Source organism: Lolium perenne, chromosome 6 (genome assembly GCF_019359855.2).
Source record: "Lolium perenne isolate Kyuss_39 chromosome 6, Kyuss_2.0, whole genome shotgun sequence".
Lineage (NCBI taxonomy): Eukaryota > Viridiplantae > Streptophyta > Magnoliopsida > Poales > Poaceae > Lolium > Lolium perenne.
The window spans coordinates 30,557,992-30,630,080 of record NC_067249.2 but is presented as its reverse complement, the minus strand read 5'-3'; the positions used below and the strand labels follow the sequence as shown (position 1 = coordinate 30,630,080).

At 45.8% G+C, this 72,089-nt stretch overlaps 2 protein-coding genes and 1 pseudogene across 2 annotated transcripts; 2 read left to right on the top strand and 1 right to left on the bottom strand.

Moving 5' to 3' along the window:
• The first annotated feature begins 5,126 nt into the window (after positions 1-5,126).
• On the top strand, positions 5,127-8,825 carry LOC127310625 (uncharacterized). The gene is made up of 3 exons (XM_071822068.1): positions 5,127-5,206; positions 5,381-8,052; positions 8,709-8,825. The coding sequence occupies exons 2-3, from the start codon at positions 5,398-5,400 to the stop codon at positions 8,823-8,825; spliced, it is 2,772 nt and encodes a 923-aa protein (XP_071678169.1). The 5' UTR covers positions 5,127-5,206; positions 5,381-5,397.
• A 55,177-nt stretch (positions 8,826-64,002) lies between these two features.
• LOC127308429 (uncharacterized) lies at positions 64,003-66,582 on the top strand. Its single transcript, XM_051339252.2, has one exon. The coding sequence runs from the start codon at positions 64,257-64,259 to the stop codon at positions 66,339-66,341; it is 2,085 nt and encodes a 694-aa protein (XP_051195212.1). The 5' UTR covers positions 64,003-64,256; the 3' UTR covers positions 66,342-66,582.
• Positions 66,583-68,242: 1,660 nt separating this feature from the next.
• Positions 68,243-69,630, bottom strand: LOC139831892 (protein ALP1-like; annotated as a pseudogene).
• Between the last annotated feature and the right edge of the window lie 2,459 nt (positions 69,631-72,089).

The following is a 72,089-nucleotide window of genomic DNA, read 5'->3' as shown; positions in this document are numbered from 1 at the left end:
ATTACCATTGTTTTGATCGCCGCATTCATTACATGTGCTTACAATAGTATGATCAAGATTATGTTGGTAGCATTGTCACATAAGAAATTATCTTTGTTATCGTTTACCTACTCGGGACGAGTAGGAACTAAGCTTGGGGATGCTTGATACGTCTCAAACGTATCTATAATTTCTTATGTTCCATGCTACTTTTATGATGATACTCACATGTTTTATACACATTATATGTCATATTTATGCATTTTCCGGCACTAACCTATTAACGAGATGCCGAAGAGCCAGTTGTTGTTTTCTGCTGTTTTTGGTTTCAGAAATCCTAGTAAGGAAATATTCTCGGAATTGGACGAAATCAACGCCCAGGGTCCTATTTTTGCACGAAGCTTCCAGAAGACCGAGGGGGGAAAGGAAGTGGGGCCACGAGGCGCCGACACAACAGGGCGGCGCGGCCTGGGCCTTGGCCGCGCGGCCCTGGCGTGTGGGGCCCTCGTGTGGCCCCCCGCGTTGCCCTTCCGCCTACTTAAAGCCTTCGTCGAGAAACCCCCAGTACCGAGAGCCACGATACGGAAAACCTTACTGAGACGCCGCCGCCGCCAATCCCATCTCGGGGGATTCAGGAGATCGCCTCCAGCACCCTGCCGGAGAGGGGATTCATCTCCCGGAGGACTCTACACCGCCATGGTCGCCTCCGGATTGATGAGTGAGTAGTTCACCCCTGGACTATGGGTCCATAGCAGTAGCTAGATGGTTGTCTTCTCCTCATTGTGCTATCATTGTCTGATCTTGTGAGCTGCCTATCATGATCAAGATCATCTATCTGTAAAGCTACATGTGCGTTTGTTGGGATCCGATGAATAGAGAATACTATGTTATGTTGATTATCAATCTATTACCTATGTGTTGTTTATGATCTTGCATGCTCTCCGTTGTTAGTAGAGGCTCTGGCCAAGTTTTTGCTAGTAACTCCAAGAGGGAGTATTTATGCTCGATAGTGGGTTCATGCCTCCTTTAAATGCAGGACGGTGTGAGAAAGTTCTAAGGTTGTGGATGTGCTGTTGCCACTAGGGATAAAACATTGATGCTATGTCCGAGGATGTAGTTATTGATTACATTACGCACCATACTTAATGCAATTGTCTGTTGCTTGCAACTTAATACCGGAAGGGGTTCGGATGATAACCTGAAAGTGGACTTTTTAGGCATAGATGCATGCTGGATAGCGGTATATGTACTTTGTCGTAATGCCCAATTGAATCTCACAATACTCATCATGTCATGTATGTGCATTGTCATGCCCTCTCTATTTGTCAATTTCCCAACTGTAATTTGTTTACCCAATATGCTATATTTCTTATGGGAGAGACACCTCTAGTGAACTGTGGACCCCGGTCCATTCTTTTACATCGAATACAATCTACTGCAATACTGTTTCTACTGTTTTCTGCAAACAATCATCATCCACACTATACATCTAATCCTTTGTTACAGCAAGCCGGTGAGATTGACAACCTCACTGTTTCGTTGGGGCAAGTACTTTGGTTGTGTTGTGCAGGTTCCACGTTGGCGCCGGAATCCCTGGTGTTGCGCCGCACTACATCTCGCCGCCATCAACCTTCAACGTGCTTCTTGGCTCCTACTGGTTCGATAAACCTTGGTTTCTTTCTGAGGGAAAACTTGCTACTGTGTGCAACATACCTTCCTCTTGGGGTTCCCAACGAACGTGTTTGTTACACGCCATCACTCCACCATGCAACTATGAGATCAATAGCCACCAATATACTAAAGGCTATTACCTAGCCGATGGTATATATCCAAAATGGGTCACTTTTGTCAAAACAATCTCCATCAGGTCAGAAGAATTCCCACTTTGCTTTGCGACATGAGGCTTGCAGTAAGGATGTCGAGCGGGCATTTGGTGTGCTTGAAGCTCAATTTGCAATTGTCCGGTACCCTGCTCTAAGCTGGTCTCACAACCAAATGTGAGGGGTGATGCAGGCTTGTGTGATCATGCACAACATGATAATCGAGGATGACCGCTTGGACACATGTTGGTCCCTATGAATGTCAGGGCCCTCTTGCGGAGGTTGATCTTGAGTTGCCTGCAGATTTTGCTGATTTTCTTGCCATGCACGCAGAGATCGTGACAGCAATGTTCACGAGCAACTTCAAGATGATCTCGTCGAGCATATGTGGATGATCAAAGGATTATCAGCAAATTCCGCGGCACCTTGATCTAGCCCCATTTATTACATTTGTTTAGTTGTTTTATTGTTTGTTGTATTTTAATTTGAAAACAATCTCGGTAAACATATTTATTTGTATGCTATATTTAATAAATGGTTGTGTTTTCGAAAACCCTAAAAAAAAAATTTGGAGGCGGCGTTTGGGGAACGTGGCTGGGGAGTGACGTCCCTAAAACGCGGCACGAACAAAACACGTCTCCCAATCGCTCGATCTGGCGCCGTTTAGGGGACGCGGCTGGAGATGCTCGATCTGGCGCCGTTTAGGGGAGACTTTGGGGACGCGGCTGGAGATGGTCTTAGGGCATCTCCAACCGGCCGACCCAAACGGACGCGCTGGGCCGTCCATTTTGGGCCGTTTGCGTGGCCGCCCGGACACGCGGACAGCGCCCCGCGTCCGCGTGTCCGTTTGGGTCGCACGTGGCGCCCAACGCGGCGACCCAAAGAGACGCCACGTGGTTCATCTTCGTTGCGCGGCGCTGCGCCATGGCAGGCCTCGACGGGACAGCCATGGTGGGCGGTGGAACGCGCGGGAAAGATCCCGCGCGCACCAAGGTTCCCGCGCGCGCGAAAACGCCATTGGCGCGCGCTCGCGCCCAAGTTTCCCGCCATACCGCCGGCTATAAAAGACGGCGGCGGTCTCACACAGACCACATCACCGTTCTCTCCCCCTCCACCTTCTCCGGCGCCATGCCGCGCACCCTGCAGGCCACGTGGGCCAAGCTCTCCCTCGCCGCCCGGGCCAGGTTCCCGCGGACGGAGGAGGAGGAGCGCGCGGACTCGCGGTAGGTCGCCGACGACGAGGCGCTCTGCATCGCGGCGGAGGCGGCGGCGGCGAAGGAAGGGGATGCAGAGATGGTGGAGGCGGCCACGGACGGATGGCACGAGACCGTGGACGGCTGGTACGAGGCCGCGGAGGAGGGGGCGGCCGCTGCGGAGGAGTCTGTCGACGAGGAGGACCTCGCGCTGGCGAACATCAAAGCCGCCATCGAGGAACGTCTCGCCGACCTCACGCGCGTGACGAAGGAGCACGAGGCCACCTGCCGGGCCGGCCGCCGCCGATTAGGCGACCTCCTCGGGCAGAAGAACCAGCTGCTCGCTATGCGAGCAGTCCGTCACCTCGTCCAGATGCCCTCGCCCGAGCGGCGCGCCCGGGAGGCGGCTGCGTCGGCGGAGCGCGGCCGGCAAGAGCGCATGCGCCGGTGCCTGGGGAACCACGAAGCCCAGGCCGCCGGCCGCGTCCGCCTGGAGGCGCGCACCGCTGTGGAACGCGCGGCCCTGCAGGAGCTGGATCTATGCGGGAAGCGGATGGTGCCGCAGCAGGAGGCGGAGCGCGAGCGCGCCCGAGGCGCGCAGACGGAAAGGAGGAGGATGAAAGCCTCCGCCGCCGCCGCAGCCGCCGCCGACGCACCACCCAGCTCGTGAGCTGGAGTGGAATCCTCACGCGTACAGGCCGGCCGCGTCGAGTGAAATCCACGGCCCCGACGGCGAGCCGGCGAGGAGCCGCCGGCGAGGCCGCCGGCCCCGTACGTAGTAGGATAGAAGTAGTAGTTAAAAAAATGTAATAGGTTCTTCTAAATGAAAACAAATGTTTATGTCTATGACACGCGGGCCAGGGGCGGACAAGGGGCGGACGCGAGCGACCAGCCTTCCGCGTCCGCGGCAACGCAAACCCGGCCCAGATTTGGGCCAGGTTTGCGTCGTTCCGGACGCCGCGGCCATCCGTTTTAGGGATGGGTCCGCGCGCTGGGCCGGGTTTTTGTCCGTCTGGACCCATCCGAACGCGCGGGCGCGGGATGGGTCGGCCCGGTTGGAGATGCCTTAGATCCCAAATAATTCTCTCTGTTTCTAACATGACCAAGTCTTTTTCTTGCTTGTACGGTATCCATCCCATGTGTTGCTTAGTTGGCCACCAATCAAGTTTGGTCGATCTGGCCAGGACTGGTGTGGAGGAAGGACTATGAAATCGTAGTAGTGTACTTGGCCGCGTGCAGGAGCTCTTCGATGCCACCACCATTCTACCGTTAGCTGTCGGCCTGGTGGTGGAGAGGTGTCAACTGTCGAGCACCGTCAGACACACACAGCGGCGTGGTTGGTTAGTACGTACTAGGATACAGTGCGCTCACATGCAGCACCAGTGATCTGCGTGCTTGCTTGCTTGGTCCGGTAGCTGCTGCTGCTTGCATTGCAGCTCACTCTTCCGCACGGGCAGGGGCACGCAGTGGTATGATGAACACGGTGGCGTCAGTGGCGATCGCACAGCATCACAGCGAAAAGATTCACGAAGACGGCATCAGAACGGCACAGGCATTTCCATAAATCGGAGGGAGCAGCACTTTTACGATAAGTACCTTATTTTGGATGAATTTATATTTAAGATCGTAGTTGGATACTACTGCTCTCTCCGCTTCGAGTTAATGGGCACGCTACTGATCTCATATGAACTAGCTTCTGTTAGTCCGGCCCTCTCTGCTCTCGCGTATCATCGTCGAGAGAAGGCAATCACCGATCGGTGTATCTTTGCCCAAGTCGCTGTTTTCTCGTGATGATCGGATCAGATAGAATCGAATATACATGTACCGCATCGACTGTTCTTTGCAATAAAAAGAGTTAAGTCCATTTTAAACCTTGTACTTGTCGGCCATAGCTAAACCAAACCCCAAACTTACAATCCCTGAAGTTAGCACACTCAAGTTAGCAATCCCAGTCTAGTTCCAACCTTTGGTCCATTCCAAACGCGGATTGACTATATGAAAAAAATTGTTGCTGGGATCGGTTAGTTTGAGGCTTTGGTTAAGTGCCTTTCGTTCTTTTGTTGGGCCGGCCCAGTCCTAGCAGACCAGTACGTAAGGAGGTTGTGCCTTGGTTTTCCTCTGCTCACGCGACTCAGCCGTGACGGCCATGGCGATGACCAGATGAACGCTGCCGCCGGCGATGATCGTGACGACAAGAAGAAAAACGAAGGAAAGGTAATGCCTCCGGCCTGATCCTCCTCCGTCGCCCGTTGTTTGTCTATTTTGACGCCATTAGGTTTAGCTTTTTGAGCTGCGATACTTTTCAGGAAGAGAAAGTTAGGTTTTTGATCGAGTTTGGGGTGATTGGTTCGGATTTGCATTCTTATGTGTTATTCCATTGCATTGTAGGAATTTTGTTCTGAACCATGGACCCGACAAAGATACTCAACGTGCGATTTCACTTTGGCGGCGAGTTCGTCCGCATTGGCCGTAGTATGGACTACGTGGGTGGAGATCAAGCGATTTCAGAGATAGAGAGGGACAAGTTGTCACTGCAGGAGGTTAAAGGATTTCTTAAAGATCATTTAGAAGTGAAGGATTCAATGAAAATGTATTTCCATGTTCCAGGGACTGAACTTGCTGAAGGTTTGGTTTTTCTACATGATGACATTGGTTGTGTGCATATGGCAGAGTATGTATGTGTTGATGGAGTTGCAGATGTGTTTGTGGAATATCATGGGGAGGAGGAGAATGTTTACAATAGCAGTGGAAGTGATTTTGAGGATGATTATGTGAATCTGTTTGGAGAAAAACCTGATGAAATAATTAGTGCTGAAGTTGTTAAATCTGATGAAGAGATTGAAGCGGTGGTATCACAAGTGTGCAATCCTAGTCAGGTTCCTTCGCAAAGGCCATCTTTTGAAATGCAAGAACCCCATGTGTTACCTGAAACTGAAGACAGTGGTGATAGTTCAGATTCTAGTGATGACAATGAGTACATGCCACACAGTGAAGATAGTGGTGAAGATTCAGAAGTAGTTGAATTGAGGAAACATGCTAGGAAATTTAAGAAGAGAATGAAGGATTCAAAAAGCTGGATTAATTCAGATAGTCCAGTTCCAGTAAATCTGATTGCTAATATGGAAGAACAAATAGGAGATGAGGAGAAGGACTGGAATTTTGAGTCATCTGATGAAGACTACAGCTATGATGAGGATTCAGATGGAGAGATTAAGAGGAGGAAAAGCAAATATCTCAGATTTAACCCTAAAGCAGATATTCCTCACTTTGCATTAGAAATGGTATTTAGAAGCAAAAACCAGGTGTGCAAAGCTTTGAGGAGGTATGGAATAGTTACCAAAAGGAGCATAGTGTTCATCAAATCAGAAGTGGATAGGGTTAGGGCCAAGTGTGGGTGGCCAGGCTGTCCTTGGCTCATTTATGTTGCAAAATCAACAAGATGTTCCAGATTTCAGGTGATAACATATGAAGATGAACACAGGTGTGCAAATAACAGAGACAACAAGCTTGTCACTGCCAAGGTTATTGCACAAAGATATGAACACTTTATCTTAGCAAATCCTATGTGGAAAATTGAAAGCATGCAATCAACTGTGTTGCAAGATATGTGTGCTGATGTGTCAACTTCTAAGTGCAAACATGCCAAGAAACTAGTGATGGACAGACTCATGTGTGGACTGAAAAACGAGTACACTAGAGTGTTTGATTATCAGTTGGAATTACTTAGGAGCAACCCTGGTAGTACTGTGGCAGTTTGCTTGGATCCAACCAACATGCACCAAAATATTTTCCAGAGTTTCTATGTTTGCTTTGATGCACTGAAGAAAGGTTTCAAGGCTGGTTGCAGGAGAGTGATTGGACTGGATGGATGCTTCTTCAAAGGTGCAGTAAAGGGTGAACTTTTGTGTGCGATTGGCAGGGATGCCAACAACCAGATGTACCCAGTGGCATGGGCAGTAGTTGAGCAGGAAACAAATGAAACTTGGGCATGGTTTATTGGCCTTCTCATCAAGGATCTGGATATTCATAGTAATGGAGCAGGGTGGGTGTTCATTTCTGATCAACAGAAGGGTTTGATCAAAGCTATGAAAGATTATCTTCCAGGTGCAGAACATAGGATGTGCGCTAGACACATTTATGCAAACTGGAGAAAGAAGTACAGAGCACATGAGTGGCAGAAAAAGTTCTGGGCAGTTGCCAAAGCAGCAAACAAACAAGATTTTAATTATTACAAGGCCAAACTTGCACAAGAAACACCAGATGGGGTAAAGGATATGATGAGAACACAACCAAAGCATTGGGCGAGATCATTTTTCTCACTGGGAAGCCACTGTGAGTCAATTGACAACAATATGTGTGAATCATTTAATCATGCAATTGTTGAAGCAAGATTTTATCCAATAATTTCCATGCAAGAGAAAATCAGGAAAAAAATCTTTGTTAGAATTCAGGAACAAAGGAAGAAAGCTGAAAAGTTCCATGGGAAAATTTGTCCAAGCATATTTAATAAGTTGAAGGCCAGCATTGCAAGGACACAATTCATGGAGGTTCTATGGAATGGTAAAGATGGATTTGAAGTAAAGTTGTTAACTGGGAGAAGAAGACAGTATACTGTCAGTCTTGACAAAAGGAGTTGCTCTTGTGGATACTTCCAGTTGTCAGGCATTCCTTGTTCCCACGCAATAACAGCCATCTATAAGTGCGGGAAATTAGTGGAAGATTACATTGCTCCTTGCTACTCCATTGATGTGTTCAAGAAGATTTATGAGCACTGCTTGCAGCCTGTAGAAGGTGAGGAGATGTGGCCTATTTCAGAAAAGCCTAGACCCCAAGCTCCAGGATATGTGAGAATGCCAGGGAGGCCTAAGAAAAATAACAGGAGGAGGGAAGAGCAAGAGAAACCAAAAACAAAGAAAATGAGCAAACATGGCATTGTGATTGTTTGTTCTTTATGTGGCAATCCTGGACACAACAAATCTGGATGCAAGAATAATCCAGAGAGGGGCAAAAAGAAGTATGCACACCTTGTGAAGACTAGCAGAAAAACAAAGACAACAGAGGTATTATTTCTGTGAATTTTGGTGATTTGCTCTAGCATTTAGGATTTGGTCAAATTAAGGTGGGTAATAACAGTATCCATAGACATTAAAAATGCATTTTGCATAGGCATATCTCATAAAATATGAATCCATTATCCAACGATAAAAAATAAACTTCAAAGAATAATTTTGGAAATATATAGAGTAGATCCCTATATTAATTTTACTAAAATGCATCTGTACAAATGAACGATGTTGATAAGAAAAAACAGCAAATGAGACATGACTGACTACGCCTTCCATTTTACGATATACAGAAAAAACATTAGATGATAAATAGTTGCAAAATAATAGAACATCAGAAGCCCATCGAGGACCCATAGTACCTAGGGAAATGCTTATTTCCAGTGAATTCAGATTTGGTCTCTAGCAGGGTATGCACGGTTCTATTTTACATGTGTCGGGCGAATCTAGGACGCACTTGTCTTTACGGCCAATGTTTTTATTTTTCCTGCTCATCTGCAAGTTCTAAAGATAAAATCAATTCCTGAGCAAACATAAGACCAACACAGCCTTTTGCAAACTGACACCGAAAGAACATTATTCCATTGCATTTACTTTACTTATCGATTGTAGTTGAATAATTGTCAGTTTACTTGATTTTATTGCATTTGTAGGCCCCGCAAGCTTCTTCACCTTCGCAGCCTGCTGCACAAACTCAACCAGCTGCACCTGCAGCAAGATCTGAAGCAACTGCACCTACTTCAAGATTTAAACCTCCCAGGAAGAGTTAGGAACTGTAGAAACCGGTGCATCTGCAAGTGCACAAGCTGGACCTTCTGGAAATGCACAAAGCTGGAGCAAGAAGAGGGAGGAAGAGAGCTGCATCTTCAGTTCCTAGCTATTGCTACTTCACATGTAGTGGCAACTAGTAAATTTGCTTGCCATTTGTGTGCTTTTGATGATCATGCACTACACTCTGTGCTTGTCATGATCGTGGATCAAGTAGTACTAATTCCGAGTTTGTATGTCGTGTTGCACTGGTTGTCATGGATCAAAGTAGTAGTTATTCCCAACAATTCCTAGCTATTGACGATTAAGGTTGTTCTTATCTTATTCATTTCAAAAAAATTAATACAAAATAGGAAGATCAGTAGCACTTAAAAGCTGTTGAAATTGCATACCAAATGATATCATATATCAATACCACAATCTCTCCATTACATAGATCAGCATACATTATTCAAGTTGCATACATCACTTCACTAGTAGCACTAACCACATTTTTAGACACCATCATATCACTTCTCTCAGTTCTTATCTTAAGAGCTGCAATTTTTGCAATCTGTGCAAGCTGAGCTTGCATTGCATTGATCCTCTATTCCTCTGTGCTGATGAACTCAAACCTGGGAAAAAATTGTAGCGAACAAGCTCTGTAGATCATGCCTCACGTGCAGCCTGTGGAAGCCCGTCCTTGGCAAGCAGCTTCTCCATCGCATCAGGGGAGCACAACTAGTACTGCACCTCCCCAGTGCCCGGCTGCAGGAACACCTCGCCAGCTCCAGCTTCTCGGCCGTCCTGTGGAGTCCATGGTCTTGCTGAGGACCTTGAGAGTGAGGGCAACAACATCCTCGCGGGTGATGTTGTCGTGGTAGTCAAGCCCGTAACGCTGGGCGCGAAGGCGGGCGCTATTGACGACAACCACGCCGTCCGCCACGAGGATGCCGATCGAGGATCGAGCCGACGATACCGATCGCCTCCATCACGTACTCCACCTGGCGTAGACGGCCCTCCGGCCGCCGTCGTCGGCCGCCGCCGCCGGCCGCTCTCCTCTGCTCTGATGAATCCTCTTTCCCCAAATTAGTCAATCCAACTCGAACCCTATTTCCTCAGCGAGATGGTGGAGTCCAACCTAGCAGTGGGCCAGCTCAAGTCAACAATCCCAGGGTTTGACTTGCCACGTCTACAGATTTCTACTAAAACGAACCAAAGGTTAGAAATAGACTGGGATTACAAAGTTGAGTGTGCTAACTTCCGGGATTGTAAGTTTGGGGTTTGATTTAGCTATGGCTTATAAGTACAAGGTTTAAAACGGACTTAACTCCAATAAAAAAGGACACACATTTTTGTTACACTCCACGATCTTACATTGTCGCCGGCCGGCCCGTGAGGCATGGATATATACCGACCCATTCATCAATTATCATAGCTAGCTAGATATTCATCAATTATCATAGCTAGCTAGATAGGTAAGGAGTAGATAGTTAGCGTGGTCACGAAAAGTGTGATCGATCTGGTAAGGGCATCTCCAACCGGGACGACGCATTTCGGACGACTAAAAGTGGTCGCGAGCGTCTGTTTGCGTTGTCCTGCGGATATATTTTATCCGTGCGTCCGTTTGCGTCTGGGTGTGGTCCCATCGGGGCGATCTATTTTTAGATTTGCAACGTATTTAAAAATATAAAAAGTAGTACATTTAAATGCATAAAAATTATACAATGTAGATCTAGAAGCCTAGACTACTTGCCTCCGGAACGGCCGGTCCCGTCGTTGCGTCGCTCCATCGCCTGCTTCTCCGTCGTCTCCCGTGCGGCTGCTATGGCTCGGTGCGCTGTCGCGTCCTCTTGCAAGCACTGCTTCGGCCTCGCATTCGCGGCGTCGTCCTTGAGCGTCTCGAAGGACTCGACTATTGCTCTCGGCTCCGCCGCCCTCTCCTCCGGGGTAGACGCATCAGGGTCATCGGAAGACCATGATATGTCGGAGTCGGACTCCTCTGCGGCTGCGGCGGCCGCCAGCCTGCGCTGTTCCATCTCGGCGTCGAACGCCGCGTGGGCCGCCCGCTCCTCCTGTGCTTCCTTCTCCGCGTCAGCTAGTTACTTGGCGTCCCTGACCGGGTCAAGGAGGTCGCCCGTGATGTCGTCGGAGTCGAACTCCTCGTCGGAGCTCGAGGTCGGGGGAGGTGGAGTGGGAGGTGTAGGTGGAGGTGGAGGCGCGGCAGCCTGGCCACGGCCAGCGTTGCTCATGGTGGCTGCGAAGGAGTCTGAGCGGCAGCGGCGCTACAGTGGAGGTTGTGCGGTGGCTAGGGTTTTGTGGGGAGGAGATGAGATGCTGGCGCCCCTGTTTATATAGATCAGAGGCATGGCGACGGCCGCGGCACGCGTGGCAACGACATTACTTCGTGCGCAGAGGTAGGCGACAGCCGCGCGTCACGCAAGGCATCGCCATTTACGCGGCCGCAGACTGCCGAAGCGACGCCTCAGCGCTAGTACTGGCGGAGAAGACGCATCGACGCTGGGTCACTGCTAGGCGGGCCAGACAAAACGTCCGCCAGACGCGAGCGGACACTTTCCGCGTCCGCGCAGCGTCCGCAGAGACGCATCCCAGGTGCATATTTGGGCCAGGTTTGCGTCTCCGCGGACGGTCCGGTCAATTTGCATCGCCCCGCTGGAGGTGGTGTCAAACGCATTTCCGGTCACGGTGGACAAAAACGGTCGCTCAGCGTCTGTTTGCGTCGCGCTACTGGAGATGCCCTAAGAGGCAAGCAAGCATGAAGAAGGCCTTGCTTTTAGTCTAGGCCTTTTTTTTCTTTTTCGCTTCGTATCTAGCTAGCAAGTAATCTAAGGCTCAGTTCTTTTGGCGGTCTATTGCCTGATTGAGCCATACCCAGGTAGGCAGGGCGGAGGAAAGCAACGCATACATCGAGCTAGATCTTTGCAGCCCAGTGCTCATATTGTTTATTTATCCAATCCAATCCCTGCTTTAGCCTTGCTGCTTATTCAGCCCAGGCATCACCATTCAACAAGTGTCATCCCTACATAGTATTGTTGGTCATGAGCATCAGGCAGTCTCAATATCTTTTGAAGGATTTTGGTGGGGCAGCTTGATGAAGGTTCCTGCGTGCCATTGATGGGAGATCTGATATCTGACGGCTGAACCTCCCCTACCTCGTGCTTTTGTTCTTTTTAAACAACAGACAGGAGCTATTCAACCATCGTGCGGCTTCTCCAGGAAGCTGGAGGGAGGGCAGCTTCTCGGAGAAGCCGCCAAAAGAACTGAGCCTAAGCCTTGTTCCTTTTTTCATTTTGTATATACATTTAGAATTGCATTTCAGTTGAATGGAAAATATGTTGAAAAAATAATATGCTTCGACCTGCTGAGAGCACCCCAGACGAAAAACGGACGCACGGTTAAACATGATCAATTTCGTATCTACAACATAAACGGATAAGCACGACCATTTTTGCGGATCCGAAATGTATCGTCCAGCTGAAGATGTTGTTAGGGCAAGTACGCTAGCTCTTTTCGATCGATATTCTTGAAGCTCGCGATAGTATACCATCATGACATGCAAGTGTTGCCGTGTTGGTTTGGTTGAAACATTCGCGTATGGACGCACATGTGTGTATTGCGCTGGAACATGCACCGCCTCTGTGCTACGCTAGCAAGCCAGCAGCCTTGATGGAGTGCCGGAGACCCGGAGTATGCGTCTATATTACAGATGTATACTGTATACACACATGTACGGCTGTACAGAGTTTACAGAGGCTCCTTTCCATCTTTTTTCTTTTTCCCTCCTCTTATTGCATGCATTTTCCTCTCTTTTCGTGCTCGTTTTTCACTTGTGTAAAGGAGCCTACAAGTGAACGACGACAGCAGAAAGGCGGAAAATAAATAAAACTGAACTAGTAGTCCTTAAAAGAAAAAAAGATAGAGGCTGCGGGAGAAGAATACGCCGAGGTGGCGGCTGTGAAAAGGCTTCTCCCTAAATCTATCAATCGATGCACACGCTAAAAAGACCATTTCCGATATAAGGGTCATTTTGCTGGTGGGGATGTACGGCGGTACCGATCAAGGTTTTCTTTTCTCCTTCTCGAAAAAGTATAGCAGGACTCTTCAAGCATAATTAATAAAATATCCAGGACTTACCAAAATTCTTTAAATATGAGTAATTTACATAAATTTAAGAAAATACCGGCAAGTATTTCCTTATACATGTGGTATCGAGAAAATCGGCGAGATTTCAAAAATATCGGTCAAGACAAATGCCATGGTAATGTGGTATCAATCGAGTATGTATACTTGTATGGTAGAGATTCAGGACCTAGCCGCTAGACCTAGCAGCCGCCGCCCCTCCCTGACCTAGCCGTCGCCCCTCTATCCTCCACCCTTCCAGCGTCGCCGCCGCCCCTCCCATCCCATCTCTTCCCTTCCCATCTTCGCCCCAAGTCGTCTCGCGCGAGGCGGCTCCGTGCGACGACCCGAACCCAAGAAGAGGTGTCACATCTTCCTCCTCCTGGCCATTGCCGCCGTCGGGGCCGGCCGTGGCGGCCGCGTCCAGCTGCCAAAGGCAGGGGCGGTGGTGGCGCGTCCATGGACTCCCCTTCGCGCGGAGGCGGGGTCCTCCAGGGGCGGCGACAGTGGACGGCGGGTCTGGTGGCAGTGGCCTTCGGCTACTTCACCTAGATCATGGCGGGAGACGTGGTGGTGTGGTGGTACTCGGCGGGGAAAGGGTGGCAGCGGGATCGTTGCTGACCTCCACCGACCGGGTTGGAGGAGGAAGATGGACCGCGGATCCCAACCATGGCGGCATAGTAGGGGCCGGCTGTTCCGTCTTTCATGGTGGGGGTCCTAGGGTTCTTCTTTCCCGAAGATGAAGACGTTTCGGTTGCCGATCTTTCTTCATCTAGCCGGAGTGATGAGTTCCGGAAGGCTCCAACAATGAATGGAACAGTGCATCTTTTGCCTGGAGTTCACGGGATCGGGTGGTATTTGGCCGCGTGCACCCATGCTTTGTTCCGACCGTTTGGTTCCGAAGGGAGCGGCGTGAAGCTCTATTCTGTGTTGATATCAAGAGACTTTTGGTCCATGTTGAAGTCAGAAGCGGAGAATTTCATGAAGGCGGGATTGGGGGATTAGCTAAAGAAGGTTCAAGTCTACGCGATGTTGAGGAACTTTCATTGGTGTTCCGGGATTCGCAACAGTGATATGAAAGTGGGGTGGTAGCACATGTGAAGTTCGGAGTCCTACCTTTCAGGGTGAAAACTCAAGGTCTGTTCTTAACTGGTTGTGCCTAGCAATGACCTTGTTGGAGACATTGTTTTGAGAGCGAGCACTATCTTCAGGGTGAAAACCTAAGATCTTTGATCGGACGACGACGGTGCTGGTGCACTGTTCACTTCTTGGAGGCGTCGCTTTTGTAGAATCTATATTTTAGGTTTTGTCTAGGGGGTGGATGTATTACTATTGCTAGGCCTAGGATATTATAGCGAGACTTTTCTTTCTTAGTTTTCTTCAATCTTTTTTGGTTGTGTACATTCGTACTGCCATTAGGGTGTTGCGTTATTACAGTCATAGACTCATAGCCACAGCATAGCTCTACAGTGGTGAAATTGTACGACGTGTGCATAGCCCAGTGGTTGGGGTCGCAGTAACGCACCCCAACGACTAGAGTTTGATTCCTGTCAGGGACGAATTTTGGAATTGTCACGACATGTCCCTCTTCTACTATATCATTTCTGTCTAGTTTCTCCTAGATATTGTTTCATTTTTTTTGAAAATGCGCGGGATCCAGCCACGAAGTTAAAAGGGTGAAAAATGTAGAGCCCAACGCGTTTTCTTTCTCTTGTACATAGAGGTACGTTTCTGCGGTGGAAATGTTTGGGCTTTCGCTGTAGCTGCATTCTGCAAAGGAATTCATTCATACGGCGTACGTGTACGAGCTCAAATGCCAACGAAGCTATACCGGTAGTACTAGCTGTATATATATTTTCATTAAATAATGATGAGGAAATCATGCATGAGCTATTGAATGTGCCGAAAATGTAGAGGCCGAAGACCAAACAAACTATTCTCCTCCTTGATCCTCTCCCACTGTGCAGCTGTATGCATGGATCTCTAATTCAATACCGCCTCCCAAACAGCTGAAACTGTTTATAAACAGGGAACCTTATCAAAAAGAAGAAGAGAGAAGTATGCTTGCACATAAAAGATGAAGCTGCCCTTCAATTCTTTAGTACAATTGTATGCACCAACAAATGCATGGTTCAATAAACATAATTCAACTACCGAAGAAATGTGGAAAATATATTTTAGCCCACTCTCACACACATACTATTTCTCTTTCAGTAAACAAGGGCTGTAAATTTATTTTAAAAATATCAAAGCTTACATAGTTTGGCACAGAATATACTACAAGCAAATAAGAACATCTCCACCGGCGCCCCCGATAGCATTTTGGGGGCCGGGGTCGAAAATAGGCTCGCACCCCATTCGGCGTCGGCCAATTTTGGAGCCCAATAGAATCGCTGGCAACCCCGTGCCGGCCCCTTCGCCAAGGGCGCGAATCGGACGCGCCGGCGCCTCGCGAGGCTGAATTTTTTGGGCGTCGGAGCCGCCTGTCAATGACGCCAGGGCGCCGCGCGGGATATTTTATCGCCACGACGCCTGGCGGGAAACTCTCCCGCGCGGGAAACTCTCCCGCCACGACACCGCGCGGGATGTTTCCCGCCTCGCCGGCGGTCTATATTATCCCTCCTCCCCCGCCATTGCTGCAAAACCCTAGAAAAAAGCACGATGTGGGATTCGTGGGATGAGGCAGCGCTAGAGGCGGCCGTAGAAGTCGTGGAAGCGGACCCGCAACTCGTAGAGTACGAGGCGTGGGAGGAGGCGGCGCTAGCGGCAGCCGTGGATGCCCACGTCGCGGACGAGCGGCGGGGCCAGGAGGCAGAGCGGCGGGGCCAGGAGGCGGAGCGGCGGTTGCGGGTGACCGAGGAGGCGCGACGGCGGCGGGTGGCGCGGCGGGAGGACCTGGAGCGGCAGCGGGAGGAGTCGGAGCGGCGCCAGCGGGAGGAGACGGAGTTCTTGGAGGCGTGGCGGTGGGAGGCGGCGAGCGAGCGCCGGTGGGAGCGGCGACGGGAGCAGGGGTGGGAGGACCTTTTGCTGCGGCGGTCGCAGCGGGAGGAGACGCAGATTCAGGAGGAAGTGTGCGAGCGGCGGCGTTTGGCGGAGTTGCAGCTCCGCCTACAGAGGCTGGAGGTGGATCACCGTCGGTGGCGGGAGGACCTGGAGCGGCAGCTGCGTCAGGAGGCGGTGGCTGCGGATAGAGCCGCCTACTTGACATTCGTGGCGGAGAGAGCAGGGGATTATCGTCGGAGGAGCGGCAGAGAGAGTAGAGGAGAGACCACCGGAGAGAGCAGCTCCATCTCCATAGAGCCAAGTGGCCATTAGGTAGTAATCTAGAGATGAAGCAGGTTTCATATGTCATCCGGGACTGAGGAGTGAATAATGTTTTACTCGGATTTACCCGAAAATATTATTCATTCCTCGATCCTGAATGACATTAAAATGAAATTTCAAGTATAATATGTAGTTTATGTAAAAAAAAATCTATCGGGGCCGCCTGTTTGGGGCGCTGGTGTGGGAACAGCTCCCCCAAATAGAGGATGCAGTGACGGTGCCCCCCAAACGGAGGTGTTGGAGCCCCTGCCGGCGCCTATTTGGGAGCTACCGGTGGAGATGCTCTAACAACATTTACAATATCGTGTAATGTACTACCAATACATACTTTACGGTGGGCCTGTTGATATTGATTGTATTGTGTCTGCACATATTCTTGTCCATAAAACTTGGCTAAACGTAGAAAATCGTTGAGTTTTGTTAAATATGTCATGTTGGTTGAAATGCAGGTAGTAATGAGTACACTCCCCATACCACACCAAGTCACGCGATCGATGTAATATACAATAATTTATCTTACTCCTATGTTGGCACTTTAGTATAGTATAAAATGTACTACATCCTTTCTAATGAATGGGGTTTATTTTATTTTTGAAAAGTCAAGCCATGTAAAATTTGATCAAATTTTTACAAAAAAATACTTGCAAAATATAAAATCAATATTAGCAGATACATATTGAAATATATTATCATATGATATTTATACGATATCATATTTTTTGATAGATTTTTCGTAAAGTTTGGTCAAACATTACTTGGACTGGCTTTTAAAAAGATGCATTATTCATTGGAACGGAGTTAATATGCAACAACTAATTTACTTGAAAGCTAAATATGTTGAAAATAAGCTGACAACACATATGTCAAGAAGATATACTTTGACTAAGAGACTTCATGAAAAAAGGCATACAATTTTGGTTAATGTAGGAATATGCTTGATTGCACTAAGATAAAAATAACATGATGATTTAATGTTGACGGAAAGATCAAATGAACATTAGAAGAAAACAACTTAAATCATTGAGTGCAAACACTAGGAAACAGATTCTATGCCTAGGGCCCCAAGCCGTCGGCAAAGGGCACAAAGCCCTCGGCATACCACTATGACGGCGGTGGCCGTAAGCATATGTTTTCGACAACTGCTCCACCGGCACACAACACGTGGTCGACAGCATAGATCTGGTCGTCGGCATATCCACATATGACGAGAGTTTATTAGTGCGGTCATCGGCAACGAATAACCATCGTGACGTGATATCCGTTTGACGGTGTCGGAGACTATGCCCCCTCGACTTACCCTGTGCCTCAGAGCTACTGGACAATTTGTCGTTGTTTGTCGACGGCCTTTGTTTGTCAACGGTTTTCCTAGGGCCATAAGCAACTCGAGGTACCATCAGCATATAGAATGGCGGTCTGCAACATGAGGTTTTCCTGTAGAGAGAATGATACTAGTTGAACCTAGAGAGCTTTTACTTCTGTAATTCTGGCATTTTCCCATAAGTTTTGAATGTGATTTTTCTGAGGCCGAGTGCACCAGTCACCAGTGTACATCAATGGAAATATTGCATTTTTATGCATCCGGTACATTACCAATTCAGGGTTCAAATGGTGGAACGACAAACACAATAGTACTATAAAATATATATCGTTAGATTCGTATGTAAAGGAGCTTTTCAATGATATAATTTTTGTGTCATATATTTCATATTTTATTGACTAAAATAATGTCAAAACAATTTTTTAAATTACGTGCGCGCCTATTAATTTGAGATGGTGGGAGTAGTACGAATCATCTTCGAAGCACTCAGTTTATGTTTCACTAGTAAATTACTGACAGCTCTGGCAGCAACGATCTGCTTGGAGATGTGTGCCATCCGAGAATGTGACCGGGCCGGCTGCTTGAAGCTCTACATACAAAGTACAATGTGATTGGGTGAATTCAAAAGTTTGATGCTCCTAGACTATTTTAAGCTCTCTGCTTGGAACCCACGAGCTGATCAGTACGGAGCACATCACGAGGCCCTGTGAATTGTAGTGGGCAGACGTATATATTATACTACTCTCGCCATCACGTTAGTCTGGATCTGGCTCTCATTAATTTAATTGTACTACCTACTGCATTGCAAAAATGAATCGGAGTATCACTCCACTTGTGCTACACCAGCGTAGTAGCACAACGGTAGGTAAGAAACAGGAACAGTCCATGGTCAGAGAGGATGGTCGGTGGCTAACAACTTTACTACTCCGTTGGTCTAGATCAGGCTTCCAAATGATTTGGGTTTTAATTCCTTTTGCTTGATTGTTTTCGGTTGAGTTTTGTGGCAAGTCTTTTTCTTGATGTTGGATCGGAGAAGTTCCATTAGAAAATCTGCCGGCTCATGAGTTCCATGCTTCCAAGCATGCGTTGCTTAGGTGGCCACCAATCAATCAAATTTCGGTCTAGGACCGGTGTCGCCAGAGTATCATGACAGCGTACGTCCTTAATTTGGTTGTGATTGATTGTGAATCGCCTGGTATACGCTCCTTGGTACCACCACTCCATGTTCTTGGTTGGATAGGAACAGTATAGTGTGAGTTAATTAACAATGTATGTCATTGCTGCATACTTAACTGCTTTCTCCGTTCCAAAGTACTACCATCGTCCAAAATTAAGGGTGCTACGAAAAAAACTCTGGAAATGGAAGATTTATGCTTTCCTGAATTAGAATCCAGTTAAGTTTTATGATATTAGCTTGAATAAATACGGACAAGCACAAAACATATATATTACTACGGTTCACCTATTTGTATTTGTAGAAATGTATTGGAGATTGCACAGCACCAATAGGGCCGGCTGCTCATGTATATATAGGAGAACACATGTACAATTACAGGTACAACCCTGACAAAACACGGAGACCTATACCTAGTATAATATGTTACTCAACACCCCCCGCAGTCGAAGGGTCGGCACCGACACATAGACTAGATCGAAACTCAGGAAAAGTCGTGGATGGCAATCCCTTCGTCATGATATCGGCAAACTGCTGAGACGTCGGTACGTGAAGAACTCGAACGCGACCGAGGGCAGCGGTGGTGGAGAGCTTCACCAGCACGCGCTCGGCGATGGGGATGCCGCGGATGACGGCGACAGAGGGGCCGGCGAAGGGGTCGCTGCTACCAGAGCGGGAGGAGTTGAAGGGGTCGGAGCCGGAGGAGGAGAAACCGGCCATGGCGGAAGCGGTGGTGGTGGTAGGCGGAAGCAGCTAGGGCTAGGTTGGGGTGAAGGCCGGCGGCGCCCGGGGTGGGGAGGGGCGGCGGCTAGGGTTGGGAGGGGGAGGGCCAGCGGCGCCCAGGAGGAGAGGGCGGCGGCTAGGGCTAGGGAGGGGAGGAGGCCGGCGGCGCCCTAGGGGGGGCGGCGGCTAGGTCAAAGCCGAAGGGCCTCTGATACCATGTAGAAAGGTATTGGAGATTGCACAGCACCAATAGGGCCGGCTGCTCATGTATATATAGGAGAACACATGTATAATTACAGGTACAACCCTGACAAAACACGGGGACCTATACCTAGTACAATATGTTACTCAGCAGCATTAACAACGTATGCTAAGAAAGACAAACAACTTTGTGACAGAAGATATATATAACTTAAAGCAGGAAGACTATCACAAAATAAAGTGCATAAGTAAAGAGATTGGGAATAAAAATAAACGAGGCACACGGAGATGATGATGTATCCCAAGTTCACACTCTTGCGAGTGCAACTCTCCGTTGGAGCGGTGTGGAGGCACAAAGCTCTCCAAACGCGACGAAGGCATCACCATATTCTCCCCGAGCCTTCCCACTAAAAGGGAAGTCCTCGATCCACTACGGAACCTTGAGGATGGTCACCGAACTGCACAAATATTTGGGTAATCTCCACAACTGAATTGGGGGTTCCCAAGAAATCGCCAGAAAGGCCTCATAATTAAGGAATATCCATAATTTAATTAGAGACCCCAAGAACACCACAAAGATCACCAAGCCATCTAGGGCCCAAATACCCAAGAGGAACAAGCTCCAAGTACAACCAGCCGAGAGAAATATCTCACAAACTTTCACCTCCACGTTTCACCGGGGAGAACTCAAACCGATGCACCATATGCAATGCCAAGTCCCACACTCTCAAACTTCAACAAAGCTACAAAATATATAGGGAGAATAATAGAGGAAGGTAAGGACACCAAATTTCTCCAAGATTTAGATTTAGTGGATTCCCCTCACAGAGAGAAGGATTTGATTGGTGAAAATGTAGATCTAGATCTTCTCTATCTTTCTCTCAAATAGATTCAAGAATCATGGGAGGGCGAGGGAGATAGAAAGCTCAAATGAAGGTCAACGGTGGAGGAGAAACGAGCTAGAAGGGTTAGGGAACCTTTGGGGAAAAAGGCTCCTTTAAATAGCCCCCCTCCCCAATCCAACCTTTGGGGTAAAAACGCACTATAGGAAAAGTCTGACTTGGCATTCGACTTGAGCTAGATGATAATGATCTTCACCTCAACAAGGTGGAACGTCTTTCTTAATTGTGCTTGCTTGATGAAATTTTGCATATTTCTCCCCTATAATCCACTATGGAAGAGCTTCTTCTTCGACACATCTTCACCTATCCAGGAACACCATATGTATGGCATGCTTCAACCATATGACCTCTTCGAGATAGCACATCTTGAACTTGCACTACATTTCTTCTTTGTTCATCTTGTTGATGTCTTGAAGATACAAATGAGAGCTCTAAAACTTCTTCTTCAAGCCATACTTGTGAGTTGATTTTCTTCATTTTCTTCTTCTTGCAACCTTGAACCAACATATGGTTCAAGCATTGCCTATGATAAATCCCATAAATACATAACTAAATGCAAACATTATTTTATTGGGATTGTCATAAACTATCAAAACATACATGGAGGCTCCATACACTTTAACCTCCCCCTGCTGGCCTTGCTAGCATTTGGAGGGGTGGCAAACCCGATCTGTGAACCAAGTTGTTCGGTTACTTTATTCTGAAATACAGGTGTTGGTACACTTGCTGATGGTTTTTTAGTGGCTCTGTCGTGTGGGTACCTTGGCATTGTGGATCAAAATTACGGGACAACCATCGTTGATATTTACAGGTGCACGGTTTTACATGATCTATTTCACTTTTCCTATGACTACCTTCAGAAAAGTAATACTCCCTTTGTTCCATTCTATAGTGTCTATAGTTTTTTGGCACGGAAATTAGCGCAAGAGTATTTTTTACACAAGACCCCTAGTTGAACGATTTGAGATCAACGTAAAATTTGGAAAATCCATATCTTACTAACTTAGCATAACAAATTTGGGACCTGAATGATTTGGGAGCTGAATGGGGAGGGGGTAATTGAAAAAAGGGTTTTTTGTTCTCGTGCCCCTGGTTCGTTAGTTGTACTCAGTTTTCCCCAGCCTCTTAACTTTTCCTCAGTTTTCCCCTCCCTCTAGTTTGAAACCCCTCGCAGACGCTCGGACGGGAGGGTTGCCGTCTGGTCACAGGCCTTCCGTTACCGGTGACGGCTAGGGAGCCGCGGTGGTTTTGACTTGACTGTTGCTTTCGAAATGTGTTGACTGTTGACTGGAAGAGCTGACCCAAAGCTTCCCCCCCCCCCCCGCCCGAGACTGGAAGAGCTCACACACCGCCCGTCCACCGCCACACCGTCCTGCCCACCTACCTTATGGCGTCGTCCGCCGGCGAGCTGGCCCCGCCCCCACCACCACCCCCGGGAGGCGGAGAGGGCTCCGCCTCCACCAGATCTGGATCTACCCCTGTCCTCTTTGTATTTCCGTCTGGTGTGCCGCCTAATCCCGTCAGCCGTGGAGAAGATTGGGAATCGGAGGGATCTAACGCATGAATTCCATCTGGGTAAGCATCGTCTGCCTATGTGAATTAACACTAGGCAGTTTTTGAGCGCCAATCGTTGTTGCTCAACTAACTGCGTTGCTTTTCGAATAGGATGGATCCAGCGCTGGCTTTTCGGCTGGTGGTTAGGCTGGATTCTAGCTTTACGCGTGATTCTAAACGCTATAAGAATGGGTTTAACTTCCCTGCGGTGGTTGCAACCACCATCTCGTTGAGGGATTTCAAAGCTAACATCTACGATAAGTACACCTGGATCTCTTTCGATGCAGTTCATTTCAAATATTTCAACAGCCCGGAGCGAAGATTTGTTCCACTAATTTCCAAAGACGATCTGGGAATTCTTTTTGCTTTGAATGATTCTTGCCGGTTCGGTAAAATTCGCATCCATGTGGACAGGGGCCAGGCATCATCTGGTGCTAGGGCATCATCAGGTGGTCGGGCATCATGTCTCTCTACTGCTGCTGCCTCTGCTAATAGTGTGCGCCGCGGCGCTCCTTGTAGGTCCATAGCAGCACCATCTGTCCCCAGTGCTAGTGGTAGCCTGATCGTTCGTATGGTCGATGTGGAGGACGATGCAGACATGGAGGATCAGTCTCCTCAAGATGATGATGATGAGTTGATGTTTCCTGAATTGGTAGATCGATGCAGTAAGCAGTCAATGGAGGATCAATACATGGAAGATATTGCTTTTGGTGCCAGATTTGATGACACTGATGATGAAGAGAACAATGAGAACAACGACAGCCTCATTTTAGCCGATTACGAAGGTGATGACTTGCCAACAATTGAGTGGAACAGGGAGGATCCTGAGCCTGCAGAAGGCACCGTGTTTCAAACGACGATGGACTGCCGTAATGCAATTACTACATATTGCATTCTCTCTAAGAATAATTATGAGGTTATTAAAAGTGAGCCAGGTAGGTTCACAGTTAAATGCCCATACAAGAGGTGTAGGTGGAGGCTGCATGCATCCACAATGCGCAGTAGCAGCTTGGTTCAGGTACTACGCCAACCAGTTGTGTATTTTAGATCACGGTGTAAAATTTGTTATCTATTACTGACATCCCTTATCATTATGTTTCAAATAAAGAATAATGAGCACGTCCATTCTTGTCCACCTCTAGGGGGAGAGCCAGAGCTGAAAACAAAGCTAGCGAAGACTAGGTGGTTGGCAGATATAATCCTAGATTGGCTAAGAGAAACTCCTTCACTTGGTCCAACAGCACTCCAGAAAAAGATGGTTGAGAAGTTTAAAATGAAAGTACCTTACATGAGGATGTTCTATGCAAAGGAAATGGCTCTTGACAAGATCAATGGTCCATGGAATGAAAGCTTTCAGTTGCTTTACACTTTCAAAGCTGAAGTGGAGATGGCTAGTCCAGGCAGTGTTGTAGCGATAGACAAGCATACAGTTCCCTACAAATTGAAAAGCGGGAAGGTAATGCACAAGGAATGTTTTAGAAGGGCTTTTGTTTGTTTCAAAGCTTGCTGGAAAGGCTTTTTGGACGGTTGCAGGCCTTATTTGGCCGTGGATGCAACAACTCTTCATGGCAGGTTTAAAGGACAGCTAGTTGCTGCTACTGCAGTTGATGGACATAATTGGATGTTCCCTGTTGCTTATGGAGTTTTGGAGGTTGAGTCAGAGGAAAGTTGGACTTCGTTTCTGCAGAATTTGCGCGACCTTATAGGTCATCCACCAGGACTTGTTATCCACACAGACGCTTGCAAAGGTTTGGAGAGTGCAGTAGAAGCAGTATTCCCTGGAGTGGAGCATAGGGAATGTATGCGACACTTGGTACAGAATTTTACAAAGAAATTCAAGGGTAAAGTTTTTACTGACAACCTATGGCCAGCTTCATACACATGCAGCTCTAGGAAGCATCTGTTTCATTTGGATGTGTTGTATAAACAAAAACCTGGGGTGAAGGAGTACTTGGATGAACATCATGGTAGGGTGTGGTCAAGAAGCCAATTCAATGAAATTTGCAAGGTAGACTATGTAACAAGTAACCTTGCGGAGAGTTTCAATTCAAAGGTCAAGTCATTGAAAGGGCTTATGCTGTGGCAAATATTTGATAAGATTAGGCAGATGATCATGATAAAGATCGATCTGTGTCAAAGAATTGCATCCACAAAATATGCTGGCCATCTCATGCTCCCATCTTTGATTAAGTCTTTGCATGACAGGGCAAAACAATTGAGGATGCAATGCGTCAGAAAAGGAATGGGGGCTGAGGTAACCTACACTGACAGTAAAAATAGGCAGTGGGGGTATCCAGTGAGTTTGGTGAAGGAGATATGCCCTAGAGGCAATAATAAAGTGGTTATTATTTATATCTTTATGTTTATGATAAATGTTTATATATCATGCTAGAATTGTATTAACCGAAACATTAGTACATGTGTGATATGTAGACAAACAAGAAATCCCTAGTATGCCTCTTAAACTAGCTTGTTGATTAATGGATGATTAGTTTCATAATCATGAACATTGGATGTTATTAATAACAAGGTTATGTCATTGTGTGAATGATGTAATGGACACACCCAATTAAGCGTAGCATAAGATCTCGTCATTAAGTTATTTGCTATAAGCTTTCGATACATAGTTACCTAGTCCTTATGACCATGAGATCATGTAAATCACTTATACCGGAAAGGTACTTTGATTACACCAAACACCACTGCGTAAATGGGTGGCTATAAAGGTGGGATTAAGTATCCGGAAAGTATGAGTTGAGGCATATGGATCAACAGTGGGATTTGTCCATCCCGATGACGGATAGATATACTCTGGGCCCTCTCGGTGGAATGTCGTCTAATGTCTTGCAAGCATATGAATGAGTTCATAAGAGACCACATACCACGGTACGAGTAAAGAGTACTTGTCAGGAGACGAGGTTGAACAAGGTATAGAGTGATACCGAAGATCAAACCTCGGACAAGTAAAATATCGCGAGACAAAGGGAATTGGTAATATATGTGAATGGTTCATTCGATCACTAAAGTCATCGTTGAATATGTGGGAGCCATTATGGATCTCCAGATCCCGCTATTGGTTATTGGTCGGAGTGAGTACTCAACCATGTCCGCATAGTTCTCGAACCGTAGGGTGACACACTTAAAGTTGGATGTTGAAATGGTAGTACTTGAATATGGAATGGAGTTCGAATATTTGTTCGGAGTCCCGGATGAGATCCCGGACATCACGAGGAGTTCCGGAATGGTCCGGAGAATAAGATTCATATATAGGATGTCATTTTATGTGAAATAAAATGTCGCGGAAGGTTCTATGGAAGGTTCTAGAAGGTTCTAGAAAAGTCCGGAAGAAACCACCAAGGAAGGTGGAGTCCACATGGGACTCCACCTCCATGGCCGGCCAGCCCTAGATGGGGAGGAGTCCCAAGTGGACTCCTCCATAGGGGGCCGGCCACCCCCCACATGGGAGGTGGAAATCCCACCTTTTGGTGGGAGTCCTAGTTGGGCTAGGTTTCCCCTCTTATGGAAGGTTCTTGGTTCGGGTCTTATTCGAAGACTTGGACACCAACACTTGGGGATCCACCTATATAATGAGGGGCCAAGGGAGGGGGCCGGCCACCCCAAGACCACAAGCTGGCCGCCCCCCTTGAGTGGCCGGCCACCCCCTCCCAAACCCTAGCCGCCCCCTTATCCTCCATATTGCCCGCGTAGCTTAGCGAAGCTCCGCCGAACTTCTTCACCGCCACCGACACCACGCCGTCGTGCTGTCGGATTCAAGAGGAGCTACTACTTCCGCTGCCCGCTGGAACGGGGAGGTGGACGTCGTCTTCATCAACAACCGAACGTGTGACCGAGTACGGAGGTGCTGCCCGTTCGTGGCGCCGGAACCGATCGTGATCAAGATCTTCTACGCGCTTTTGCAAGCGGCAAGTGATCATCTACCGCAGCAACAAGAGCCTCATCTTGTAGGCTTTGGAATCTCTTCAAGGGTGAGACTCGATACCCCCTCGTTGCTACCGTCTTCTAGATTGCATCTTGGCTTGGATTGCGTGTTCGCCGTAGGAAATTTTTTGTTTTCTATGCAACGTTTTCCTACAGTGGTATCAGAGCCGTGTCTATGCATAGATGGTTGCACGAGTAGAACACAATGGTTTTGTGGGCGTTGATGCTCTTGTTATCTTTAGTTTGAGTACTTTGCATCTTTGTGGCATAGTGGGATGAAGCGGCCCGGACTAACTTTACATGACCGCGTTCATGAGACTTGTTCCTCGTTCAACATGCAACTTGTATTGCATAAGAGGCTTTGCGGGTGTCTGTCTCTCCTACTATAGTGAAGATTCAACTTACTCTTCTATTGACAACACTAGTATCACCGTTGTGGTTCATGTTCGTAGGTAGATTAGATCTTACTCGAAAACCCTAAACCACGTAAAATATGCAAACCAAATTAGAGACGTCTAACTTGTTTTTGCAGGGTTTGGTGATGTGATATGGCCATAATGTGATGATGAATATGTATGAGATGATCATTATTGTATTGTGGCAACCGGCAGGAGCCTTATGGTTGTCTTTAAATTTCATGTTGAGTAGTATTTCAAAGTAGTTGTAATAGTTGCTACATGAGGTGAACAACCATGAAGACGGCGCCATGAACCTTGACGCTACGTCGACGATGATGGAGATCATGCCCGTTGATGATGAAGATCATGTCCGTGCTTTGGAGATGAAGATCAAAGGCGCAAAGACAAAAGGGCCATATCATATCACATATGAATTGCATGTGATGTTAATCCTTTATGCATCTTATTTTGCTTAGATCGCGACGGTAGCATTATAAGATGATCCCTCACATTAATATCAAGATAATAAAGTGTTCTCCCCTCGTATGCACCGTTGTACAGTTCGTCGTTTCGAAGCATCTCATGATGATCGGATGTGATAGATTCAACGTTCACATACAACGGGTGTAAGCCATGTTGCACACGCGGAATACTTGGGTTTGCTTGACGAGCCTAGCATGTACAGACATGGCCTCGGGACAACGGAAACCGAAAGGTTGAACACGAGTCATATGGATGATATGATCAACATGTTGATGTTCACCATTGAAGCTACATCATCTCACGTGATGATCGGTTTTTGGTGTAGTGAATTTGGATCGTGTACCACTTAACAACTATGAGGGATGTTGTATTAAGTGGGAGTTCATTAGTAATTAGATTAAAACATGAACTAATTATCATAAACATAGTCTGAGTAGTATTTTGAATTAATTTTGTAGTATTGGCATCCGTTTTCTACCATGCGCTAGTCTTGTAATTGAGATAGAAATACTGTTAAAATCTGACAAGAAACTTTACGGATTGGTACCGTATTGTTAAAGAATCAAGAATTGATTAAGTCCTATTGCAAACTTTTAGTAAACCTCACATTATTGATTCAAAGAGCTATGGTTTCAATTAGTACCTAAAGTTATCTTGTCTCCGTCAAACTTGAAGTTCAAATTTGTTTGAAAAGTAAGGAGCTGAAAATTTAGTTTTCAGAAATAATCATGGTATGAGCTATATGTGATATCTAAGACCTTATTGCAAGATGATAGAATATAATTTGGTGAGACTACATAAACTCATAAGTTTTATGGGAATGTATGAAGGTTGAAGACGCCAGGCGTCACAATCCTCCAACTATTGGGGCACTAATAATATTCGCATATCCATGAAGTTATCATCCTTAGTATGCACCGTTGCTAAGACTCGTCATTTCGAAGCATCACGTGATGATCGGGTGTGATAGATTCTACGTGTGCATACAACGGGTGCAAGCCAGATTTGCACATGCAAATACTAAGGTTAAACTTTATGAGCCTAGCATGTACAGACATGGTCTCAAAAAGTTGTCATGAATTGATGGATAAAAATATGAGTGAAATTGTTCATCATATTACAAAGTTACTAATAAGTGAAATCTAGAACACTTGTCATATGATGATCAACTTCAAAGTAAGAACCTCAAGGTTATTGGTATTTGACCAACAAACCTAGAAGTTATTGATGTTAAAGTGTTTTCTGAATAATGAGGAAAGCTAAAAGAGAAACTGCAAAAGATATTTTGGCAAAAAAAAAGAAAAGACTAGAAAGTCTAGCTCAGGTGTATATAAATGATATACATGTTATGGTTGTATTCCTAGTTAGGTCACACAATGAAATTCTTGGGTATTTGTACCATATTGGTTGGTATGAAGTGTCATACAAAACAGCGCAATACAAGAATACAATGGCCTAAGTGACTGACAAGGAATATGATAAGAATGCACGTCTGGAACAAAAATAAAGTGTTATTATGTTCGTCGTTGGCATTCTATCTAGCCCTTAGAATTTATAATAAAGAACTTAATAATTGTTATTTTGCTCTGGTCAAATGAAAACAATGAGTTGTTCAAATTATGATATTACTCCATGTACGATGGATAAGTTATTATAAATCTTAATGGTGAAACACACATACATAACACTGACGCTAAAATGCCATAAGGCAAATGATTTGAATTCCACTTATTTGTGGAACCGCCATTTAGGTCATGTTAGAAAGGAACGCATGAAGGAACTCCATGCAAATGGATTTTCGGAGTCATTTGATTTTTGAATCATTTGGCGCTTGCAAATCTTTTATAAAGAGAATGATTAAAATACCGTTCATAGGCCAAAAGTTGAACGGGCAACTAACTTAGTGAAAAATACATGATGATGTATGTGGTTCACTGGGCATAGTTGTGTGCGGGAGATTCTTCTACTTCATGAAAACTTTCAAACAATGAATTGAGTATATATGTGGATATATTCAATAAGGAAAAGTTTGAAACATTTTGAATGGATTCAAATAAATTTCAGCATGAAGTGGAAATCATCGTAATAAAAAAGTCAAATATCTATGATTGGATCATGGTGGAAATATTTGAATTACGAGTTTTAGCGAACATCTAAGAGAGTTATGAAATTGTTCTACAACTCACGTTTCTTGGAGTATCATAGTGATGATGAAGTATCCGAGAGATGTATCCAAACCTTGTTGGATTAATGATGAGATAAAATATTATGACGCCATTATATTTTTGTGGATTATGCTTTAGTGACTACCGCTTTTACACTTAATAGAGCATCATCATGATCCGTTGAAATGACACCATACGAGTTATGGTATGGGTATGAATCCTAATAGTCTTTTCTTAAAATTTTGGTATGCATAGCATAAGTAAATAAGTTTACAACCAAAATCGGATGAATGTCTTTGTTGGTTATCCCAGAGATTTAATTGGGAATTCTTCCCACAAAACAAAGACAAAAGTGTTTGTCAATGTTTCTTATTTCGAGAAATTGTTTTCTAATGAAGTATTTGAGTGGGAGGACAATATAATTTGATAAGGTTTATGAACCTGAGCATAATGATCAGAGTAGCGCAGCATCGGAATTTGTTTCGGAAGCGGCCACGACGATCATGGCTCCCATGACTACAAAGTGTTTTAGCCATGGAGATCGAAGTACATATTGAACCTTGTAGGTATGGTTTACTTTGTGATCAAATAAATGATTTGTGAACAAAGGATTGATTTTGAACAATGATAAACCAACTACAAACAAAGAAGTTATGATGGGCCCTGACTCCGTTAAAATGGCTATACGCCATGAAATCCAAGATAGATGAATACTTTATGAAAGTAAATGGATCTATGAAATTGATAGACTTGGATGAAATATCCTTGAAGAAAGCTTGACTTGTCGAAAAATTGTTTACGACAAAGTTCAAAGAGTTGAATACGATAAGATTAGATCTTCCGTAGTAATGCTTATAGTCTATGTGGATTATTCTAGTAATCACTACATATTTCTTTTATGAGATATGCTAGTAGGATGGCAAAATACACTACTTAATGAAGTATGTATACAAGATACAACCAAGAGTTTTGCTGGTCCGTGAAATACTAGATAGCTATACAAGCTTCAATTGGATGAAGTAAGTATCACGAAGTTGGAATCTTCACCAGATGAAATAGTCAAAGTGTTTTTGATTTCATCAGAGATGATGAAGAGGCTTGCATTTGCAAGAAATTAAGTGGGAGCGCTAAGACACATTTATAATACTTTATGTAGGTGACATATAGTTGGTTATAAATGATGTAATTATATACTTGATTAAAAGGTTTCATTGAGAATTAACTTCAATGAAAGGATATGGACTGAAACAAATTTAGTGTCAAGGTCTATGAAGATAGATTGAAACACATAAATAAGTTTAAGTCAAAGTACATATGATAGATATTGAAGTAGTTCAATATAGAAATATTAAGAAAATATTCTTGTCATGTGAAGGTTTAAACAAGACTTGAGTGTATCTGACACTCAATGAGTAAAAACACATGAGTGATTATAGATCACGAATAATATGTACACAATCAGATATCATGTGCTATAAAGTGTTATGAGCATATACCAAAATGATTCATATGATGATCATTGGACGACAGTAAGAATATCCTTGAGTACTTTAGAAGAACTAAGGATATATATATATTTTTTTGTATGAAGAAATGACAAACAAATCACTGTAAGGTGTTACACTGATATTTGTTTTGTCACATATGAAAATAAAATTTCAATCTCAAATTAGACTAAGTGTTGTTTTAAAAGGTAGCACAATGAGCTAGAAGTTGTCTATGCTAGATTTAGAATAGTTCTAAATATTGTGACGGATTCTACAAAAGAAGGCAGAATATGTCATTGTTTTGACAAATGACAAAGGATGTTAAAGTCAAGAGGTTCTTTGAGAACTTGCTGTAGTTCCGACAGAGTCAGAATTTTGAAGCTATATTGTGTGTGACAATATTAGTAACATATTTCGGACCGCGGAATTAAGGTTCCACCAGAAGACCAAACATATTTAAATGCCGACTCATTTGGAAATGAGTGATGCGTTGAGACGCAAATGAATTACAAAATACATACGTTTCTGAGCGTATCAGATCCGTTGACTAAAACCTCTCCCGTGAGCAATACATGATAAAGCACCAGAAGGCCAAGGTGTTATATCTTCACAAATGTAAACTAGATTATTGACTCTAGTGCAAGTGGGAGACTGAAGGAGATATGCCCTAGAGGCAATAATAAAGTGGTTATTATTTATATCTTTATGTTTATGATAAATGTTTATATATCATGCTAGAATTGTATTAACCGAAACATTAGTACATGTGTGATATGTAGACAAACAAGAAATCCCTAGTATGCCTCTTAAACTAGCTTGTTGATTAATGGATGATTAGTTTCATAATCATGAACATTGGATGTTATTAATAACAAGGTTATGTCATTGTGTGAATGATGTAATGGACACACCCAATTAAGCGTAGCATAAGATCTCGTCATTAAGTTATTTGCTATAAGCTTTCGATACATAGTTACCTAGTCCTTATGACCATGAGATCATGTAAATCACTTATACCGGAAAGGTACTTTGATTACACCAAACACCACTGCGTAAATGGGTGGCTATAAAGGTGGGATTAAGTATCCGGAAAGTATGAGTTGAGGCATATGGATCAACAGTGGGATTTGTCCATCCCGATGACGGATAGATATACTCTGGGCCCTCTCGGTGGAATGTCGTCTAATGTCTTGCAAGCATATGAATGAGTTCATAAGAGACCACATACCACGGTACGAGTAAAGAGTACTTGTCAGGAGACGAGGTTGAACAAGGTATAGAGTGATACCGAAGATCAAACCTCGGACAAGTAAAATATCGCGAGACAAAGGGAATTGGTAATATATGTGAATGGTTCATTCGATCACTAAAGTCATCGTTGAATATGTGGGAGCCATTATGGATCTCCAGATCCCGCTATTGGTTATTGGTCGGAGTGAGTACTCAACCATGTCCGCATAGTTCTCGAACCGTAGGGTGACACACTTAAAGTTGGATGTTGAAATGGTAGTACTTGAATATGGAATGGAGTTCGAATATTTGTTCGGAGTCCCGGATGAGATCCCGGACATCACGAGGAGTTCCGGAATGGTCCGGAGAATAAGATTCATATATAGGATGTCATTTTATGTGAAATAAAATGTCGCGGAAGGTTCTATGGAAGGTTCTAGAAGGTTCTAGAAAAGTAGGGAAGAAACCACCAAGGAAGGTGGAGTCCACATGGGACTCCACCTCCATGGCCGGCCAGCCCTAGATGGGGAGGAGTCCCAAGTGGACTCCTCCATAGGGGGCCGGCCACCCCCCACATGGGAGGTGGAAATCCCACCTTTTGGTGGGAGTCCTAGTTGGGCTAGGTTTCCCCTCTTATGGAAGGTTTTTGGTTCGGGTCTTATTCGAAGACTTGGACACCAACACTTGGGGATCCACCTATATAATGAGGGGCCAAGGGAGGGGGCCGGCCACCCCAAGACCACAAGCTGGCCGCCCCCCTTGAGTGGCCGGCCACCCCCTCCCAAACCCTAGCCGCCCCCTTATCCTCCATATTGCCCGCGTAGCTTAGCGAAGCTCCGCCGGACTTCTTCACCGCCACCGACACCACGTCGTCGTGCTGTCGGATTCAAGAGGAGCTACTACTTCCGCTGCCCGCTGGAACGGGGAGGTGGACGTCGTCTTCATCAACAACCGAACGTGTGACCGAGTACGGAGGTGCTGCCCGTTCGTGGCGCCGGAACCGATCGTGATCAAGATCTTCTACGCGCTTTTGCAAGCGGCAAGTGATCGTCTACCGCAGCAACAAGAGCCTCGTCTTGTAGGCTTTGGAATCTCTTCAAGGGTGAGACTCGATACCCCCTCGTTGCTACCGTCTTCTAGATTGCATCTTGGCTTGGATTGCGTGTTCGCCGTAGGAAAATTTTTGTTTTCTATGCAACGTTTTCCTACATTTGGTTGATAGGACATGCCATTGTAGGGGATGGCAGATCCGTGGGATACCCTGCATACACGCATTGTTTTTCATGACTGTTATAGGGGGTGAAGATGGTGAAGTTGATCAGTATGTGTCAGAGTATTTCTCTGTTGCCAAATTTAGGGCTGCATATGCTATGAATGTTCCTACCTTGTTGGGAAAAGACCAATGGATGAAAATCGATCCAGGCTTCAAACTGTACTCTCTAGTATTGACAAGACCGGCATGTAGGCCGAGGAAGAATATGATCAGATCTAGTGCAGAGGGTGGTGCACCGATTCGAAAACGTAAGTGCAAACGTTGTGGAATCCCTGGACACATTGGTAGGCTTTGTAAAAATGGAGTTGACCCAGCTTTTGGAATGGAAGATCAGGCGGGAGCAGCAAATGCAGAGGAGAATGAAGCAGCAATTCAACTTGAGATTGAAGCAGCAGTTCAACATGAGGAGATTGAAGCAGCAAATGCAGAGGATATTGAAGTAGCAAATGAACATGAGGAGATTGAACCGATGGATCGAGAGAAGAGGGAACAGATGGATGTAGAGCTTCTTGAACCGATTGATCGAGAGCAGAGGGAACAGATGGATGTAGAGTTGCTTCAATCGATGAGTCCAGAGGAGAGGGAACAGTATAATCGAGATTGCTTGGAAAGTGGTATGGCCCAGACTAGTGCTCACTTCGAAGAGCTGATGGCATAAGAAAAAGCACAAGCTTCGCAGAAGAAGAAGAACAAGAAAGAGAGCAAAAGGAAGGTAGACACCGGTAATATCCCTGGTAGGGTTACCCAGAGTAAGGTGGTGGCCCCAGCGAGTCACACCAGGAGCAAGAGAAAGATTTTATTCTGAACAACTAATTTGAATTTGTATGAACAATTTGTATTGGGGTTCCCTTTGTATTGGGGATGCCTTTGTGTTGAACAATTTGAATTTGTATGAACAATTTGTATTGGGGTTCCCTTTGTATTGGGATCCCTTTGTGTTGAACAATTTGTATTGGGATTCCCTTTGTATTGGGGATGTCTTTGTGTTGACAAATTTTAATTTGTATGAACAATTTGAATTAGTATGAACAATTTGAATTTGTATGAACAATTTGTATTGGGGTTCCCTTTGTATTGGGGATCCCTTTGTGTTCAACAATTTGAATTTGTATGAACAATTTGTATGCCACATTTAAGCCACATTTATCATTTTCTCTAGGTTTTAGGGTTTTAGGGTTTAGGGTTTAATTCAAAATAATTCAAAACATGGTGGAACCTTCCCATGGAGTTTTGTTATGTTACCTACAACCTAGAGAAATAATAATGGAAAAGGAAATATAGAGATATGAAGTTTTTATGCCAAAAGCTTCAAAACCACTTCCTAGTCCATGAGCTACTAGCTATGAAGATGCAGGGCTTTCTGCTCAATACACCTCCCAAATACCCACTATGCTTACAAACTTTGTCCAAATGAGTCCAAATTCGTCACACTTGTGTATCTTTGAATTGCAAACAATATCTAGTCGGCCAAAATGTAATATATTGTTCAAATAACACAATTTTACAATTTTTATGCCAAAAGCTTCAATTTCCCTTAGTCTCTTTATTATTTGGGTGCCCCTGTTTTACTTAGTGTTAATCAGTTTTCCCCCTCCAGGCCCACTTGTTTTACTCAGTCCTACTCAGTTTTTCCCTTCCGATAAACATTTCCTCACTTTCCCCCTCTTAGTTCTACTCAGTTTTCCTAACTTGTACTCACTGGCTGATCTCTGATTGGTCGAGATGTATGTCACACGGATCTTGGTTGGTTGAAAGCTCAACGAACGCTTGCACCGTTCGATCATTTATGATCGGACGGCCTGTATATCTCTCTCTACCACGATGGATGCATACGGAGACAAGAGCAGAGCACATACCTACCAACCCTGGCAGTCGCATATTCCAGTCGCATCTTCCTCTCTCCTCTTTCCTCTCTTACTCCGGAGGTCGCGGTGGCGCGGATCTAACCGTGCGTGCGGCGGCGTGCGGCGGCGCGGATCTAAGAGTGCCGGTGAGGATCTAACCGTCAGAAATAGTTGAAATGTCTCTCTCTGTCTCACTTTCGTTTCTCTTCTCAGATCTGTTGAATGATGAAGAACCCCAAGACGGCGGCCGCGCCGACAGTGGTCATCGATGCCACGAACATTGAAGCCATCGCCTACAACATCGCTTCGACGGCGCAGATCCAGCATTCAATGTCGGAGGCTGTTGATGTCCCACTTCCGTTGCCCTCCTCAGATCCGTTGCTGATGAAGGACAACAAGACGGCGGCCGTGCCGACAGTGGTCATCGATGCCACGAACATTGAAGCCATCGCCTACAACATCGCTTCGACGGCGCAGACCCAGCCTTCAATGTCGGAGCCTGTTGATGTCTCACTTCTGGTGCCGAGAGTGCGAATCGATGCCAAGGCGATTGAAGCCATCGTCTACAACCGCGCTGCAAAGCCGCCGATCCAGCCCTCCGCAGATCCGTCGCTGATGAAGTACACCAAGACAGCGGCGGTTCTGACAGTGGTCATCGATGCCACGAACATTGAAGCCATCGCTGATAACATCGCTTCAACGGCGGATGGCGCAGATGACCACCCCTCAGCCGCCCGTCGTCCCGGCCTTTCTTGCCCATCGCTGCGCGGCCGTGTTCGACGCCGCAAATTGGGATAAATTATGATAAATTTGTATTTTTCAATTTCCAATTGGGATAAAATTGTTCGAACTACTACCTCCGTCTCAAAAAAAGCTTCTCCACGTTCTTGATGTGTCCATGTACATCTGTATGTATGATTTGAATTCTATCCCAACTTGATTGGGAAGATATTGATATGTATTCTATCCCAACTTGATTGGGAAGATATTGACATGTATTCTATCCCAACTTGATTGGGAAGATATTGATATGTATTTAATCCGGAGGCTGGTACATGCTTTCACTTTTGGGATCCCTTCACTTTTATAAAATGTTCATGCATGCTAAAATTATCGTGCGCATTACTTAGCACAGCTAGGAAATTGTACGCCAAAATACAGTGCTTAGAGCCACAACAAAATACAGTGGTTAGAGCCATCTACTGAATAACAATTCTATACTAAATCGTCTACCAGAACCACATAACTGCTAGGACAGGGATGACACCTAATAAAACTGCCCAGATGACTCTACTTTTCTCCTCTCTCATCACTTTAAGTTCATGTTCTAGATTTTCTACCACTTGATCAAATACGGCAAGATCTGTCTCAACTCTCAACTTCTCCTTGCGAATAAGTTTTGAATTATTCTTTTCTTCCTCCACAATACGCTTCAGCTCGAATATCATCAGGTTTTTACGGGCCAATTCATCACCTAAATTGGCCACCTTCTCCTCCAAATCCATCCTCTGGCTACACCACTAGGTTGATTCATCTTGGTATGCAATGTACCATGGATCATCGGCTTGCCTGGCTAACTGTAACAATAATGGAAAAAAGAACAACTGAAATCACTCCAACAGGCCATGGCGGCACTTCAAATTCAACGGTAGTACAGAGAGCTGAAGCTAGATACCTGCACTTCCGACGAGGTAGGAGAAGTAGAACGTGGCCACGACATGATCGAATCCCCACCCTCGCCGGTGTACCCGCTACGACCAGACATTGAGGACTATTTCGTACATGCAAACTCCAATAAATTACGGGAACCGAATCGATTAGGGGGCGGGGGAGGCAGAAGCGGAGGTCTTACCAAGCTATACTACCAATTGGTGCGCGGAACAAATCCCGATCGTCGTGGGCGGCGGATCTGCTTGCGGCGGACTTTCCTGCGGTGGGTACAATGCGTGCGGACGAAACAAGTGTTGGAGCCGTGGTTGACGTGCAGCGCCGCAGTCCGTCCGACGCCGCCGGGGGACAGAGCCGGCGGCGTGACGAGGCGCCGGCGATGGCTGCTCCGTCCGACGGTGCGGAACGAGCTGCCAGCGGTTCTCCGGTCTAGCTTAAGAATAATTAATTAGCGAACTTGTTGCTTCTCTCTATGATATTCTCTAAAGACATATATCAAAGCGGCAATATGTGTCTTTTCCTGAAAAATAGACGACCCCACTGGTCATTGGCTGCGGAGGCCCCACAGAGGGGCAATATATGAGTTTCTCTAAATAAATAGATGGTCATTGGCTGCGGCAGCCCCACAGAGCGGCAATATGTCTTTTCCTGAAAAATATACGACCCCACTGGTCATTGGCTGCGGCGGCCCCACAGAGCGGCAATATATGATTTTCTCTAAATAAATAGACGACCCCACTGGTCATTGGCTGCGGCAGCCCCACAGAGCGGCAATATATGTCTTTTCCTGAAAAATATACGACCCCACTGGTCATTGGCTGCGGAGGCTCCACAGAGCGGCAATATATGATTTTCTCTAAATAAATAGACGACCCCACTGGTCATTGGCTGCGGCAGCCCCACAGAGCGGCAATATATGTCTTTTCCTGAAAAATATACGACCCCACTGGTCATTGGCTGCGGCAGCCCTATAGAGCGGCCCCATTTGTCATTGGCAGCACCGCGTATAAAATCATGAAATAAAACGGCCCAAACGTCAGCGATAGATGGATGGCTGCTCCGACGTGTCTCCTGACCCTACCCGTCAGCACGAGACGGTCAGGGAGGAGCTGCCCTTTGCGGCCCCACCCGGTCAGACTAACGGTCAAGGCCTCTGACCTGATAGCTACCGGCCGTTCCAGCACTTGTGCATGTTTCAAACTAGAGGAGAGGAAAACTGATGAAAAACTAAGGGACTGAGGAAAACTGAGTACAACTAACAAACCAGGGGCACGAAAATAGAAATCCCTTGAAAAAAAGCTAAGCTACAACCTTATATTCTGAAACAAATTCCAAAAATCTATAGGCACTATAGAAAGAAACGGAGGGAGTATAAAATTGTGTATTGGAAGAAGATATAGTTCGAAGCCCACAAAAATTTACTCGTTTCTTGTATACTTTATTTTATAATTGCTGGAGACACCTCATGTATCGCTACCTCGTCCTATTCTATGCTCTAAATATCTCATCGTATTGATTTTCAAATAAACATTCTATAAGTTTGACTTAAAGGAAAATACATCAATATCTACAATGTCGAATCTATATAGTACAATAATATGTTGCAATCTAATAAAGCTAAATTGATATATTTTCCACAAACTTGATCAAAATTAAAATGGTCAACAAAACCTAGAAACTTCAATTATTTGTATGGGAGGGAGTAATTCTATCGATACCCATTTGAAACGCCTCAATGTTTCTTTCCTCAACGTTCTTACATACAACGCTCAATTTCTTGGATCAGAGCTGAACAACATCGAAAAACACCGGTTCTTCCTCAGCTCTAGCGAATCCAAGGGCGGAACCCTATATTGCGCCCCCATCGACCCGCCTCCTCCTCCCCTGCATCATCGCTGATAGGGGGTTCCGCCGGCAGAATCCTGGTGGGTGGCGTCAACGGGGCGTCTCTTCTCCCCTCCCCACGGTGATGGCGGCGCGGGCGGTTACGACACTTGCGGTGCGAAGCTAGGCAAGAGGCGTGGCAGAATGGCCGCTCTGCGGCGATGTGGTGGCTCCATGGGCTCATGGTGGACTGTGGATGCCGATGCGACGACCTCGGGTGGTGAGGCGTAGCTAGCTTTGGGGCAAGTAGCGCGCATGTGTTGGCCTTCTCCTTGGCCGTGTGGACGGCGAGGAGACGGCGAGTGTCGGCCGTGGGAGCTCGGGCTACTCGTCATCTCCTGCTCTAGAACTGAAGTGGACACCTTCTCTGGATGCGCCCTTCCTGTTGTTGTTGTCCTCACATGGCCTTTGGCTGCCGGATCTCTCGCACAACTAGGTGTTGGAGCTGGGGACAAGTATTGGGAGGAATCCCTGGCTGTTGGCTGGTTTCCAGCTGTAACTATGGCGAATCCCGTGGATGCCATTTCCCTCCCTGGAGGTGTTGTTGAGGTACTTTCCCTTCCCTCCCGCTTCTCTCCTTACCAAGGAGAAATCCCAAATCCTATGGATTTTGTGGTAGCAATGTCGTGGGACTTGTCACTTCCCTGAAGGTGTTGCTTTGGGTGAGAGGGGTGTGGACTTGTTCAGGTTCTAGTTGTTCAGCGTTAAAGTTGGAGCCATGTTGTTAGCTAGAAGCCCTTCTTCTTTGCAACTTCTTCATCAACGATGTCACCAAGCAGCTTCTCTCATCGTGGGTGAATCCATGTTCATGGCAAAGCATCTATAGGGGGCGGTGCAGTGAAGTGGGTGTAACATCCCAAATTTCAATAAAAGGAAGAAGAAGAATTCCAGAGATCCAAAATTTAGAACCAACAAAAACTTTTCTTTGCATATAGTGCCATGCATAGGACTTGTGCATTTGAGTGATATGCCACGATGATTGTTATTGTGTTTATGTGCTAAACCCTAAAACCCTAAAGGGATCAAGTGAAGATCACAAACCAAATAAAATAAAAAGAGAAAGAAATCAAATAAGAAAACCCTAAAACCCTCACATATGGTTTATGCCATTTTTGCAAATCTTTACCCTAGACCTTTTTGACCTTCACCATTAGTTGCAATATGTTACTAAACACTTATTACAACTTTTGGAATCAAATAAACACAAATCAAATCAATTTCAAACTCAAATTGGGATCACATATGATAATGGTCAAATCTGCCATTTATATTCTGGTCACTACTTTGAGCCCTTGCATTTCAAGTTTTTCAAACTAAACTTTCCCAATTATTTGCACCTCATCCAAGAGCACATCATGGTGAACAACTTTGGTAAAGACCACCATGCCAAAATCATCTTGGATCAAAAATTAGGCTCATGCAAAGTTGAGACTTTTTAACTTGTGCAGCAATCTCACTTTGTGCAAATTTGCATTTCTTTGATTTTTAAAATTCCACCACCACACATGTTTGTCTCTGGTCATTTACAACTCAACCAAACCCACCACTTTCAAATTTTGGAACCTTTTGAACTCAACCAAATTTTGGCAAAGTTTGCAATTTGCAAATATGGAATAAATTCAAACACTATTTTGAATAGTGTTTGGCCTAACCCTAAGTGCCCCCTCAACTCTACCTGGTTCCCTTGTCCCCTCTCTCTCTCCTCACCAGCTTGGAACCCTAGGGAGAGGAGCTAGCAAGACATGGACATGGCCATGCCGGCCCCATGCCACATGTCGAGCCACCCCTCTCCTTCTTCTTCTCCAGCCACGGCCACCTTGTCCCAGAACTCCACCTCACCTCCCTAGCACCGCCTAGCATCGCCATTGCCACGTACAACGCCGACCATCGCCGGATTTCACGCGCCCAGATCTTCCCAGGATGCCGTTGGCGTCGCACGTGCGCACGCCGCGGGCATCACTGGCCACGCGCCGCCTCGCCAGCTCGAGCACGCACTAGACCCCCTTTGAGCAGGATGAGCATCGCCGAGCCACCGCAAGCCCGCCAGACACGCTCGCGAAGCAGACCCGTGCCCGCCGCCGCCGGAGACGACGACCGTATCCCGCCGCAGACGCGCAGTACACCGCGACCATCCGACCGATTTAGGTGCCGCCCGACCAAGCTGTCACCGCCAAACGCACCGCCTGGACACGCAGCACAGTTCCCCGCCATCCTCTAGATCGCTAGCTCGCCGGAACCACCGCGTCGATGTCGACTTCATCACTGCCCCGCAGCACCTCCGCGATTCTATAAATAGGGCGTTCCCTGGACTCAACCAAGCACGCCATCTCACTCCCCTCTCTCCATCGCTTCTCCTCACACCGTTAGCCAGACCAATCGTCGCCGGAGCCGCCGGAATTGCAAGCTCGGAGCCGCGGAAGCCCTGAGATCATCGCCGTCGATTCACGCCTCCCCAAGCTCCGCCACTGCTACCAGCTGCCTCAGCGTCATTGACAACATCGCCGTGAACCTCGCCGCCGACCGCCGGAGCCCTGGTACCCTCTCCGCCCCTAGGTTCGCCGCCAGAGCCTCGGGTTCTCGCCGGAGAAGACGATGATCGTGCGCCGCACGATCACCATCTAATCCAACGCCCCACAGCCAACGTACCGATTCGGGTTTTTAAGAGACACTGACGAGTGGCCCCCACCTCGTCAGACGGCCCACTCGCACTGGATGCATTGCTGGGCTGGTTTTCTCTGATTTAAACTGTTTCGGCCCAACTCAGTTTCCCGCCGGCCCTTTTAATTCAAAATTGGAATTTCCAAATTCATTTAAATTCAATACTGGTCCTGACTTTGAAATTCAATAGAATCTGTTTGGCTTGGCCAAATTTAGCAAACTTTATATTGTTGGAAAGCTATTGAAAAGTTCTAACCAATTCCACTGGTCTCACTGTGAGATCTGTTGTACAATTAATGTGACAAAAAGATTAAGTCAGGGAATTTTGCACCTTCATTTAAATCTTAAAAATCAACCAAAAAAGATATTGAGTTGATTCCAACTCTAATAACTCAAATTTCACTTACACTAATTGTTTCTGCAAAAATATGGTATGGTCACTTTGAGTGATCATGGCCTAGTTTAAATAAAGGACTTTATGGCTAGTTTAGTTAAGTGATATTGTCCAAAACTATTATGCAAATCATATGAAGTGTTTCACTTCATTTAAATCTTGTCCCAAGTAATTTCATATGAGGTTTGGACCCCTGGTCAAATACTCTCACATGAAATACTTGGTGATATTAAATCATAATTTGCCTTGTTAAATTGTATGAGGTGTTCTACCTCATTTAAATCATTTTCTCAAATGATGATGATGAATGGTTGACTTAGGTCAACATGATTTCATATATGATTGCTTGAGAAGTTAAATCTTAAGAAGATTCAATGAGAGGAAATTATTTTCCTCCAACACTAAATGGAAACTATCATTTACATATGTAATGAGAGGAAATTATTTTCCCTAAGAAAAGAAACCAATGCACCTAATTGTTAAGTGTGTGACTAGAATAGTTTGTGTGAATGTATGTGATGCTTAGAATAGCTATTGAACTGGTTGAGTGATTATACCTCGTATTCGAATTTAGACGCTAGCACCGGAGAATACCAGGATGAGGAAGGATTCTACCAAGAGGAGGAAGAGGAGCACCTTGATCACTACCAAGGCAAGCTAATATTCTTGCAAAGTGCAAAGCCCCTTTGGGGCAAGGCACCAATAGTCGTACCTTTCTTACCACATACCTATCCCAAGTTTTTACCATACAGTTTCCGGTATCAGATTCTTGAAAATGTTGGTGAAGTGAATGGTGAATGGTGACTTGTTTTTGGAATCACAACTAAGTTGTGTGAATGACACTAATATTCCCACTTGAGTTAGTTAGCAAATGAAAGAGTCTTTGTCAAGCACTTGCGAACTAAAATTGGCTTTATGCAAATAAACTAGAGCTTAGAACCCCCTTGACATAGGCATCCCAAATGGGCCTGCCGAAGATAGTACCCGGGGTTTACTGAAGGCCCACTACCCGAAGAATAAGAAGATTCGGGAGCCCAAGATATATCAAGGAAAGTCAAGAGTTGTAATAGGAAGTGTTATCTATAATCTGGCGGGATGAGTTAGAAACCGTCCCGGACTCTGTAACTTGTATAGCACGAATCCCTCGGCTCCACCTCCTATATAAAGGGGGAGTCGAGGGACGAAGAAAGAATCGAATCATTGTCTACAAACCCTAGTTTTCATAATCGTCGAGTACTTTTCGGCTGAAACCTTCGAGATCTACTTACCCTCTACTTCCAACTAAACCCTAGCCTACAATCCATAGGCATTGACAAGTTGATACCTTGTCAATTGGAGCCGTCTGTGGGAATTAGAGGCGTAAGGATCTGATCTCGATGGCACGTTCAAGATCTTCGACATCATCAACTGCAAGCAACACAATGGATCGAGGTAAACAGATCGCTGCTGGTCTTGTCGATTTTGTTCCTCACCCACCCTCCCGTTTGGATGCATATGCGTATCTGGCGGAGCCCATGGAGATGACGTTCGGAAGGTTTCACTTTCGCATCGAGAAGGAAGGATCGTATCGTGTCGAGGTTCCGATTTCGTCGGGATCGTCGAAGGTCGATTCCGATTTTTCAAGCTATGCGTCGTCAACCGAGTCAGGAGAAGAAGAAACCTCGGCGACACGTTACGTCAGCACCAGAACAAGAGAGAAACTCGCCAAGATCTTCAACGACATGTCGTTTGAGTCATCTGCGGACTCATATATAAGCGATGGCTCAAGCGATGTCGACAGTTACGACTTCATCGACAAATCTATCACAGTGGGCAAGGTCTTCATCAATCTCAACGATGATGTCACCAAACCCAACGTAGATCTGAGTACAAAGTATCATCAGATTTACGCCATTGAAGATCAAGAGGAGACATCTGAGGCTTTCGACAGTCTGGGAAATCCATACGTCGATCCCTCCAATCTGCGACAAGGCCTGGGCAACAAATACGTCGGGCCAGAGCCGCGAGATAGAGTTCAACTTTCACAAGCAGCGTGGGACAGAGCCGCGAGAGCTATGAACGGCACGTAACCAATGGCTACCACAGCCACACCGTAAGAATTGCAAGCATATCAATATAGGCTCGCACGAGCTGGGAGGGAGTTGGAAAACAGATACCTGAGTTGAACAGAGAAAGGAAGCAGCTTCGCATCCAAGCAGAGAAGGGCAGATCTGAGTCGACAATCTAGAACTTCGGGTGATAGCCACGGGGAGGCTCGAACAGAGGAAGATCAAGGTTACAACACATACCCGAAGCGAGAAAGAGAGCACTTGGTTCAAAACCTCGACATGTCCTTTATGTCGATAGACACAAGGGGAAACATTATCCCTAAAACACCAGAAGCTGGGTATATGGCGACACAAGCTTGGATCCTCGCGTCTAAACCACCTCCAGGGTGATCCAAGGGAAACACTATACAATATGGCGATAGCAGGAGTTGGAGCTATGGGGACAGCGTTCGTTTCAACGCCTCCCGAAGGAACAGCAAGGCAAAATAGTCCACGACCTGCAGCAGCAACGGCGGCAGCCCCCGAAGGACCAAGTGGAGCAAGAGATACGGCAGCACAAGCAAGAGTCGACAGAGGACGACAAAGCGAAGGGATCATCGGCAATCTCCGAACTTAACGACGAGGATATGTGCGGCTTACCATGCTTCACGAGGAGAGTCCGAAAAACTCGAGTCCCCTCAGGATTCAAGTTACCCGATAATTTCAAGAAGTTCGACGGCCTCCAAGATCCAGAGGATTGGCTAGTCGACTATCTGGAGACGGTGAAGCTGACAGGAGGAACCAGGGCAACAGCTATGCAAAGCATCCAGGTACATTTGAGTGGAGCCGCACGATCTTGGATAAAGAAACTCGCTCCAGGATCCATCGACAGCTGGGAAAGTTTCGAGGATGTGTTCGTCAAGAACTTCAGATCCACGTGCAAAAAACCCGCGTCGTTAGAGGAATTGAGAGCATGTCGACAAAAGCCAGATGAGCCAATGAGAAAGTACATCCAAAGGTGGAATATCATCAAAAATTCAGCAGAAAATATATCTGACGAGAGAGCGATAGATGCGTTTGTCGCAGGAGTCAGGCGTGGAGATTTTGTCGAGGATTTGGGAAGGACCAATCCAAAGACAGTATCCGCGTTAATGGAGATAGCAAATAAATGGGCAGATGGAGAAGACGCTGTCCACAACAAACGGCACAGGTCGCCAGAGGAGGACCGTGGTCGAAACTATCAACCGAGGCGAAGATTTCCTCGGCAGTACCAGAACTACGACGCTCCAGGACAAATTTCGGCAGGTTTTCGGACAAATACAGGAGGAAGCAACAGAGATGATTACCAGAGAAGCAATGAACAGCGAGGTGATAATAGGGATGATTCACGCAACAGGCAAAGTAGCGGGCCTAGGTTTCCAAGACCTTTCGTGTCCCCTGAAGAGATGATGAATGGACCGTGCCAGATGCACTTTTTCCTCGACAGCAACGGTAAAAGACAGTCAGGGCACTTGCAGAAAGACTGTCGAAATTTTCAGGCAATGTTGCGGTATGCAGAAAACGCTAACGCGCGGGTAGCACAGAGAAATCCTCGAGAACCCAGAAGCGAGATTCACTTGCCGCCTCCTCCCACGATTACAGACGACAATCGGCATCAGCTCAGAATAGCGGCAGCACCTGCACCACCACCCTATGTTGATCCTAACTCCAATGGAGCAGTGTCGATGATTCAGAAGGGAAGGCCGTCCAATAGAGCTCAGAAAGTAATCTCACGACAGGTGTTTATGGCAGAGAAAATGCCTCCACCAACAGTTGAGTACCTTAATTGGTCAGGACAAGATATCGGCTTCACAATAGCAGATCATCCGCAGCAAGTTCCTCGACCGGGCCAAGACTTATTCTCGCCAAAGTTATCGCGGGATTTGATGTCTCTCGAGTGTTCATAGACGGCGGCAGCAGCTTGAACCTTATGTATGCAGATACATTGAGGAAGATGAACATATCCTTAGCAAACTTGAAACCAACAGACACAAGGTTCCACGGCATCCCTGATTCTAAGATTCAAGCAAAATCTCGGGGGCTACTGACATAGGCATCCCAAATGGGCCTGCCGAAGATAGTACCCGGGGTTTACTGAAGGCCCACTACCCGAAGAATAAGAAGATTCGGGAGCCCAAGATATATCAAGGAAAGTCAAGAGTTGTAATAGGAAGTGTTATCTCGTAATGCGGCGGGATGAGTTAGAAACCGTCCCGGACTCTGTAACTTGTATAGCACGAATCCCTCGGCTCCACCTCCTATATAAAGGGGGAGTCGAGGGACGAAGAAAGAATCGAATCATTGTCTACAAACCCTAGTTTTCATAATCGTCGAGTACTTTTCGGCTGAAACCTTCGAGATCTACTTACCCTCTACTTCCAACTAAACCCTAGCCTACAATCCATAGGCATTGACAAGTTGATACCTTGTCACCCCTTACTAGAGTTATTAGCACTTACACTAGTATTAGTTTGCGAGTACTTAAAGTACTCACGGCTTTGTCCCTGGCTATTCAAATGGCCAGAGTATGAAGATGAACAGAACTACCAAGGAGATGACCAGCAGGACGCCTACGACAACTAGGAGTCTTTCGACGTCAAACGTTGGCCTGTGGACTCGAGAGTCCATTTATCTTTACGCTTCCGCTATGAACTTGTGTTTGTTCGTTGATCAATAGATCAACTATTTGTGTAATATGGATCATGTGATTCAAGTTGTAAGACAATATGGTTTGAAATGAATGATGACTATGATATTCAACTATTATGCCTCGCAACAACAATATTCCTGGGATTGCGATGAATGACATAATAGGCATCTGGACTTAAAAATCCGGGTGTTGACAGTGGGAAGGTTGGCATTTGGTTCTTGTGGTAGCCTGGTACCTAGTCCAAGTCCTTTGATCTAGGGTGAGCATCTCCGTGGCTAGCGGTTCGGCGCCCTGGGGTAGTAGTGGCCTTTTGTTCATGGAAGAGGATGATCAGGCAATAGCTCGCCTCCTCAAGCAGATGAAGTATCTTTTCAACTCACTGGTAGCTTCACCCGAAGATTGGCGACGACGCTATCATGGCCCTACGTTCGCCGTTGAGAGCATCGACGACTTCGAGATGTTATCTCTTGTTTTTTATCTTTTGTTTGTTGTTTGTTCATGGTGTTGTAAGCTATTCACATCATCTAGCATCCATTTGTGGTGGCCTTGTGTACTTCCTGGCCAGCTGATGGCTTCATTATTTCAAAGTCGGGCTCGTCGTGATCCTACTGTTTCAAAATTTCCTGGATCATGGTGAAGCTGAGGAATAGTTGTTTCCCGTGAAGTTTCTACAAAATTAATTCATTGTGAATTCAAGCTTGGCCTTGCCCATCACATCAGCCTTCCATATTCAAATGGGAGGTAATATTTTGCGGACAGCTCTCCTCTTGCGAAAATAGAGCATTGTCGGGGCCTCAGATCCCGGCGATCCAGGTCCTCCCCCGCATTCCTCACCCCCCCCCCCCCACCGCCATCGAGGGGGACAGCCAGGCAAAGCCGAGGCTGAGCCTGCAGTGGCGAGGTCTCCTCCCACTGGTGGTGGTCCCTGTCTCTATCTCGTGGAGGCGCTAGGTGTTGGAGATATGCCCTAGAGGCAATAATAAAGTGGTTATTATTTATATCTTTATGTTTATGATAAATGTTTATATATCATGCTATAATTGTATTAACCGAAACATTAGTACATGTGTGATATGTAGACAAACAAAGAGTCCCTAGTATGCCTCTTAACTAGCTTGTTGATTAATGGATGATTAGTTTCATAATCATGAACATTGGATGTTATTAATAACAAGGTTATTTCATTGTTTGAATGATGTAATGGACACACCCAATTAAGCGTAGCATAAGATCTCGTCATTAAGTTATTTGCTATAAGCTTTCGATGCATAGTTACCTAGTCCTTATGACCATGAGATCATGTAAATCACTTATGCCGGAAAGGTACTTTAATTACACCAAACGCCACTGCGTAAATGGGTGGTTATAAAGGTGGGATTAAGTATCCGGAAAGTATGAGTTGAAGCATATGGATCAACAGTGGGATTTGTCCATCCCGATGACGGATAGATATACTCTGGGCCCTCTCGGTGGAATGTCGTCTAATGTCTTGCAAGCATATGAATAAGTTCATAAGAGACTACATACCACAGTACGAGTAAAGAGTACTTGTCAGGAGACGAGGTTGAACAAGGTATAGAGTGATACCGAAGATCAAACCTCGGACAAGTAAAATATCGCGTGACAAAGGGAATTGGTATCGTATGTGAATGGTTCATTCGATCACTAAAGTCATCATTGAATATGTGGGAGCCATTATGGATCTCCAGATCCCGCTATTGGTTATTGGTCGGAGTAAGTACTCAACCATGTCCGCATAGTTCATGAACCGTAGGGTGACACACTTAAAGTTGGATGTTGAAATGGTAGTACTTGAATATGGAATGGAGTTCGAATATTTGTTCGGAGTCCCGGATAAGATCCCGGACATCACGAGGAGTTCCGGAATGGTCCGGAGAATAAGATTCATATATAGGATGTCATTTTATGTGAATTAAAATGATCCGGAAGGTTCTACGGAAGGTTCTAGAAGGTTCTAGAAAAGTCCGGAAGAAATAAGGATGGAAGGTGGAGTCCCAGAGGGACTCCACCCACCTTGGCCGGCCAACCTAAGGGAGGAGGAGTCCCAAGTGGACTCCCCACCATGGTGGCCGGCCACCCCACCAAGGAAAGGGGGGAGTCCCACTCCCCCTAGGTTTGGACACTTGGAAGGTTTTGTTGGGGTCTTATTCGGACTCTTTGACCTAAACCTTGGGGCCTCCACCTATATAAAGAGGGGGAGAGAGGGGCTGGCCGGCCACTCAAGCCACCACCATGGCCGCACCCCTCAAGGGTGCCCTAGCCGGCGCCCCTCTCCCCAAACCCTAGCGGTCTCTCTCCTCCACCATATCCCGCACGCTTAAGCGAAGCTCCGCCGAATTTCTCCACCACCACCGACACCACGCCGTCGTGCTATCGGATTCAAGAGGAGCTACTACTTCCGCTGCCCGCTGGAACGGGGAGGTGGACGTCGTCTTCATCAACAACCGAACGTGTGACCGAGTACGGAGGTGCTGCCCGTTCGTGGCGCCGGAACCGATCGTGATCAAGATCTTTGTCAACACCCGGATTTTTAAGTCCAGATGCCTATTATGCCGTACATCGCAATCCCAGGAATAATGTTTTTGCGAGACATAATAGTAAGTAGCATAGAGTCATCATTTATTACAACACATATTGTCTTACAACCATAGATCACATGATCCAATATTACACGAATATATTGTTCAACATCACAAATAGTAGCGGAAGCGAAGTAGTAGTTGACTATCTATTTCACAGGCAACGCTTTACGTTAGAAGACGATCCTAGTTATCGTAGCCGTCCTGTTGTCCGTCATCCTGATACTGGTGCTCTCCTTCATAGTCTGGCATTTGAATAGCCAGGGCAAAGCCATGAGTACTTTTAAAGTACTCGCAAACTAACTCTATGGTAAATACTCATTAAGTGTAACAAGGGGGTGCTAAGCTCTAGGTTTATTTGCATAAAGCCAAGTTTTAGTTTGATAAACATTTAGTAAAGCCTTCTCATGTGTTAGACTAACTCAAGTGGGAACATTAGTGTCATTCCCACAACTCATTATGGTTCACCATAATATCACTTTCAATTCACCATTCCTTTTTAAGATCAAAACATATCAATGATAACGGAGATAGTATGGCCTTTCCAATCGTCCGTAACCGTGGACACGGCTATTCGAATAGGTTTAACACTCTGCAGAGGTTGTACTATTGTGCCACAACTTTTGATTACATCCGTCGAGGATAACCCCGAATCATCGTAACACAGTACGCGGATCATCAACCATAACCTTTCACTTATATATGCTAGTATGAGCACCTCTCCCCATGAGCTTGGCCTCCCGGTGGAAACCGCAGTTAACCCGGGAACTGCACAGGGCTGGGGCCGTACATTCACCTCCTACTAACATCATTCCACACTTAACGGAGGCAGCCTCGGCGTAACCCCTATGATGCTTGTTTAGAGGGAACCCATACTAAAATACACAAGTTTCTAGTTAAGCCCTACCCATAATCAGGTATTGTGGGGGTACTTGTATAATTGGAAGGGTATCGCATTCAAACCCAATCATCAATTTTATCAAAAATCACCATCTTCTCTTGTTCAAATCCACCTCCCTTTACTTTCTTTCAAAGTCATTTCACTTCACCATGTTCCCATCTAGAGTAGTCAATTTTAATTGATTAGCACTAGCAACTGTATGAGTGGTGCTAACTAGCTTTGGATTGTGCTAAGCTAACTTCAATATTGTTCTACTCTAGACCAAGTGAATCATGAATCAAAAAGTACTTTGAAATAAATAAGCAAAAGTAAATGTAAGTAAAAACATGGGATAGGTAATACATAAAAGTAAAGTGTGATGGTGCCTTTGCTCTTGTAGAGCTAAGCACTTGTGTTTAGCAAGGGTTAGCTTGCCTTGAGCTGGGTGGTTATCGAAGTTCTCTTCTTCTTCCTGAGAGTAGCCCTCCTCCTCTTGGTAATCCTCGTTACTAGCGTCTATATACGAATACGAGGTATAAATACTAAACCAAGCTCACATACTAAACTAGAAACACTCAAAGTGGTTCACACACTAGTCCTATTATCAATCAAACATGGCATGGTGGATTATTTGATTTGCCTTTATTTGAAAGAAAATAATTTCCTCTCATTATTCCTAATACTTAAATTTGGTATGTAGATCCTTAAAGGAATTCATTTCTTCCCATTACCTCTTATTAAGATTTAATCTCTTCATATAATAATAAGGTATGAAATATAGGTTGACCCAAAGTCAACATTTCATATCTATTATATGTGAGTATAATTTAATTGAAGTGCTACACTTAACATGGTTTTAGAACCTAACATTTAATGAATTAAAATCTCTACGTGCTAATTCTCAAGGGTTCATTAGACTATGTCAATTCCCCTGGTTATTAGTACTTAGGATCAAAATTTAAATGAGAGGTAGCTCTCATATTAGTGTTGAGTTTGAAATTCAATTTCAATTGCTCTAGAATTGACTACATAGCCATTTTATTTGATCTAGTCCATGATCATACAAACAACATGTCTATGTTATTGCATAATCAATTAGAGGACATCATTTGTGATTTATTAGAGTTGGAATTACTTCAAAATCTATTCTGGTTAAATTTTAAATAAAGTTTGAATGTTCAAAAGTCCTTGTCTTGTCTTTTTTATCAAATTAAATCTACTATGAATTTGGAGGTGGGGCTAGTGGAATTGGATAGATAAATTCATGGGCTTTCCAACGGTATAAAGTTTGCTAAATTTGGTTTGGCAGATTTCAAACTATTCAAAATCTACTAAACCATCTGCAGCACATTTGAAAAAGATTAAATCTAAATTTGAATCTTGGGCTTGGGCGGGAAAGCTAAACGGGCCGAAACAGGTTTAAAATCAACTTCGCAGCCCAACAAGCAACCGGTGCGGGTGGGCTGCCCTGACGAGGTGGGGGCCACCCGTCAGTGGCTCTTTAAACGCCGAAGCGGTACGCGAAATAACTGCCGTTAGATTAGAACAGAGATCAACGGTGCTGGGGCATCGTCGTCTCCAGCGAGCGACGGGCTCACTGGCGGCGAGCCTAGGGGGTGGGAGAGCCTACCAGGCCGTTGCAGGAGTCTGGCAGTGTGCACGGAGAAGTGGAAGTAGATGGGGAAGAGCGTGGTGCAGCGGCGGCGCTCGGGGAGGCTCCAATCGACGCAGAGCTTCCGCGGGCTCCGGCGGAACTCAGCTCTCGATTGCTGCTGCTCCGACGAGGTGGTATCAAATTGAGGTGGGGAGAGTGATCAGTGAAGAGAGGGGAGCAAAGTGTGTGAAGAAGTTGCGGGCTGAGGTGCTCTATTTATAGCGGGCGATGGTGGCCGTGGGGTGCTGCAAGGGCGCGTCAACGGCGTGGCCTCTCCGTCGATCGAAAGGGCAAGGCGAGGACGGCATCTTGTAGGCGTCGTCCTGGCGATGCTCAACGTGCATTGGCGCAGAGAAAAGGGCGACGGGATTGCACACGAGCTTGCAGGGAGTGCGGCAGAGCGTGCAGCATCATTTGGTCGAGGACGACGGCGACGGAGCAGGGGCAGGCCTGGGCTTGTGTCTAGCGTGTAGAGGGCAGGGTGGCGATGCTCGACGCAGGCGTAGCTTGGCCAGAGGAGGACGGGGGTGCTCGAGCGCGTGTTGTCCTGGCGACGCCAGAGCGCGGTCACCGCGCGTGCTGGCACGTCCTGGCCAACTTTGGGTGCGCGCGTTCTGGCCAATGCCGAGCGTTGGCGTTGCAGGGGCTTGTACCCTCGTCGTCCTTGAGTGTTGTAGATGCTCCAGGACAAGAGAATAGGTTGAAATGGTGGCCAGAGGTGGAGATGCCAAAGGTGGCCGGCATGGCCACGGCATGCTTAGTCTAGGGTTTCTTTTCCCCCTTCTCTCACTTTAATCGACCAAGGCAGGTACTGGGAGGTTGCAGGGGATGTAGGGGAGTGTGATGATCACAGATAAAAGGGGTTTAGTGAAGAAACCAGAGGATAAAAGAGTGTAGCTCAAATTTGGATTGATGCCTGCCAAGTGTTCGATCATATGGCCGCATGAAGTTTTTATTTGAATTTTGAAAATCTTTTTGGTGAATCTCATTTATATAATTAAAGTGAAGTATTGGTGGTGGTGGCACTCAATTTGGAGTTGTTTTGCAAAATGTCAAAAGTGACATGATCTTCACTTTATTTCAGCATCCCTTCTTGTCACTTTTATTCTGGTCAACCTAGTCAACTCTAGCCATGATGGTCAACATCAAAGTTACTCACCTTGACATGGTCTTGGATGACATGGCTTTGGTTGACCAAGTTTAGTTCAAGAAATGAGAAAACCAGAGGGGTAACGTAGTGAAGAAAATATTTTTGTGACAAGTGACCATTATCATATGTATGTAAGATTTTTGATTTCCTTGTGTTTGATTCTTGATCCAAAGATGCAATTGTGTTAGTTTATCATATTGAAGTATTCTACAAGCAAGGGAGCAAGCAATTATGGCCTAGGTTGAGGATTTGCAATTTGGCATAATGTGTATGTGAGTGAATTATGGGTTTTTTTTCCCATTTTCTTCAATTCTCCTCAAATTAGGGTTTTATGATCTTGGTTAGGGTTCCAATAGCAATGGTTACTCATACTAACACTCATCATGGCAATTGCACAAAAGAAATCGCTCAAATGCAAGAAACTATATGTGGCACTATATGCATATAAAAAGTTTTTGTTAATTGCAAAATTTTGGGTTTGGGGAAATTATCTTTCTTGTTTATTATTGTTGAACTTGGGATGTTACAATCTTCTACGCGCTTTTGCAAGCGGCAAGTGAACGTCTACCGCAGCAACAAGAGCCTCATCTTGTAGGCTTTGGAATCTCTTCAAGGGTGAGACTCGATACCCCCTCGTTGCTACCGTCTTCTAGATTGCATCTTGGCTTGGATTGCGTGTTTGCGGTAGGAAAATTTTTGTTTTCTATGCAACGTTCTCCTACAGTGGTATCAGAGCCGTGTCTATGCATAGATGGTTGCACGAGTAGAACACAATGGTTTTGTGGGCGTTGATGCTCTTGTTATCTTTAGTTTGAGTACTTTGCATCTTTGTGGCATAGTGGGATGAAGCGGCCCGGACTAACTTTACATGACCGCGTTCATGAGACTTGTTCCTCGTTCAACATGCAACTTGTATTGCATAAGAGGCTTTGCGGGTGTCTGTCTCTCCTACTATAGTGAAGATTCAACTTACTCTTCTATTGACAACACTAGTATCACCGTTGTGGTTCATGTTCGTAGGTAGATTAGATCTTACTCGAAAACCCTAAACCACGTAAAATATGCAAACCAAATTAGAGACGTCTAACTTGTTTTTGCAGGGTTTGGTGATGTGATATGGCCATAATGTGATGATGAATATGTATGAGATGATCATTATTGTATTGTGGCAACCGGCAGGAGCCTTATGGTTGTCTTTAATTTTCATGTTGAGTAGTATTTCAAAGTAGTTGTAATAATTGCTACATGAGGTGAACAACCATGAAGCCGGCGCCATGAACCTTGACGCTATGCCGACGATGATGGAGATCATGCCCGTTGATGATGGAGATCATGTCCGTGCTTTAGAGATGAAGATCGAAGGCGCAAAGACAAAAGGGCCATATCATATCACATATGAACTGCATGTGATGTTAATCCTTTTATGCATCTTATTTTGCTTAGAACGCGACGGTAGCATTATAAGATGATCCCTCACATTAATATCAAGATAATAAAGTGTTCTCCCTCGTATGCACCGTTGTAACAGTTAAATCGTTTCAAAGCATCTCGTGATGATCGGATGTGATAGATTCAACGATTCACATACAACGGGTGTAAGCCATGTTGCACACGCGGAATACTTGGGTTTGCTTGACGAGCCTAGCATGTACAGACATGGCCTCGGGACAACGGAAACCGAAAGGTTGAACACGAGTCATATGGATGATATGATCAACATGTTGATGTTCACCATTGAAGCTACATCATCTCACGTGATGATCGGTTTTTGGTGTAGTGAATTTGGATCGTGTACCACTTAACAACTATGAGGGATGTTGTATTAAGTGGGAGTTCATTAGTAATTAGATTAAAACATGAACTAATTATCATAAACATAGTTTGAGTAGTATTTTGAATTAATTTTGTAGTATTGGCATCCGTTTACTACTATGCGCTAGTCTTGTAATTGAGATAGAAATACTGTTAAAATCTGACAAGAAACTTTACGGTTTGGTACCGTATTGTTAAAGAATCAAGAATTAATTAAGTACTATTGCAAAATTTTAGTAAACCTCACATTGTTGATTCGAAGAGTTATGGTTTCAATTAGTACCTAAAGTTATCTTGTCTCCGTAAAACTTGAAGTTCAAATTTGTTTGAAAAGTAAGGAGCTGAAAATTTAGTTTTCAGAAATAATCAAGGTATGAGATATATGTGATATCTAAGACCTTATTGCAAGATGATAGAATATAATTTGGTGAGACTACATAAACTCATAAGTTTTATGGGAATGTACGAAGGTTAAAGATGCAAGGCGTCACAATCCTCCAACTATTGGGGCACTAATGATATTCGCATATCCATGAATTTATCATCCTTAGTATGCACCGTTGCTAAGACTCGTCGTTTCGAAGCATCACGTGATGATCGGGTGTTATAGATTCTACGTGTGCTTACAACGGATGCAAGCCAGATTTGCACATGCGAATACTAAGGTTAAACTTTATGAGCCTAGCATGTACATACATGGTCTCAAAAAGGTTGTCATGAATTGATGGATAAAATTATGAGTGAAATTGTTCATCATAGTTACTAATAAGTGAAATCTAGAACACTTGTCATATGATGATCAACTTCAAAGTAAGAACCTCAAGGTTATTGGTATTTGACCAACAAACCTAGAAGTTATTGATGTTGAAGTGTTTTTCTGAATGATGAGGAAAGCTAAAAGAGAAACTGCAAAAGATATTTTGGCAGAAAGAAAGAAAAGACTAGAAAGTCTAGCTCAGGTGTATATAAATGATATACATGTTATGGTTGTATTCCTAGTTAAGTCACACAATGAAATTCTTGGGTATTAGTACTATATTGGTTGGTATGAAGTGTCATACAAAACAACGCAATACAAGAATACAATGGCCTAAGTGACTGACAAGGAATATGATAAGAATGCACGCCTGGAACAAAATAAAGTGTTATTATGTTCGTCGTTAGCATTCTATCTAGCCCTTAGAATTTATAATAAAGAACTTAATAATTGTTATTTTGCTCTGGTCAAATGAAAACAATGAGTTGTTTAAATTATGACATTACTCCATGTAAAATGGATAAGTTATTATAAATCTTAATGGTGAAACACACATACATAACACTGATGCTAAAAATGCCATAAGGCAAATGATTTGAATTCCACTTATTTGTGGAACCGCAATTTAGGTCATGTTAGAAAGGATCGCATGAAGGAACTCCATGCAAATGGATTTTTGGAGTCATTCGATTTGTTGAATCATTTGGCACTTGCAAAATCTTTTCTAAAAAGTAATGACTGAAATACCGTTCATAGGCCGAAGAGTTGAACGGGCAACTAACTTAGTGAAAACATACATAATGATATATGTGGTTCACTAGGCATAGTTGTGTGCGGAAGATTCTTCTACTTCATGAAAATTTTCAAACAATGAATTGAGTATATATGTGGATATATTCAATAAGGAAAAGTTTGAAACATTTGAATAGGATTCAAATAAATTCAGCATGAAGTGGAAATCATCGTAATAGAAAAGTCAAATATCTATGATTGGATCATGGTGGAAATATTTGAACTACGAGTTTTAGCGAACATCTAAGAGAGTTATGAAGTTGTTCTACAACTCACGTTTATTGGAGTATCATAGTGATGATGAAGTATCCAAAAAACGTATCCAAACCTTGTTGGATCAATGATGAGATAAAATATTGATGCCATTATATTTTGTGGATTATGCTTTAGTGACTACCGCTTTTACACTTAATAGAGCATCATCATGATCCGTTGAAATGACACCATACAAGTTATGGTATGGGTATAAACCCTAATAGTCTTTTCTTTAAATTTTGGTCTAAGAGTTTACAACCAAAATCGGATGAATGTCTTTGTTGGTTATCCCAGAGATTTAATTGGGAATTCTTCCCACGAGACAAAGACAAAAGTGTTTGTCAATGTTTCTTATTTCCGAGAAATTGTTTCTAGTGAAGTATTTGAGTGGGAGGACAATATAATTTGATAAGGTTTATGAACCTGAGCATAATGATCAGAGTAGCGCAGCATCGGAATTGGTTTCGGAAGCAGCCACGACGATCATGGCTCCCATGACTACAAAGTGTTTTAGCCATGGAGATCAAAGTATATATTGAACCTTGTAGGTATGGTTTACTTTGTGATCAAATAAATGATTTGTGGACAAAGGATTGATTTTGAACAATGATAAACCAACTACAAACAAAGAAGTTATGATGGGCCCTGACTCCGTTAAAATGGCCATGCGCCATGAAATCCATAATAGATGAATACTTTTTGAAAGTAAATGGATCTATAGACTTGGATGAAATATCCTTGAAGAAGCTCGACTTGTTGAAAAATTGTTTACGACAAAGTTCAAAGAGTTGACTACGATAAGATTAGATCTTCCGTAGAAATGCTTATATGGATTATTCTAGTAGGATGGCAAAAATACAATACTTATCAGAAGTATGTATTAAAGGTGTATACAAGATACAACCAAGAGTTTTGCTGGTCCATGGAATATTAGATAGGTATACAAACTTCAATTTGATGAAGTGAGTATCGCGGAGTTTGAATCTTCACCAGATGAAATAGTCAAAGAGTTTTTGATTTCATCAGAGACGATGAAGAGGCTTGCATTTGCAAGAAATTAAGTGGGAGCGCTAAGACATATTTATAATACTTTATGTAGGTGACATATAGTTGGTTATAAATAATGTAATTATATAATTGATTAAAAAGGTTTCATTGAGAAATTAACTTCAATGAAAAGATATGGACTGAAACAAATTTAGTGTCAAGATCTATGAAGATAGATTGAAACACAAAATAAGTTTAAGTCAAAGTACATAGAATGGATATTGAAATAGTTCAATATAGAAATATTAAGAAGATGTTCTTGTCATGTGAAGTTTTAACAAGACTTGAGTGTATCTGACACTCAATGAGTAAAAACACATGAGTGATTATAGATCACAAATAATATGTACACAATCAGATGTCCTATGCTCTAAAAGTGCTATGAGCATGTACCTGAATGATTCATGTGATGATCATTGAAAAACAGTAAGAATATTCTTGAGTACTTAAGAAGAACCAAGTATATATATATAATTTTGTATGGAGAAATGACAAACAAATCGCTGTAAGGTGTTACACCGATATTGGTTTTGTCACATATAAAATATAATTTCAATCTCAAATTTGACTAAGTGTTGTTTAAAAGGTAGCACAATGAGCTAGAAGTTGTCTATGCTAGATTTAGAAGAGTTCTAAATATTGTGACGGATTCTACAAAAGAAGGCAGAGTATGTCATTGTTTTGACAATGACAAAGGATGTCAAGTCAAGAGGTTCTTTGAGAATTTTGTGTAGTTCAAATGAGTCGAACTTTGAAGCTATATTGTATGTGACAATATTAGTGACATATTTCAGACCGCGGAATTAAGGTTCCACCAGAAGACCAAACATATTTAATGCCGACTCATTTGAAAATGAGTGATGCGTTGAGACGCAAATGAATTACAAAATACATACATTTCTGAGCGTGTCAGATCCGTTGACTAAAACCTCTCTCGTGAGCAATACATGATAAAGCACCGGAAGGCCAAGGTGTTATATCTTTACAAATGTAAACTAGATTATTGACTCTAGTGCAAGTGGGAGACTGTTGGAGATATGCCCTAGAGGCAATAATAAAGTGGTTATTATTTATATCTTTATGTTTATGATAAATGTTTATATATCATGCTATAATTGTATTAACCGAAACATTAGTACATGTGTGATATGTAGACAAACAAAGAGTCCCTAGTATGCCTCTTAACTAGCTTGTTGATTAATGGATGATTAGTTTCATAATCATGAACATTGGATGTTATTAATAACAAGGTTATGTCATTGTTTGAACGATGTAATGGACACACCCAATTAAGCGTAGCATAAGATCTCGTCATTAAGTTATTTGCTATAAGCTTTCGATGCATAGTTACCTAGTCCTTATGACCATGAGATCATGTAAATCACTTATGCCGGAAAGGTACTTTAATTACACCAAACGCCACTGCGTAAATGGGTGGTTATAAAGGTGGGATTAAGTATCCGGAAAGTATGAGTTGAAGCATATGGATCAACAGTGGGATTTGTCCATCCCGATGACGGATAGATATACTCTGGGCCCTCTCGGTGGAATGTCGTCTAATGTCTTGCAAGCATATGAATAAGTTCATAAGAGACTACATACCACAGTACGAGTAAAGAGTACTTGTCAGGAGACGAGGTTGAACAAGGTATAGAGTGATACCGAAGATCAAACCTCGGACAAGTAAAATATCGCGTGACAAAGGGAATTGGTATCGTATGTGAATGGTTCATTCGATCACTAAAGTCATCATTGAATATGTGGGAGCCATTATGGATCTCCAGATCCCGCTATTGGTTATTGGTCGGAGTAAGTACTCAACCATGTCCGCATAGTTCATGAACCGTAGGGTGACACACTTAAAGTTGGATGTTGAAATGGTAGTACTTGAATATGGAATGGAGTTCGAATATTTGTTCGGAGTCCCGGATAAGATCCCGGACATCACGAGGAGTTCCGGAATGGTCCGGAGAATAAGATTCATATATAGGATGTCATTTTATGTGAATTAAAATGATCCGGAAGGTTCTACGGAAGGTTCTAGAAGGTTCTAGAAAAGTCCGGAAGAAATAAGGATGGAAGGTGGAGTCCCAGAGGGACTCCACCCACCTTGGCCGGCCAACCTAAGGGAGGAGGAGTCCCAAGTGGACTCCCCACCATGGTGGCCGGCCACCCCACCAAGGAAAGGGGGGAGTCCCACTCCCCCTAGGTTTGGACACTTGGAAGGTTTTGTTGGGGTCTTATTCGGACTCTTTGACCTAAACCTTGGGGCCTCCACCTATATAAAGAGGGGGAGAGAGGGGCTGGCCGGCCACTCAAGCCACCACCATGGCCGCACCCCTCAAGGGTGCCCTAGCCGGCGCCCCTCTCCCCAAACCCTAGCGGTCTCTCTCCTCCACCATATCCCGCACGCTTAAGCGAAGCTCCGCCGGATTTCTCCACCACCACCGACACCACGCCGTCGTGCTGTCGGATTCAAGAGGAGCTACTACTTCCGCTGCCCGCTGGAACGGGGAGGTGGACGTCGTCTTCATCAACAACCGAACGTGTGACCGAGTACGGAGGTGCTGCCCGTTCGTGGCGCCGGAACCGATCGTGATCAAGATCTTCTACGCGCTTTTGCAAGCGGCAAGTGAACGTCTACCGCAGCAACAAGAGCCTCATCTTGTAGGCTTTGGAATCTCTTCAAGGGTGAGACTCGATACCCCCTCGTTGCTACCGTCTTCTAGATTGCATCTTGGCTTGGATTGCGTGTTTGCGGTAGGAAAATTTTTGTTTTCTATGCAACGTTCTCCTACACTAGGGGTTGGCGGTGTAGCGTTGTGGAGCTCCGGTGGCGACTCAACGTTATGACGACAGGGATGGTGGCTTCCTCCATCCAGCAATGTTGACGTAAGGGTACATTTCCTCTAAGTGTGTTTTTGGTAATTAATGAAAATCCTTATAGACTAGTGTTTTCATTGAGTTTATATGTAGGAATACTCCCTATGTATTTCCTATAGTCCATGTGTTGGATTCAAGTGTGGATGCCAAGAAGTTAAAGATATACTTTGGGTGGCATCGTGATCTTGAGTATTTGGTTTCAAGAGAAGAATTCAAGATATGGATCTAAGCCGGTGTCATGATAGTCCCATGAGTTGAGCTATGGATGACTATGGTCTAGAGCATGCAATCAAATGAAAAAATCTTTATATAGCTCAAGATGTTATGATAGAGCATGAGGAGATACAATATTGAACAAGACTAAGAGCGGAGAGTAAATTCAAGTTGGTCAACACATGAAGCATAAAGATTGTACCACTTTGGATCATGAGATCTTGTGAAGATGTTCTTAAAGGTAGCTTTCCCATAGTGGTGTATGTGGGAGCAATTATGAGTCTTCACGAAGCAACAATGATCAAGTGAGGCATTCCGGTTTGAATAGAGCTTGAAGCGTTGTCATCAAGATTAAGTGGAATGCGCAAGGCAAAGATATGGTCTTGCTAGGTTTTCCTTTTACCATTCTCAAGGTAGTTGTTGGGAGACCGGGTTATAGAATAGAGTCACACTATCAAGAGGGGCTTTAGGTTGGGTAACTTGAACGCATCGTGTTAGGGATCTCAATATTTGCATACTTTGCACCCCTATATTCATGTTTCTTCTTGGTGTTTCTCTATGTGAGGTTCTTGAGTTTGTTACTACCTTTTCAACAAGCCCAAGTTCATCGAAAAAGGAATTTGTATGCATCTTCTATTGCGATTTAGAGTTTGGGCGTCTTTACCATTTTGTTGGGGTTTTATTCGTCGTTATATTTCCAACAAAATTGGTTCCGTCTTAATCGGAGTTCGGGAACTTTATCAAAGTTAAGTTCTTTCAAGAAAACTGCGTTTGAGAGGTTTCTGGCAAAACCGGCTAGGCCGGCCCCTACGCCGGTTTGACTGGCCTGGAGCCGGGCTCCACGCCAGTGACCACCGGATGCCTATACTGCGTGGCTTTTTGGCTGTGGGTCGGTAGCCTGCCGGTTCGTCCGGTGCACTTTCCAGCACGCCGGTCAGCCTGTCGGTTTGTCCGGCGCACGACACAGCATGTCGGTCCTTCCGTCGGTTCGTCCGGCATGTGGTCCAGTGCTGCCAAATTTGCTGCCTATTTGCCTCGTAGGAAACCTCCCCCAAATGGCTAGTTTTCCCCCTTGGGCTAGAAATAGCATTTCTTCATCCTTGAGGAGGCAACGTCAAAAATTCTATTTGCTCTCTCTCTCTCCTACTCCATTTTCGAAACTCAAAAGCTTGCTTCCTCTCCATTCGCTCCCATGATTCTTGCATCTTCTTGAGGGATTTGAAAGAGGAGATCCATATCTATAATCTTCACCAATCAATTACTCCTCTAAGTGAGGGGAACTCTTGGGATCTAAATCTTAGATTCATTTGTTGGTTTCCTCCATTATTCTTCCTCTGTAATTTCTCCAAAGCATTTATTGCTTTGGTGGGATTTGAGTGTGAAGGATTTGAGCACCCTTGGTGCTCTTTCTTTTGCATCCTTGCATAAGTTTTGAGCTCTCCATTACGATTAGTTCGAGTAAGAGACCGTAAGCTTGTTACTCTTGGAGGGGTTAACTCCTAGTTGGCTTGGCGGTTGGTGCTCCAGTGATATCTTCGTGGAAGATTGTGAAGAGGCTCGGGATTCTCCTTCGTGGAGGTTGTGAAGTGATTGTGGAGCTTGCCATCTCCGGATTGGAGGAAAAGCTAGCCATAAGGGAAAGACCTTTGTCCTTCGTGGTATTGGCTTGGAGAAGTAGATAATCTTTCGTGGCATTCGAGAGACCTTCGTGGTAGCCTGCATCTCTTCAATGTGACGTACCTCATTTCGTGTGGGGGAACACGGGATTACCTCTTCGTCTCTGCATGCCTCGGTTATCTCTATTTGCGAGTATATTTTCCTTGTGATAGCCATCATGCTTGAAGTATTTATATCTTGTTATCTCGTGTGTTCATATATCTTGTGCCTATATTGTTTAGCTTTAGTTGTTGTTGCACTTAGTTGAGCCTAGCATATGTATGTTTTGTGCTTGTAAAATAAACGTTAGTTTAATTCCGCATTCTTACAAGCCAAATCTGTAATAGTTTTTAAAACGCCTATTCACCCCTCCTCTAGGAGTCATCTCATCCTTTCAGTTGCCCCTGCAGCCGCAGCTAGGTTCGTGCTTGTTGTCTCCTCGGGGCAGGCTTACAGGGCCGAGTCATTGGAGGCAGGTTGGCGTGGTGGCGTCCATCCGCGGTGCCTCCTGGCATCGAGGTGGTGCCGACTTAACTGGGTTATGCGGTGGTGATAGCGGTGATGCTGGTGGTTGTCGATGCCCTTCTGCCTACAATGGTGTTCCACTCCTTTCGACGATGGTGGCTAAAGCCGCAAACTTTCATCCTTGTCCATCACCTCTAGTCCAGGTCAGGCGCCATCAACATCGTAGTGTATGGCCGGGGAGAAATTCCTGCCCGCTAATTCAAGGGTAGGGCAAGGGTATAGCCTCGTAACTCGCGGGTATACCCATACCCTGCCCGTTTATTATCAATTTCTTATGTGACACATCTAATTTTGTTAACTTATGAGCTAAAATATGAGAATTTGCTTTTTATATTTTGTTACTTTTTATGTACTCAACTACTTGTTATTGAGTTGAGATGATTCATTTTTTTAATAAAATTTGTTGTCGAGAAATATAAAAATCGAGTGATTTGTGTACAATTTAACCTACCCACCGGGTACCCAATGGGTACGGGTACCCGTCAGGTATGGGTATGGGTAAAGTTTTATACCCGTGGGTAAGGGTGTGGGTATAAGTTTGTACCCATTGACTATACGTGCATGGGTTTGGTATTGCTCTACCCTGCCAATACCCTACCCATTGCCATCCTTACCTGGAGGCATGTGCAAGGCTTACATCGTGCTTCAAATCCATCCCCTGAGATACCGTTGGAACCAGGCAGTGGCAGCACCACAATTTCGTTGTCTTCTTGAAGATGTCGTCTAAGCCATTTGGGGAGAGGCCGATGCAACAACTGGAGGTTGGGGCAAGGTGAAGCATTGATGGTTGGATGCTTCCCAAGGCTTGGGCTTTCCCAGCACAATTTACACCATGACAGATGCAAACCTAGGCCGGCGTCTTCCCCGCATCAGCGTCCTTCTCGTCGACTCCTCTAAGCGCTTGAGGGGATGTATATTGGACTGGGTTGCCTTGCTTGGTTCGTTGCACGGTCTTGAAACCTTGTGCTTCTTCTCCTCGCCATTCGCATGTTGGATGTTAGGTAAGATGGGTCGACTATTATTGGGTTTGTAGAGAGAGTGCGTTGTTTGCCACTGTGCTGTGGTGTGTTTATGGAGTTGTAGGCTTCTTGGCGTCGCATCTGCCATCATGGTTTTTTTATATGATTAAGGGTGTGACTATTTCTCAGTCGACTGATAACTAACTTTGTGCTCAGTCAAATGATGTCATCAAATCTCAATTACAACTCATGTTTAACTCATAACTACCACCAATCAGGATGCAAATTAATTGGTGTAAGACTTAACCGAGTTGAGAACTAGCATGTCCCTATGATTAATACATCGTTTAAGATGTACTTTTCAAAAGAAATAAGCAAAAAGCCCCTGTTTGAAAAATAAGTAAACAAATGGCCCATCCATGAGTCCCCGTCATATCCCCATGAACTGCAAAATAAAAGCAGAAAAGAGTACCTGTACTAGTAGTGAACAAAATCGGCGAAACCCCACACAATAAATTGCCACGCTCTCCCTCCTCGCCGACGCCGGGACAGCCAGCCAGCCAGCCAGCCGTCGTCCACGAGCCGCGTCGTCGCGTCCCTGTACATCATAGTGCGCTCGTAGCAGCTCGCCCATGTGAGCTCCTCCTCCGTCCCATGTGACCACTCTCAATGCCACTGCCCTCACACCTCATCACCACGCTCCCTCCCCACTTGATCCCGAGCTCTCCTTCCACCATTGCTCGCTCGCATCACAGCTGCATTCTCCATTCCTCCTAGATCACAGCTCAACCCAAGCATGATCCCGCGCGGCATGGCGCCGCTGCTCGCGCTCCTGCTGCTCGGACTGGTAGCGGCAACAACGGCGCAGCAGGAGGGCAACGTGGCTGAGCAGTTCGCCGCCTCACTCGCCACCCGCTTCGACGCGCCGCCGTCCTGGCCGTTCCCGAACCCGCGCCTCCGGGCCGCCTACGCCGCGCTGCAGGCCTGGAAGCAGACGGCCATCTTCTCCGACCCCGCCAACTTCACCGCCAACTGGCTCGGCCCCAACGTCTGCGCCTACACCGGCGTCTACTGCGCCGCCGACCCCTCCGCCTACGGCCTCCTCACGGTGGCCGGGATCGACCTCAACCACGCCGACATCGCCGGCTTCCTGCCCGCCTTCCTCCCGCTCGGCCTCCCGGACCTAGCCCTCCTCCACCTCAACTCCAACCGCTTCTGCGGCATCATCCCGGACACCTTCAAGCGCCTGCGCCTCCTCCACGAGCTCGACCTCAGCAACAACCGCTTCGTCGGCGCCTTCCCGGAGGTCGTCCTCACCCTCCCCTCCCTCAAGTACCTCGACCTGCGCTTCAACGACTTCGAGGGCGCCATCCCGCCGGCCCTCTTCGACCGCCCGCTCGACGCCATCTTCCTCAACTCCAACCGCCTCCGCAACCCCATCCCGGCCAACCTCGGCAACTCCCCCGCCTCCGTCGTCGTGCTCGCGCACAACAAGCTCGGCGGATGCATCCCGCCATCCATCGGCAACATGGCCGACACGCTCAACGAGATCGTGCTCATTGACGACCAGCTCGTCGGCTGCGTCCCGCCGCAGGTCGGCCTGCTCAAGAAGGTCACCGTGTTCGATGTCAGCGACAACCGGCTCCAGGGCGCCATCCCGGCGGCCGTTGGCGGGATGGCGGCGGTCGAGGAGCTCGATTTCGCGGGGAACATGTTCGAGGGCGCCGTGCCGGCTGGTGTGTGCGGCCTCGCTGGGCTCAAGAACTTCACCTACACCAACAACTTCATCGTCTCGCGGCCGGGGTGTGCCCAGGCCACCGCCGACGGCGCGTGGAACTGTATCCCCGGCGCGCCGGCACAGCGGCCACCGGCGCAGTGCGCCTACGCTGCGGCGCACCCGTTCGACTGCAGCAAGTCGCAATGCCAGGCCGGGGCGGCGTACACTCCTTCGCCAACTCCCACGCCCACTCCCACGCCAGGTGGTGGTGGACACAGTGGAGGTGGCCAGCCTTCGACGAGCCCGTCGTACCCGTCGCCACCGTCAAGTGGCACCACTCCGTCGTCGCACTCACCGCCCAAGGGCACACCGACCTACCCGTCGCCGCCGTCGAGTGACACCACTCCGTCGTCGCACTCGCCGCCGAAGGGCACACCGTCGTACCCGTCGCCGCCGTCAAGTGGTACCACTCCCTCGTCCCACTCGCCACCTCGGGGACACACCACCCCGTCGTACCCGATGCCGCCATCAAGCTCCAGCACCCCGTCGTACCACTCGCCGCCACAGAGCACGCCGACGACTCCATCACCACCGCAGGGCGGCTCGACCACGCCGTCATACCCGACGCCGCCATCAAGCTCCAGCACCCCGTCCTACCACTCGCCGCCGCAGAGCACGCCGACAGCACCGTCTTACCCGTCACCACCGTCTGGCTCGACGACACCAGTAGGAGGCCACGCGCCGCCTCCCCCGACCTCGTACAACAAGCCGGACGGGCGGTACGCGCCGCCGCCGGGCTCATACGGCCCCAACCCTTCAACGCCCCCGTCGTCCGGCTCGCCGCCACATTCCTCCGGCAGCCACCCGACGCCTTCGCCGCCCACAAAGTACCCGGGCTACGCGGCGCCGGGGATCCCAACCACGACGCCTCCATCATCCACGCACCCCGGCACCCCGTCGTCGCCATCAGGAACACCAACAACGCCGTCCTCGCCAGAGCACTGCGCGCCGCCATCGCACGGCGGCGGTACCGGTGGGCACCCAACGCCCACGCCGTCCAGCGGGCACCCGACGCCCACGCCATCCGGCGCAAACCTGCCGTTCCCACCGGTCTACGGCGTATCGTACGGGTCGCCGCCGCCTCCGGTGAAGCCGCACTACTAGTTCTCGATGGCCGGCCGGAGCAGCCCACCATCCATTGTCAGCTTGTCACCACTTACACTCACCAGTATAATACCTCATCTTCCACCTGCCATTAGTATTTTTTACATCTTGGCTTCATTTCTTCTTCTTGTTTCTTGCGAGTATTGGATCGAGATCGGTCTACAGAGACTGCCCCTCCTATATATGTATTCTTTCTCACTTGGATTGGATGCCCAGATTTATTAAAATTAATTTGGATGCATGTGTAATCTGGAGCTTAGATGAACAAACGAGTGACAGTTCGTACTGGAGTAAAACATCCCGATCTGGCCCACGCATGAATGAACAAATGCGAAAATTCCAGCATGGGTTGGTTTGCTCTTATAGGAGATGCAGAACGCAGCAACTATGAAAAGCAGCAATGAAAACGAGAAGGGGAATGTTCGCACAGAACATCAATTCAATTCCTCATTCGAGCTTCTTCTACCTTTCTGATGATACGTTGCCGAATCCGATCGAAATGGGGTGGTTTGGGGGAGCAGGCGCAGATGCGCATATTGGTCCCTCCTTCCTTCCCAACCAGAAGTTCACATGAAAAGCTCTGATTTTTCCCCCGATCTCACGCAGATGCAGCTGGGTGATGGTGCTGCAGTTAATGGGACATCCACCACCACCACCAATCCGTATCCACCATCTTGTACTTGTCGTGGGGAAGAAGAGGACCAAGACGACGTACATGCATGGGGGCCGACCTGGACCGGCCATCATGCATGGACGGCAACGCGCCAAGAGGTTGAGGGCGAGACGTACGTGTCGCTGTCGGCGCCGATCGATGGGATCCACACCGGAGGAGATGAAGAAGAAGGAGACAAGAGCGACTGAGGAGGGAGCGTTGGCGCACTGTGGCTGGTCGGTGGCGGACATCCATTCTCTGCGCTTTGTGAGGGACAGCGAGGGCACCGTCGTGGGGCGGCTATTCACGGCTTCGATCGGCTGCAGATCCAAGGAAAAGGCAACGCTCAGTTGTACGGACTGGTTATAAACAAGCACCCAACAGTGTGTTTATGGCTCTAAAAAAAACAATGTGTTTATGTTTTTGGAAGAACATGTAAACATGAACAGATTACACAAGTTCAGTATATTTTATACTTACAAACACACGGTTATGGGCGTGGGTGCGTTCTGTGATTTATTTCTCAAGATTCCCGCTTGAATTGGTAGATGGAAAGATTCATTAATCTCTTCTCATTTTATCCAAATATTAAGGGCATCTCCAGCGGGGCGATGCACGGACAAAAAACGCCCTCCAGCGGGGCGACGCAAAACGTCCGCAGTGTCCGTCCTGACGCAAACGTGGACCAAATATGCGCCAGGAATGCGTCTCTGCGGACGCGTCCGCGCGTCCGTTTGTGTCCGGTTGGGCTGCATGCAGCCCTCTCTCTCCTCCTTTAATCACGCATGCGCTTATTCCTAGCCACACAAACAAAATCTTTCCCTCTCTCTCCTCTCTAATCACGCATGCCGTCAAATAAATGCGTCCCTGCCGCTGGAGAAGGAGCAGACGCATGCGGACATGCGGACGTTTTTTATGTCCGTGCCCGACGCAAACGGACATAAATATGCGTCGCCCCGCTGGAGATGCCCTAAAACAAAATGGACGGTGATCGAAACACCGACACCGACGGATGTTAGGCTGGTGCCAATGCACCACACCACTATGGCCTGCCACGTCAGCTTTTTTCCTCACTCTCACCCCACTCTCACCCCACGGTGCCAGTGCACGGGCTATAGTGCCAGCTCTCACTTCTCTCTCCTCCACATCAGCTTTTCTCTCTCCTCGACATCAGCATTTCTTTTTCAGATTACAACATTACAAATAATGCAAGGAAATTATTTTATTGTACTAAAATTGTTACCGATTACATCATAAAAAAATTACATAAAAATTTGAAAAGATTACATAAAAATTTGAAAAAATTACATAATCTAGGCATTAGCCCACACATGCTCAATCAAATCATGTTGGAGCTGTGTATACATCGGTGAGTCCCTCATTTCGTTGTCCATCTGAATCCTGGCTGCTAGGTTTGGTGGTGCATGGTTGTGTATTGCAGGGCCGACATTGGAATCAACTGTCTCATAGATGTTCTCCAAATTTGTACCACGCTCATCGTCGATGATCATGTTGTGCAGAATGACACATGCACGCATGATCAACCCAAGAGTACGCCTCGAGTAGGAGCGTCCCAGAACTGCTAGAATGTTGAACCTAGCCTTCAGCACTCCAAAGGCACACTCGACATCTTTGCGCTAAGCTGATTGAGCAGCAGTGAACACTCGCTGCTTTTCACTTTGTGGAAGAGTAACACCTTTCATGAACACCGGCCAGGAGGGGTAGATGCCGTCAGCAAGGTAGTAACCATAGTTGTACTCGTGTCCATTCACCGTGAAGTTCACTACGGGTGCTTCTCCCCTAAGCACATCAGTGAACAACGGCGACTGGTTGAGTACATTGAGGTCGTTGTTGGACCCGGCCACTCCAAAAAAGGCATGCCAGATCCAACGATTATACGACGCAACGGCTTCTAAGATTATGGTAGGGTGTTTGATGTCTCCCCTTATGAATTGACCGGCATGAGCCACTGGGCAGTTCCTCCACTGCCAATGCATGCAATCGATGCTCCCTAACATGCCCGGAAAGCCACGCTCCTCGGCTTTCGCTAACAGACGCTGAGTATCCTCGACATTTGGTCGACGGCAAAACGTCTCCCCGTAACAGGCAATGATGCCTTCACAGAATCTATCTAGACAATCTGATGAAGTTTGTCTAGCTAACTTAAGCCACTCATCTATCGTATCTGCAGCGGCTCCATAAGCTAACAGACGCAAAGCCGCAGTACACTTTTGTAGGGGAGAAAAACCAGCACGGTTGAGAGCATCAACTCTTTGGGTGAAATACGGAGAGTATTCACCCAATCTATCCACAATGCGCAGAAAAAGGGATCGCCTCATCCGATACCTTCGCCGAAAGAAGCTCGGAGGATAATTGCAGTCGTCGGTGAAGTAGTCCTCGAAGAGCCGATCGTGGGCACCCAGACGATCACGCCTGATGAATTCTCGGCGGCGTCGCGGCCGTCTTGGCTCCGCCTCCTCGTTGAGCATCTCCTCCTCATACTCCGCCTGGAATGCATCGATCATATCACCCTCCATTCCGTCGCTCGAACTGCTGCTAGACGAAGACATGGCGTTGAGAGGAGTGGAAATGGAGAGTGGAGGAGATGAAGTGAGGTGTGGAATGAGTGAAACCATATGGGGGTATTTATAGGGGGTAGGGATGAATTTTTCGGGTTTTTGGCATTTTTTTCAATTTTTTTGAGCCAGCAACAGCTACCCCAACGGCTAGCTGAGGTGGACGAATCAGATCGCACCACCTCAGCTAGCCGTTACCCCCTCCCTCTCGCCCCGACCTGCCATCGCTGCCGCCCCGCTCTCGCCCCCCTCTCGCCCCCCTATCGCCCCCAACGCAGGCGGTAGCCGGGCGGGAGCGGGCGATACCGCCGGGCGCCCGCGACGCCGCCTCCCGCTCTCAGTCTCGCCCCTCTCTCGCCTCTCTCTCGCCCCGCCTCTGGCGCTACCGCCCGCAATGGCACCAGCCTTAGTACAAAAGTATTTCCCCCTCATATTTTGGTGAAAAAAAATAGTGACCAAGCAAGAACTAGGGTCATAGGGTCAACTAGGTCTTCTTCAACAACTATTGACATGTCCATGGTCTCATGATCCGATCTGATTGTTGAGCCTATTGGCGCAAATGATAGCCCTATTCGAGGCTTCGGTACACATGTTATGTTTTATAGATCGAAAAAGGCCCCATCGTGGCAATACAAAGAGGTATGCGCATTGGGGCGGAGCACCAGCCTATGCCTAAGCCTAACACAGAGAGGTATAGTACATGTTCAACACCCCTTAATCTAAACCCGTAGAGCGATTGCGATCACGCTTAAACTAATCTAGTTGTTTGGCAGCTAGTGTCTTAGTAAAACCATTGGCCACTTGGTCCTTGGTAAAGATGGACTTTATATCAAGATGGTTGTTGGCAACTCTTTCGCGTATAAAGTGATAGTCAATCTCAATATATTTTGTCCTAGCATGAAAAACTAGGTTTGCATTTAAAAAAGTGGTACCAAGATTGTTACACCAGAGGTGCGAACGTTCCTTGAGAGTGACACCGAGTTCTCGAAGTAAAGCTTCGACCCAAATTAATTCAGCGGCCAGGGCCTTGTATTGAGCCTCAGTGCTAGAGCATGACACAATTGCTTGTTTCTTAGTACTCCACAAAATCAGATTTGGACAAAAGGAAGATCGCAAAACCTCCTCTGGAACATCTACCATCTAGAGAACCTGCCCAGTCGGCATCTAAAAAAAACACTGAGGAGTGAGTGTACCTTGAATCTATGTGAGAATCTTTTTTACAGCTGTCCAAGGAGCAGTAGTTGGCGCATGAACTGACAAAAAATGTTCACGGCTGGTGTCAATGTCAAATATTGCGACGAATAACAATACTTTTATAATTTGTGCTATTCGACCAAGGGGGGATCCTACCATCAATGACAAGACAAAGGAGTAGGACATGTCGTGCAATTGTTCTGACCAACTTTAGAAAGTAAATTCACGACATATATTTCCTGAGTTAAAAGGCAACGCGGAGTTGCACGGATTGACTATAAACAAGCACCAAGCTATGTGTTTTTATATCAAGCTGGTTGTTGGCAACTCTTTCACGTATAAAGTGATAATCAATCTCAATATGTTTCGTTCTAGCATGAAAAACTATGTTTTGCCTCCTCTTGAACATCTATCATCTAGACAACCTGCTCGGTCTGATAAAGGCACTGAGGAGAGTCGAATGATATTTTTGAAAAGTAAGACCAACTGTGAGTGTATTTTAAATATATCTGAGAATCCGTTTCACATCTATCCAATGAGCAGTAGTTGACGCATGAGCTGACAAACTTTGTTCACAAAAAAGACAAGTCTGGATGAGTAATCTCAAATATTGCAAGGCACCAACTACACATCTCTAATTTGTACTATCCTCTAGACCAAGAGGAGATCCTTCGGTCAATGACAACTTGTCATTAATTGGACAAAGGAGTAGGACATGTTGTGCAATTGGTCAGACCAACTTTAGCAAGTAAATCCACAACATATTTTTCCTGAGTTAAAATGAGCCCATAAGATGACCTCTTAACTTCAATGCCAATAAGAAGTGGAAGTCACCAAGATACTTTAGTACAAAATCCACTTCTCAAATAATGTTGAAATAGCTTGATCACAAGAACTACTCACAATTATATCATCAACATAAATTAACACAAATATCATGATACCTGACTTGTTGAAGAAAAACAAGTATCAGATGTGGAAGGAACAAAACCAAGAGCTTGTAGCTTGAGACTCAACCGAGACTACCACACTCGAGGAGCTTGTTTGAAACCATATAATGTTTTTTTCCACTTTGCAAAGATGATTTGGAACATGATGATCTTCAAAACCAGGTGGTTGATCCATTAGACTTTCTCTTCTTGAACACCATGTAAAAATGTGTTCTTGACATCTAGCTGAGGAAGACACCATCCTTGTGAAACATAAATTATTAGCCTGATAGTAGCTTCTTTGGAAACATGACTAAAGGTGTTTTCATAATTAATCCTTCAACTCAACGTCACCGACGATGCATAGGGCGCCCATCTTCTTCGGGGATGACCCAGG

Excerpts from the sequence above, each read along its gene's own strand:
- LOC127310625 (XM_071822068.1), top strand. The coding sequence starts at position 5,398 with ATGGACCCGACAAAGATACTCAACGTGCGATTTCACTTTGGCGGCGAG. Across the intron at positions 8,053-8,708 it reads GAAAAACAAAGACAACAGAG|GCCCCGCAAGCTTCTTCACC; the intron begins GTATTATTTCTG and ends TTGCATTTGTAG.
- LOC127308429 (XM_051339252.2), top strand. The coding sequence starts at position 64,257 with ATGATCCCGCGCGGCATGGCGCCGCTGCTCGCGCTCCTGCTGCTCGGA.